Source organism: Centroberyx affinis, unplaced genomic scaffold, assembly GCF_046629955.1.
Source record: "Centroberyx affinis isolate AG114_WGS23_722 - 3 ecotype Tasmania unplaced genomic scaffold, CSIRO-AGI_Caff_v1 ptg004678l_1, whole genome shotgun sequence".
Lineage (NCBI taxonomy): Eukaryota > Metazoa > Chordata > Actinopteri > Beryciformes > Berycidae > Centroberyx > Centroberyx affinis.
In genome coordinates this window covers 295,619-366,581 of record NW_027282261.1, presented here as the reverse complement: position 1 = coordinate 366,581, position 70,963 = coordinate 295,619, and the positions used below count along the sequence as shown (strand labels likewise).

The following is a 70,963-nucleotide window of genomic DNA, read 5'->3' as shown; positions in this document are numbered from 1 at the left end:
AGCAGCGATGCAGAAAGGCCCGTTCCCACACAGCTCGGCGGGGTGTGGAGCACCGCGGCGCACCAAGCAGCCCGGGGACGTTGGGGAACAGCAGTATCACTCTGAGATGATGAGCGATTAGGTCACAGGGGCCTCGGGCCTGATGTGGCAGATTGAACCTATGAGAGATGATTAGAAGCGGTGAATACTGGTTATCAGGTAGTGAAGAGTGACGGGTTGATCTGTTTGATGGACAAGATGATAGGAGTTTGAAGTCTGTCTTGAAAGCCTTTTTGAATTCTCTCTCCCCACTTTCCCTTTAGTGTAATCCAGAGTCTCTTTCTCACACAAATACAGATACATTCAGGCAATGTTTGATGTCAGTCTCCAGCCTCTCAGACTGACAGAAATGTTAGGTCAGCGGTTTCATGCCCACTGCTATGTCTGTCTATTCGCCCTGGCCGTCCTTCTTGGTTCAATTACATGACCCCTGTTTGGCCCGCTATCGTCACACTGGGACGGGACCGGCTTGACCTGCTGTCCATCATCGCAGCTCCCAGAAGAACTGTCAACAAACCATTCTCTGAGCGAGGAAAAGAGAGAGAATGAAGGAGAGAGCGAGAGATGTTGAAAACTGTCCGCGCTCCAGCTGAAAGAGAACCAGGTTTTCCAGCAGATGGGTTCGATTTGGAGTTTTATCACTTCCTGTGCCATAAAAGTCCCAGATTGCGGTCCCTGCGTTTTGATCAGTGTCAGCGTTTCTCTCAGTGAAATCTTTATGCTCTCTTAAAATGCTTTACATTAATGGTTTTGGGGCAATTTTTATTTGTACCTCAGAGAAACGTACCCATTCAATCTTTTCTCTCCTCCGTGTGGCTTTATCTTGCTTTGATGTTATTCTGAAAGAAGTGGGTCAAAGGGTTATCTCTTTGGGTGTGAACCAACAAGTTTCTTGACCCATGCACATGTCATTTCTTTGTTTATGATCCGCCACCTCAGCCCCCTGAAGCCATGGAGCGGTTTTCTAGGATCCTGTGGGAAGCGGCACATGTGTGATTTCGTCTGCGGTTTGCAACCGGCTCCCATCACTCTCCTCACATCTGATTCTCGTTGCTTGGCTCATATATTTAGGGTTTGGGGGTCAGGAGTGTTGAGCCTATTTTTGATATCTGGGGAAGGGGCGTTCGGATCTCTCTTTGACCCCACCGTCGCTCTCTCTATCATCTCACAATCTCTGTCCATCTCTCTCTCCCTTTCTTTCTCCCCCTGCGGGAAAGTGGGAGTCTTTCCTTGTGGCTGTATAAACAGTGACTCCAGGCCCCCCAAAACAACGCAAAAGTATACAACTTATTATGAGAATCTCTCTCTGATGAGGAGATTAAGTTTCAGGATAACGGCGTGAATGGAGCGAGCCCCTGTAACCATGGGAGGTGGACACATGGAAGCACTTGGGGCATAAGGGGTTAAGTTTTAATGTTTTGATAGATCTACTTGTCATAGTGCGTGTACCATGTGGTTCATCCTAGGGTCCGTATCCTCTGTTTTACCATCGCAGTAATCGGACCCAGACTTCCGCTCACCCCTGGAACCTAGGCATCCAGGCAGTGAAGCCTCAAATCGTTTTCCTCTCGATCAGCTTCATAAATTTGGCCGCGCGCTCCAATGTGCTCTCTCAGCGTGGGTTTGTTATCTTTAATAAGTCCTCTTCCCTGCACTGGAACTTTACTGTTCCTTCAGAATGTGTTATCAGTTTGTCGTGTGTGTGTGCGTGCATGCGTGCACTGTGTGTACTATTATGCAATTTAGTGAGGAAGTATTTCGAGCATTGTTTTTTCATCCTCCCTTCCTTTTCCTTGAAGCACTGGGCCAGGAATGCTGGACTCTCAGTGGCCTTGCACCTAACACCTCCGATTGAAGCAGTCTGGCCAAATGTTTTGTGTCCGTTAGGGGTTTCCTTATTAAGAAGGAGGCCTCAACCTCCCACAGCCCCCATGGGAGGAAGTGAGGCCCCCCGATTCAATTAGGCAAGGTCACTGCTACCGACAGAAACACAGCCCACCAGCACCCGACCCCCTCACGCTCTCACACACCGTTCCCTTCCCCCACTTTCTCTCTTTGTGTTTACTGCGGGGTCAAACTTCTGTTGATGGTGTTGCATAGCCGTCTTTGTGACACTTTGCTGCTGGCTACAAGTTTACGTATGTGCATCCATAATATAGCTTTTAGCTCATGTTTACACCTTTAATATCACAGGGAACTGAGTACTTCTTTTAGCAGTATGGAGCCTAAATCATGATGACTGACAGCCCAACATACGGCCCTATAGCCCTTTAGGAAACAGTCTTATTCTACTTCCCTGCCAGTCAAAAAGCTATCAAGAGCAAACTGCTGTCTAGGGACAGAGAAAGAACTTTTCAATTAATCTTGCTGGAGCGCTCTTAGCCATGATATCTTCTGCAGAGAAACCCAACACCTCTTTATTCTTTCTTAGACCCCAGCGACTCGCTCAAACACCAGAAATACCTCCGCTCCCCCCAGTTGCCTCAAACAGCCATTGAATATATATAAAAGATCATTTGGCCAGGTTGTAAGCATTGAAACTGCTGTGAATGTATTTTACTGTTGCCTAGAGGGTGAATCTGTCCCAAGGTGTGATGTAACTGTTATCCTGAGCAGGCAAAAACCGGCTCATGCACGCATACACACACACACACACACACTCACTGTCACGGAGTGCAAGCTACAGACATTTGTGTCTGTTATAGCCAAGTCAGGTCTGTGTAACGCCTGTGGCGAGGGCAGGAAACACTGTGTTGTGTTAGTCCCTCTCTGTCTCTCCTGAGGACACTTATATCAGTATATAGTCCTTTCAAAGAGGCCCAGCTAGACCCTGCACAAAACAGCTACTTTTACCATCTTGATTCTAGATTAGCAGAATGCCTATGAAAAGCCTTTGAAAGAAGGCACATTTAGCTTGGAATTTTGCTGAGATGAAGTGCATTTGATTGGAAACACAGATTTTTACCCAGACTTGTTTTTTAGCTCAGCTGGCAGTGTGGGACAAAAGCTCACTGGACATCTGTGGACCAGTCAAAGCTGCTGTGGCTGTGTGATTAGCCTGCTAATGACAAAGCCAGGAGAGACGTTTGATCTGGAAATGCTCACACTGCCTTTGTGCTAATGCCCCATTGTTACTGTCTGGTTCATGTCTTTGTGGATGACTGTTGAAGAAACCAAATCGTCAAACTCTTTTTTTTCCCCTTTCTCCATCTATTCTCTGGGCATACATTTGCTTGTTTTATGATGTTTCCATAAGCACCCTGAAGTATTTCCTTGGGAATAGAAATGAGTGAAGTGATTTGTATATTCAGTTTCTTCTGAGCACACTTTGGTGAAGGACAGTGGAATAAAAGCAGACACTAACCACTTGCAGATCTCCTTGTTGTTAGCCAAGCACGTGCTATTTTCCCCCTTGCAAAGCAAATTTAGCTACTGGCACGTCACACATAGCAGTAGGGCTGGCAGCGATGCAACACCATGTGAGCTGATATTCAATAGGACAGGAGTCAGACTGCCCTTCCCCTGCTCACCTTTAGCTAACACCTTGCTCCAAACCCATTCTGTCCGCCATATTGAACTGAGAACATTACAAGGATTTAAGGGATATAGCTTTTTGCATGTTTTTTTATGTCATGAATCAATGAGCTGACCCCATTTGCTTTAGGAAGTGAACTGATTGTGCACTGAGTACAGTCGATCAGGTGTTAAAGCTATCATATGACTTATTGTAAGCTGTATTTTGACAGCATAACCTTTGTGTCGCTCTCTGTATGGATAAGGAATGCAGCCTGCTCGTGCTAATCACACTGTTTACTGTAGATATACGTAAGTAATGCTATATAGTTAACAGAATTCTTTTTATGAGATGCAGGGTCATCCTATATGGTATCCGAAAAGGCTGCCTGTGATCAATAAACCATTCTACAATTAGTTTAGTAGCAGGTGATTATCTTCACGGGTACCATTGTATTTACGGGACGTAGGCCTATTACCAGAAAAGTACCCTTTTTTTCTCTCTCGCTCATAAATAAGAGTGAATAATCCAGCGCTAGTTCTATAAATTATGTAAATGGGGTTGTGCACTTACAAAACTCCAAAAACGTTGACCAGTGGTCACGTTCAATTCCATCTCCCTCTCAATCTCACACTTTTAACCTCCTGTGAAACCCTTTCCATGCTGGTAGAGTTCAATCACAGCCGCAAACTACCCCACACTTCACAGCTGTTCCATACTGTACTTTGTGACCCTTTTAAGATGCGGCTCAGCTCTTTTGTGCATGTGAATAACCTATAAATTAGAGGAATGCGAAAGCAGGAAACAGGCCAGGCAGAAGAATGCAAACTTTGCTCCGCTTGATGGGAATCAGGTGATGGCACGTGCGTGCGCTCCCTCAGTGCGCCCTCTCCCAAGGGCTACAGCAAACCTGGAGACTGGAGTGGAAATTTCACACCAGAGCTGACACCAGAGCAGACAAGCGCTCTTAAATCATGTCTGTCAAAGCATTGATTACAGCCATTCATTGAGCAGGAAACAACATGTTTTCCCGGGAATTAGACTCCACAAGTTGTAAAAAGCGAGTTCCTCTCAGATCTGGCGTGTGTTCTAGGATTATTGCTTTGACCTTGCCTTTGATTGACAGCTCCACTTTGATGATAGTAATACAGAGGAGTCAAAGTATTCATTAATCTATCAGCAAAGAATTAGAGAGGAAAGTGCGTGGGTAGGGAAGTATTAAACATTTCTGCCTCAGTTCATCGTCTGTATGTGTTTGTTATAGTTTGTCAAAATTGTTTATGACTTTCCCGTTTCAGAACTATGGAGTGGAGACGGACAACCTTAAGAACCTGGTAGTGAGGATGCGAGCCGCCACCAACAGTCTTCACATGTCCACGTCTGACCGCAGGAAAAGCCCGGCGTATGATGGCAGCACCTCGCGCAAGCCACCCAATGACTTCCTCACCTCTGTGGTGGAGCTCATAGGTGCTGCAAAGAGCCTCCTTGCTTGGCTGGACAGGTAATCCCACTGTACTATCGTCACCTTCCTCATCATCACTGTACGTTCTGGGCACCTCTAAAGTTTGAAGGGAAACTGAATGAAACTGAATATCAAATGAGCTACAGGTTTCCATACAGCCCACAGCTTGAGCTTTCAGTAAAATAGGTTCAGTTTCTGTTAATTACATTTATATTTTAGATTTAAGTTGTTTATCAAGTGCGACTCACAACTGAGTTAGCAGGTAGGGATTTCATTGATGGACACACATTGGTTATTGCAGGGATTGAACTTGTGGTGTTTTCTGTTATGGGGCGATCACTGTGACCAGTAAGCCACCCTGCTGTCATGAAGAGATACTTTGACATGTTTTTTCACAAGGCATTTGTTATATTGGTAGAACAAATTCCTACATTCAGTCCTTCAGTTTCCCTACAATGGCTTGTTAGCATTGTTAGGGTTCCTGTTTGAAACAAAGGGCTGCAAGCTTGTAGTGTCTGGTGAAGAAAAACAACCAACCAACATATCCTGTTAGCTGAATGCACATGACACTGCAGTAATGTTAATGTGACAGAAGCATTTTTTGGTATAAAAAAGGAATGAAGAAAACTTGGCACCAGCCGCTTGCATGTCTCCACGCTGTTGGCACACTTCATACTATTTTCACCTCTTCCTTTAGCCTGGGTATTTAGCAATTTGCCGGCAGCGATGCAACACCCCATGAGCTGAGACTGTGTTGGACGGGAGCTAGCACAGTCCCCTGTGCTCTCCTACTGACCTGCTCCAAAAACACATTACACCATAAAAGCAGCATATTAAGCAGGTTGCCAGGATTAAGTGCTAGCTGGCTAAAATTAAGCTTCTCTTTTTTTGGCAGGCTTGGCTAGAGCAGGCAGAGTGATGTCATGATATAAAGGGTAGTTGTGATGTTGAATGAGAACAATATAGTATCCAATCTTTACCAGAGCAGTGCTAAATCTTTTGAGCCAGCTATACACATTCACACTGAAGGACTTTAAAATGCATGGCAGTGATCCCACTTGGACACAATGAATCATTTCAGCAGGGGTAGACTGAGTACGAAAACATCCCAGAAGTAGAAGTGCTGTTACTTTACTGAAGTTTCACTTAAATATAAGTGAAATCACAGGTGTAAAAATGTACTAAGTTAAAAGAAAAAGTAGCTGATTAAAATGTGCTCAAATTATAAGTTAGGGAGTGGCTTGAAAGAAAATGGACATTGTTACGTATGATTTATTCCATGCAATGCAAAAAGTCCTGTGACCTGCAATACCCTATATGGACTATATGCAGCTACTAACACAGTCATTCATATTTTATTAATCTAGAAGTCCCTCAGTTAAGATATTACTTGAATAACTATGGCAACAACTACAGTACACCTGTATATGAAGTCTGCTGAACTGATTTGAGTACCAAGACAACAACAACAAAAGTGGGGTTTGCTTAAAAGTTGGCCTTTGTAGTATACCAGGGAACAGTTTCTTTACTGAATCAAACCTTCTGACTTGTGCAGAGACCGCAATGCCAGCAGATGGTTTCTGCTTAGATGGTCAGACCAAAGCAGAAATTCAGCTGGACTTCCACCAGACTGCTTTAGAGAGTTCATGAACATATGAAGGAAATTGGATACAGTCTGGGTAGCTTCCTCAATTCCTCTTGCCTAGTCACCATCAAAACAGCAAACTGTAGTATACAGATAAGGTTTAGGACTCTTTTGTTGTCCTCCAAGTTGATCTGGAAAAAGCCAGTGTTGTCCTCAAGACAGCATGCTGACCTTCATGGGTTAAATAAATGTATTGTTTTTCCAAAGGTTTTCTTCAGATCTCATGTAGTACGATGAGCCACACCGGCATATTTGGTGGTTTTGGGGCTGATGTTTGGGGAACTTGCTTTAGAGTGCATAATTGTGTGTTTTTAGATGGTGTGTGTGTGTGTGTGTGTGTGTGTGTGTGTGTGTGTGTGGGGTTGGGGGGGGGGGGGGGGGGGGGGGGGGGGCGTTGTGCACCAAAATGGCAGCATTCTTGAGTTACAACCAAGTCTGTCTGTGGCCAGTCACCCAAACACACAGCAATCAGAACAAGGTTCACCGGGCCTATTGTGAAGCTCCCTGTTAGCCGACTCCATGTCACTAAGTTGCCCCAATGGAATATTTATTTCTGCTTTCAGCATTTTTGTTACTTGACAGTATATACCATGCATTGTTATCTACTTAGAATTTAGAATTGTGCAGTTATGGAGGCCTACTGTATGTGAGTACCAGATTTCTGCTATCTGCATGCTTTGTGCTAACATCACGTTCCCAATGTTCTCCCTTTCTTTCTTTGTCTGTTTGCAGGACGCCCCTGACAGGGATCAGTGACTTCACAGCCACCAAGAACAAGATCATTCAGCTGTGCCTGGATCTCACCACCACAGTTCAACAGGTCTGCACGCCAGTTAGTTCACCAGCACACGTGTAGCTCACCCCTGGGAAACACACGCACACACATGCACACACAATTGCTTTTTCCACTGAGGGCAGACCGGCCTGAGGACATAGACGTGCAGGATCAAGTGGAAGAGAAGGGAGTTATGGGAAATGTGGTCTGGCGGCCATGACATAAGCCTGAAGCCAGCAGTCTGAACACATTACAGCCCGTTGATGTTTTGCTCAAGATTTTTTCCCCCCTTGCGCTAGCTAATGAGGAGACCCCCTAAGCACGGGGACGTTTAGCGCTAATCGTAGCCTTTGTGTTTACAGTTTCATAAAACCAACTGGCGCTCTTTAAAAGTAGCCTGCCAACATTCCCCAGGCTGCGCTACTCCCTCGGCCATGTGGTTCCTGTTTTGCTCCTCCAAGATGCTCGCGGCGGGAGACCGAACCGTCTGAAAGCACTTCCTGTGTGTAGGTTTAATGCGTTGATGTGGAGGTGGTCCATCTGACTGCCAGATAGATGGATAACCGTCAGCATATATATACCATATTCCATGACTTTCAGCACATATTTCCTTTGGCATCATGTTATGAGACAGTTAGGGGTCCATTATTGTCAGATTTATCGGACTAGTTATGCTTTGTTATGCATATGACTGAAACAAAGGGAGCTGGTGAGAGGCTTTGCCTTGCACAACAAACACATTAGTGTATTTGTTCCATTTGTTCGCCCCAAAGGGCTTGTCTTAAGCATAGTTCAAAACGCAACTCATTTTACACCACCAGTGAAAGTGACTGTCGGGACCCCAGGTGTCATTTTTAGTGGGTTATTGCATCAAAATAAATTCCTTTCCCAGAGTGCCGATTGCCTCGCCAGTGTCTGGGATTTCAGCGCCTCTGGTGATTTACTGTGGGGGTCTCGGCCCCGGCCGACCAGGGGAGGCGGGGGTATACATTTCCCACGCTGCCGTTTGAAGTAGAGGGGTTTTGTGCATACGGAGTAGAATAATCTCCTCATAGGTGCTGAAGCGGCTTTAGCAAAATTGGAGCGGCCATTTTACTCCATCAGCTGTAGGAGAGACACACTGGGGTCCCCCATTAGTGTCCCCAAGGATTATTTTGACGCATCACAGATAAATTCTTTTTTGTCTCACATAAGCTTTAAACCAGTGTTCAGCAACCTATAGAACCGCAAAAATACTGATGAGGAGGCTTGTTTTCAACTCATCACATATAATCCAATGTCAAATATTCACTTAAATCTCTAGTCTAGACAAGTCTAAAGCTAATGTGCTAGTATTGGGCTAAAGTTGCAAGACTCCTGCCTCACCCTCTCATTAGTTTGGACCACTTGGGCTCCCTTGGTTTTTCATAAGCCCACTGGCCAGCTTATGAACCACTGATTGATGAAATAGGTTGCATAGGGACTGCCACAGTGATTAGTTTTATGATGGGGGAGGGCGTCATGAGGTTGCCCAGCTTGTTCATGAACTTCAGCCAAGAATCAGGGCTTTTCAGAACGCACAATTTACGTGTTCTGCCTGAATGAAGCCTGTGTATACACACACAATGGGATGCAGCCATAAAACTGTGAGCGTGGCACCCATCTCAGCTGACATGTTAGTTGAGAGGTCATTCTCTTTCAAAGAGCAAATTTTTCCTTGTTCCCCTGTGTGCTCTGTCCTCACTTCATACTCCTGAATCATTGGATGAGATGTGCAGTTTCTTTCTTATCTAAGGCCTTTTTTCAGCAGAAAAGCAGAGATGAAGTCGGCCAAAGACCGAAATTTAACGAGTACATCCATCATATGTGGAAACGGTATGAATAACAGGATGTCAGAAGGCCAGGTCCACACTGTTGCAGTCCATGGCTCTTATTCCCCCCAGCTGTACAGGCAGCTCGGTTCTTGTGCTGTGCCAACACTCCTCTCTTTCGGCCACTTCATTGCTCGACCAGGCAAATCCTCTCTGGTCGCAGATCAAAGGCCCACAGGGCTGCACAGAGTCATCTGATCCACACCGGCTGTGGGATCAAGTCCATGACGTGAGGGATCAGTACACCCAGGGAATCGTCCCTCAGCCTCTCTCGATGTTTAGTTATGATCTGGCTTCTGTCTACAAGGAGGACTTTGGTTCGGACAAAGATATGGGATTAATTTGGATTCCACAGGCAGATCTTAGAGGGATTATCTGCGATATTGTATTCACATTATTTGATGGTTTGCTTCTATGAAACAGGAGAAACGAATCCTTAAATGAGATGGCATGTCAAAGCTTGGCGGGAGTCGCGCCAAGCAACGTCTGCAGCACATAATGATGTTGTTTTGTTTCACAACCTCTAAACTTCAAAATATATATTTTTAGCACATCCTTTTTGGCTTAGACGACATCGTAGTCATCCAAACATAGGCCTGTTTCTAAAAGAAATATGTAGTTGTGTGTTTGTGCAAGTTGAGCCAAATTCTTTCCGAAACCACCATATATCCTTGGCTGACTTTGGAAAATATATTGTATGGAAACATGATTTTAGCACCAATACATGTCAAATGAAACCTATTATGATCCGTTTTTTTCCCCCATTATGTTTATATTGGCTTTTCACTCCCCCTGCCCCGCCAGTATATGGGAAATGTGGCAAAGTCACGTGTATACTACTCTATCAAAAGAGCTTAGACCCTCAAACAGGCATTGAGAGCACAGATCATTTCAGACATAAATAGTTCTATCATAAATATTATCGAGAGACAATAGGATGTACTCTGCTTTGAACTCAAGCCATCGCTCATGGCCATAGACAAGCAAGCAAATCTTGTCAGTGCAAACAAAGCAATAGTACAACAAGCCAAGTGCATTTGAACACAGACGCTCCCCTTCAGCCCAGTGGAATGTGCAAGCCATGGAAATATGGAAACGCTTGCTCGACCCCCATGCGCTGTCTGCACAATGGATTTACAAAGAGCAACAGAGCTGGCTTTGTAGACAGCACATGTCCATGCATGTCACTAATACTATGATAGCTACAACTCCAGTTTTCCTTTGTTATTTTGCATCAGCAAAGTCTTGCGGCTTGTGAGGACTCATGGGAAATAAGACACTTGTTGAAGTAGTTTTTCTGTGCTGCCTAGTTTTGACAGAGGCGTTTCACCTGTGTTTTGATGGATGGGTGCCTTTGGGGCATTCCCTGCATAGACACAATTCCATAAACAGGCATGGCCCCCCCCCCCACACCAACAGTACCCCCCCCTTTTGAGCAGCTCTAACCAGGGGCCCTTTCACCACCAGTAGCACAGTTGTCAGGGGAGGCTGTTGCCTCAGCTGTGTCTGGTCCAGCTGCGGTCTATGAGGGCAGTGTTGGGACGCTTGGAGGGGACAGTGGTCAGTTTCCCCAGCTGACTCTGCAGTTCATACTGGTGGTGCCTCACCCAGAACAACTAGGATCACTGCTACTGTGTCGTGTTTGACTTCCAGAGACCCCCTGCCTCCACTAACCCATCCACTCATATTGCTACTGTGGCGTGGAAAGCATTGATGCATCCAAAGGTTTCCACAATATGATGTAGAAAACCAAAGCACTATTAGGATGAGGGTTTGATTATTTAAGGTTTAACACAATTGTTCCCCACCACATACTCTGCACATTGTTAGCATATGACTGTTAGTATGGTATTTACATTCCCATATAGTTTACTGTAACCCCACACGGCATCATGCAATTATAGCCTCCCCAGAATTTACGCAGAGAGGTCATTTAATTCTAAAAGCTGTTTATTTGTTGCCGTTCTCCATTTTTCTCAGGTCTATATCTGGAATGCTGATTATATCCTATTTCCCCAACCCCTATACTTTGTTTTCACTCTCCAGCCATTGAATAACCTCATCCTCTGCCCTGTTGTTTACTGCTCAGCAGCCTATCTAACATCACTTTCTTCTGTCTAACAGGACTGCACTGTTTACGAAATGGAAGAAAAGATCCTGGAAGTTGTAAGTATATCTCTTCACTTTGTTTCTCCTGATGTAAACTACATTAGACCCGTGAGTTCCTACATAGAGGGGGAGAAAAAAAAAAGTCTGTTCTGATCGTTTGGGTAAATGTCTTTTTACATGGAGATTGTGTGACATGCTTTCAGCAGTGGGGTCAGGTTTTTTTTTTTTGAGTGAATAGGACAGACAGGCTCTTGAATTGCCAGTGGAGGAGGCGGCTCTAATACGCCCCGGCCATCAATCAGTGTTTCCTTTTGCTGACACTCTCCAGACTCCTTGGGCTAACACTGAACTTCCTCTACCGCTCTGTCTCTCGGTCTCTCTGTCTCTCTCTCAGACACCCTCAGTGAACTCCACATTAGAGCCGAGTCTCTCTTGGTCCCTTCCTTTGTTTCTTCCTATGCTTTTTCTGCCTCTGCTTCATCTTTATTTTTCTTCATCTTCTCTCTTTACCTCTCTCATTTATTTACTTCTATCCCTCTCTCTCTGTCTGTGTATTTCTCTTGATCCTATACAATCTTTCCATGTATCTGCATAAGCCTAACTCTACACAAAGTGAACACAATGCATACAAACAAAAGGCATGTGCCTGAGAAGGCAAGTCACAGAAAAGACCCCACTAATGATGACAAATTGTTGATTATGTCCCGAACGAGAGGAGGGAGGAAGCAGAAAAAAGGGCGGCGTGACTGTTTTCAGTGTTGTGTGTGCATGGGTACAACCAGTTAATGGCATGCTAATGGTCCCCTTTCCTCTTAAGCCTTCCTCTAAACACACACACACACACACACATACACAAGCAAAGGGAGCGAGGTAATTAGCCCAAAGTAACCGATGAAGGATAAGGTCCTTGCGTCACCAGTGTAGCTCTATCTTGCCTTGTTCTAACCTGTAAGATACACAGTACTTCCATTGATTATAGGCACAATACATCAAGAGAGTCTTGTGTTTCTCATGTCATTCCTTGACGCGTTTTGTTTTTGCCTTTTTCTATTGCAGTCCAAGGTCTTGAACAGCATCTGTGATCAGACCGTGAGAACCACCTCTGACCCCCTGATGAGCCAGTCAGCCTGCCTGGAGGAGGTCCAGCTGACCAATATCAAGCCGGGGGAGGGTCTGGTGAGGAATGCTGGGGGATTTTTTTTCTTCCCCTGCTTTTTCTACTCTAAACCCACTATCTGCCTCATGGGTTTGCAGGCCAGGAATGTGTGCAATGTGTGTCAAATTGTGACGCTCACATGTCTGTCATACTTTGCTCTCCCTATGAGAATATCATGTTTTTATTGAAAACATAAGTAAGGTTTTTTTATGGTTTCGTTGCCTCAGGGTATGTACATCAAGTCTACCTACGATGGGCTACACGTCATCACTGGAACCACAGAACATGTAAGTATGACGGTATGCTGGCACATTCAGAGTTCCACCTTGTTAAACCACTGATAGGATAGATTGATAGATTGATAAAAGCCCAGAATAAAGCAGTTAGTCGAGATCTGTATTTATGTCCATCATATCTAATAGTCTCAGTTTGACGGGGACGAACCAATCAATGATTTGCCATTTCTCTCATTATATGTCTTATATCCTCATCTCTCCTAATAATTCCCATTATGGAACAAGCCTCTGGTATTGGTTGTTAAAAGATCAGCTCACCCTCTTACTCCCGCTCCTTTCCCCTCCTATCCTCCCCATCTTCCTATTCCTCCTATCCTGAGGGCAAACCAGTTCTCTGACTTGCACAAGGCAAGTTAAGAACTGCTCATACGTAAAGGAAATTGTTTGTTTCTGCTCTCCAACCACCAGTGAGTGTCACAATAAATGTCCTACCCTTTCCCCGCACTGAGACATCCAGTCAGTGACTAATGCAGCAGCATCACTGTCACGGTCGGATCCTCACGCCTCCGGTCCTTCATTGTGAATCAGGACCTGATTCATCACCAATAATGACTAGTTAATCCTGTTTGACATCTGTTTGACATGAAATACAAATCAACTGATATCCATACACGCAGAGAGCATTTTCTCACGATTTGTATAGAACGCACGGTATATTTTGTCTGTTTGGATATTTGGTTCTTAAAATGCGTCTTGGAGAAGTGAAATGTAGAAAAAATATAAAAAGTGATTTATCTGGCATTGACATTTCCTGTGTATGTGTGTATGTGCTTTAGTCCCCAGCAGACCTGACCAGGAAGATCCATGCTGGTGATGAGGTGATCCAGGTTAATCAGCAGACAGTGGTGAGCGCCTCAGTTTCCATGGATACATAGATATTTGACCCACTACACACTGTACATAATGGCAAATGAAGTACACAATGTAAACAATAAGGCGAGTTAATCTTGTCATTGTCTTGAGATGGTCTCAGAGTTGTGATCATATAAAAATGGAGCCCTTTTGTGTGTGTGTGTGTGTGTGTGTGTGTGTGTGTGGTATATCAGGTGGGCTGGCAGTTGAAGAACCTGGTCATCAAATTGAGGGAGGACCCTAAAGGTGTGGTGCTACTCCTTAAGAAGAGGCCCACGGGCACAACAGGCTTCACCCCCGCCCCGCTCAAGAACATGCGCTGGAAGCCACCAGTACCACAGGTAGGACACACACACACACATTTCCTCCTCCTTTCATCTGTGAAGTTCAACTAAAGCCTGTGTGTCATTGTCTATAGTCAACCAATTATCAGCCTTTTTAGGGAGTTGGTTCCAAAACAACAAGTTCAGACACGTATCACAGAGCCACCCTGAGAGTGCTGCAGGATGGGAGGAATACAGCAATGGGTTTTTCTTGCATGGCAGGAGACGAACACAAACAAAGTCCCATGATGTCATTCAGTCTAGGAGATAGAGGGTGCCAGCCAGTGGTGCGTGAGTCTGGAAGATTGTATCTGCTTTATTAGAAGCAAAAGGCATTGATGTTGCAGTCAATAGCGCTGGGCGGCCACCTATAGGTCTAGGTTTAGGAAGAATTGATGTGGGTTAGGTCACCTGGTCTCCATACAAGACAATATGAGTTAATTCATAAAGTGTTCGGGTCCTTCCCCTGAGAAAAGGTCAAACCCCTCCCCCAAATAGCTGTTGTTCAAAGAACATTCAAGTCTCCAAAGGGGCAGCTGATAAATCCTTTGTTAATAAAGTTATGTAACTGTAATCCAATTTGCCTTTCTCCCTTATGTGGACAAATTAGACTTGGCACAGCTTTTAGCCACGCCTCAGCACCTGAGTCCCCTCTAACAGGGCGCTCCACAGGGAGACAATAGAGCCACTGTAACCTTAGACTTCCAAAACTCCGGCTCTGGCATCGTCTCATCATGCCCCAAGAGGCTGTTGCATAGGCTGAGAAGGCCAGATCAGATGATATCAGATGGGAGCGGGTTTCTCAAGACGACAAAGAGGCTCTCAGCACAAAGGTGGCCGATGTCAACCTGTCCACCGGTGTCTTGTTTGAACAAGGTGTCAGGCATATCAGCATTCTCCATCTCAGTTTATGTGCGATAAGCTGGCTCCAAGGGCAAAACAGAGATGGATCACACTGTGATTCAGGAATGAATGACACTGCTTTTGTAATACTGTATAATTTGTATGCAAGGGAAATGTAGAGAGGGGAAGGGGAAAATTAATCGAGGGATCCCAGGTTGGATGCTTGGTTTCTCAATTTGTTTGCATCCAGTACAGTATATTATCTCCAGATTTCTGGCAGTTATCCTAGCAATACATATTATCCAGGTCTGGGGAGAATGGCAGTGAATAAGAGTCAAGCGTTTTAGCCAAAAGCACAATGTTGTTGAGTGTTGGGAACCATAACTGTGGGAAATGAGTAGGGTTTTAAGTATATGTCTCAAAGGCTATTTTGGACTCCCCTAAGAATCTTTCCATACCTCAAACAAGAAGGTTTCTGCTCAAGGAGACACACACAGGCTCTTTTAGGTCTTACCACATGTGGACAACTCCTCCCCATTGCCAACAAGTCATATTTAGTCCTAATTTGGGATTTAATAACCCAGACTTGTGGCAGACACAACAAGCTATGAATTAATTTGCTTCAGCTGTTGTTCTTTTAACAGTAGACCAGTATATGTATATATACCATCAGTTGGGATCAGGTGTTTTTCTTAGATCGTGTGGTCAGTGTGAAAACTTAATGCACTAATTGAGATGCATTACTAGGGTGACGGAAAACCTCCTGTCACTGATCAAGATGAATGTGGAGAGGAGGGCATTGACAAACTAATTGCGCTGTGCTTTCCAGAACAACACCTCCCTGATCAGAGCCCAGTCTCCCTGCGGCTCAGCCAACGGATCGACCAAAAAGGAGAAGCCAGCTATCTTGGACTTGTACATCCCCCCTCCCCCCATGGTGCCCTATACCCCACGGTGAGTAGTCCCGCTCCATCTGCCAGCGTTAGCCACAGTTCATTTTCATTTTTACTTCAAATTTTATTCAACAAGTTCAGTCTCCCTTCCGCAGAAATACCCACCAAACACTTTCATTAGAATACTTGGATCATTAAATTGACTTTTTACAATCCATAACGCCAACCATGAAACGACTCGAGCGGCAAATGACGAGAAAGTCGGAGGCCAACCGCTCCCCTGCAGCGAGTGAACCGCGCGCCCCCGGCCAGCCTCCACCACATTCCCTCGCCTGGGCCTTTGAGGCTGGTGGATAATGAGTGTGTCCCGGCCCCCTGATCGCTTGTCTCTCGCCTGGCGTGCACCTCCCTCCCCTCCCCTCCTACTGCACATTCTGTTCTGCTTGTCTTCAACCCACCACCCCCACCGCAGCCGTTACGCAACGGCCCCTTCATCCACCTCCTCCAGGGAGACGGCAAACTGTTGCCGCGTTTGCTTCGTTTGCTAGGGGGGCTGAATTTGAAAATTAAGTTTGCAGTTCTTGTCGTATTTATTTCACTGGTATTAGGCCTGAAGGCAGCGGCATAACGTTATTTGCTCACACTTAATTCTAATCGCGGTATGTCACTTCATTACGCTGCGCTGTGCCAAGTGAATGAGCGTTTGGTTTCTCCATGCAGGGAGGGAAGGACAGGCTCCTTCTCCAGCATCAGCAAAAGACCAAAGGGCTCTGAGTCACCCAACTCCTTCCTGGACGAGGAGAGCAGAAGGCGCTTCACCATCGGGGATTATGACAAGATAGGCGTGGGCTACCCCATCGAGGCCAACGTCATACAGCCCAGAATGAGGGAGCACAAGCCTTCACGTGGTCAGTACCATCTCAGCAGGGGAAACCTATTAATATTTCACTGATGAATACTGAATAAATAAAGAAATTCTTTAAATAATGCGATTCACACATATTGACCCCTTGTTTTTAGGTAAACCCCGCCCCCTCTCCATGCCAGTGGATACCTGTCTGGGCGTGGTAGATCCCTACGCTAAGCCCTGGACACAAGGAAGGAAAGGTACTGCACACACATACACTCATGCACACATATTGATTGATTGATATTAAAAATGTTATTGACCACAGTCATGATAACCAGTTCACACATATTAACTTCTGAATGCTCAAACAACTTTACAAATTTAGTAGGCACACCTTAGAGGGAAATGATTAGGGGTATCATTGTTAAACATAAGACATCTTTATAGATATTATTATCCCCATCTTGATTTATTTCTACATCATCTGCCTTTCCATGGCCCATGTTCGCAGTAGAGAGTAAATTTTTCTTTAATTTATCATCACAAGTATTCCAGGTCTTCTACTTTGCAGAAATGTTAGATATATAACGGCAAACCATCAGATGGATAAAGACTGAGCAGCTCATCTGATTTCCATTGGCCTTCCAGTAACTTCTCCTTTTCTCTCCTCTTCAGGCGAAGACCTCCTCTACAGGTACCTGAGCAACGAGAGGATCCCCACCATTGCCGAGGAGGTTCCCTCGGTGTCGCCGCCCTACAGGCCCGGAGGGGAGCGGCAGTTGGTCCGAGGAGTGGACCACATCCGCGGCAGCCGCTACTACTCCAACTCAGACCTCCACAACAGCGCCACCATCCCTTACCAGGACGACCTGAAAAAGGCCCCCGTGGCCCCCGCCTCCAAGCGCAACCCGGCAGAACGCTCACTACTGGTCAGTTGGATCACGCGGCTTAAGCTATTGACTCACTGATGATGCGCTTCCTGTCCGGGGCTTCCTGTTCCTGTCTTGTGTCCTTCCTCAGTGCCTTTGATTTTAATGTCCGGCTGTGTTTTTTGCAGTTTTGGGCTCTCTCACACTCCTCTCTCCCCTACCTCCATACCTCCCTGGTGTTACTACTACTACCAACTACTACTCCTCAACCAAACTTGCTTTCGTAGTACTCACTGCGTTACATCACCCCTTTAACACTGCCCACAACCCCCCCCCCCACCCCTACAAGTCCCATCTCAACCTCAAGAGGATTTATTCAGGTTTAGGACACTTTGGCCTTGTGTGCTATCTATGGACTCCTCTGTACATATTAAGTTATATCATGTTTCAATTGAGATGCTCTCTGGTACCATTGTTTGATATTTTAGTCACTAAGGTCATCAGAAAACTTGCTTGATATTACTCCAATGTTGTGCTTCTTTTGGTTTCATTTGCATAAATAAGTAAAAAAAAAAAAAAGTAAAACAAAAAGAATATATTGTTAGTGTAATTGTGCTTTTATTTTACATGCTACTTTTTTTCTTTTTCATATTACACTTTTGTGATCAGTTAGTTACACTGCCCATTGCCTATGGTTGCCTCTTGTAAACTATGCATATACATCAGAAAGATTTTTATAGTCACTTTAGTTGACAAGTCAATGCTGCATTTGGTTGGTATGTAACAGGATGTTTTTCTCTCGTCACCAGCAAATATTTGTTCTGGTTTTAAAGCTATGCACTCAATTCTATACAGTCTAAAAGTTTATATCCTGTCTTTCAGTTTGTAATTAGCCACCTAAAAGGCCTATACATACAGCTGGTTGACACAAATAACTGGTCTTTTAAAGTGTCGGCCCATCTTTTCAGAGACACACAGGTCAAACAGCCTCCCATTAGCTGCTGCTGCTATGGATAGATCATGGGTCACAAGAGACAGAATGACAGTATTATTCAAAAAACAGGTAAAAAGTGTCAAAAGAAATTGTTGCTTTACCTGCCTTTTGTAAGATTTGAATAGCATTTTATTAAAATGTGCAGTTCATTTCAGTGGTCGTTTGTATTGTCTTTATTTTGCCAATGGGTTTGTGATAAATGCTCATACATTTTTGTGCCTTTGAGCATGTGGGGTGATGATAAGTTTGTTTCTGAAAGCTCCACGTTTGTTTTCCAATTAAATCTTTGTCAGAAGTCTCTACAAACTGTGCTGCTGAACTATGCGGCTCATTCTGTTAATCTAGGATCACGTTACACACTCAAAATGTCAGTCATTACCATAAAAAGTCAGTGAAGGACATTTTTTAATATATTTTGAAAGCAGGTTCAACATGTAGAGCTGACTTACCTGCTTTGACCTGTGAGGTGAACTCGCTTCTGTTTGTTGAGCATGTGGTGAAACAGGATAGCTAATGTCAAGTTACCTTTTCTCTGCCTCAGATGGTGATGGTTATGCAACTGCTTCCCTCTTTGATGAACCTTCAGTTCAAGCTGGGGCAACATATGTTCATAGCAGGTTTTCCATCAGGGGATCTGATTCCCACACATATGCTGTCTTTTAACCTGTGCATATATAGGGTTAGGATTACCTTCTGTTACTGCCTCCACCGTTTCCACTGTTTGTTTGGAAGACACATTTGCCTGGGAAGATCACCTACAAGCACCTTTCACCATGGAAATGAAGATCTGCCTGCTGTCAAGAACGATCCACTAATCCCCACTCCCTTCCCTCTTTGTTTCTGTTTCTCTGTGCATGATTCCACTGGTAGAGCGGGTCCTCTTTTCTAATCTCTCTTCCACTTCTTCCTCCCTGCATCGTTGCTCTGCCCTAGCTTGCCAAGCTACGGTCGCCTGCGGTCCTCGCTAATTTGCACTCACTGAAAATCTGTGGTCCACCTAAATACTACCTGCACTCTGTTTAACCCACTGCTAAGTTTGCTAACCACTAACATGCCATGCCTGCATATCAAAGATGAGTACAGGGGAACGACGTGTTGAATTGTTGTTGCACTGCATGCATGGAATGACTTGCTGTCTTTGTTAATTAATCACAAATCTCTTAGCAAGAGAGAATATGGGTTATATTCTCTCATATTCTTGGGAGGAGTAAGCCGTTTTGCCACAGTGACACCCATTGAATTCGCAAAAATTAAGTTTGTAATCCTGATGCATCAGTGGGACCGGTTTAAGGCACATGCTAATAAATGTGTCTATTATTTAGTTGCCTATAAGACAAGGCATTCACACTCTACTTCACAATACCTCCACTGGATGTTGACTATATTCAAGAAGACCAAAGTGAGGGTAAGAGTGTGTTAGTCAACCTCAAGTGAACTGAGCCTCTCAGGGCGACTATAGTATGAGCGGGGGACTCAACCTCCACCATGTGTTAACACATCAATCTTTATGTATCGCAGGAATCCAACTGGCGCTCTAGCAGTGACTTCCTCAACAGGTGAGTGCCTCTATCTCTCTCTCTCTCCCTCTCTCTCTCACACACACACAGTGTTATGTAGTCCATAGGTCAGATGAGAAACATTCGAGCTGGCTATCTGAATGGGTGGGTCTCATTTCCCTACTGGGAGTGACAGTCGGCGTGTTGTGGAATCTTTTGAAAACAAGCCAGGGTGTGCCTGGTCAGTGGGTGGGCTGCTTTTATGATCAGGGAAAGTATGTCACAGACAACCAAGCTTAGTCTCATATGGGACATAGACAATAACTTTATAACAATAACTTAAGCACTTTTCTAAAAATGGCGTACAAAGTGCTTTACAGACCAGCATAAAATCAACCAAGACAATACAGTGGTAATGAAAGAACAGTAATTAAAAGCAATGAGAACAGTTGAACAAAACAGTAAAAGAAGAAAACAGTGGTAATAAAACAATAGTAATTAAAAGCAATGAGAACTGTAAGAACAGTTCAGACAGACAAACAGATGCCAAGAGCTGTAAAAGTATCACCAACAGTGTTTCGACAGTTTAATGGGGCATTAAGTTGTCTATGAACTTTACTGACTTGCATCAGCAATCAGTAGGAATTGCATCAGTAGAAATTGTAAGTGTCTTGACATTTAAAAGGGCAAATCTTTGTTCCACTACAACGTTCGAGCAGGAAAGTGAGTACTGAAATCCATAAATCTGAGCACCTGGCCAAGTAATCCTTGAGTCACTGGTACAAACAACCTTATCAACCCCCTGCAGATATGTATATTATGGTCATTTTGTGCTATGGGGCAGTAAAAATCTAACTTGTCGCCCCTTTAAATGCTAAATAAATCTAGTCCTAAATTTGAAAGGGTAGATGCACTTTATTTATAGGCTTTTCCCTGTTATTTTCGAGACAGTGTTCTCTCCCAGGACCTCCAATAACAAGACGTTCCAATGCGTCCCACACCCGCATGTCTCCATCCTTTGCCTTCCGCCCCCGAGACACCTTCACATTCCTGGAGAATCTTTAGCAATGTCACCCTGATGACAAATCCCGATTCTTTCATGCGTCCCACTATAAATAACACCATCCCACTCTCAAATATGACGCCATCAGAGGCAGCCGTTTGCTCAGTCTTCCCATCCTTGGCCCCTGTAGCTCCGATGGTCTTGGATGCAGGGCCTGAGGAGGTGTGACTCCCCACATTAACGCCGTGATTGATGACTAAACGCCTTGCACAACACACCCCCACCCTCCCCGGCGGTTCTATTCTGAGAGACGCATCACGTCCGGTTTGTCACACGCTTGATTAGCGCACATTTTCAACTCACATCTAGAAGAACGTATGGATGCTACAGTAAATCTTGCGGAGAAACAGTGAAGTGACTCGGTGGGATAAAAATAAACTGAGTGCAGTTTATGGCAAAACATCTGACATTAATGGAATGGAATTTGACTGATGGTGGATTTAATTAAGTGTCAAATTAATTGTGGCATATCAGCCAATAAGAAAAAATGACAATGCATAAAATGTGATAATATGTCAATTTACTTTCTATGGCATTTATCATTTATTTTTTATTTATTTAACTGTCAATGTGATGATCTACAAAAAAAGAGGCACATTCTGTGTGGGAGGCAGAGGAGAACATATCTCCAGAAGCATTAGGAGTTGCAACACCTGCAATAAATGTCATCAGTATCTCCTTGACAAACCGGCAATTAAAGGAGGAGACAAAGAAAATTTATGGATGGTTGACAGAAAAAAAACGCCAGTGATCGTAAGGCAGGAAAAACAAGCCCCAGACGACTTCATATCCCGAAATTGCAGGGCGAGGCCTTCTGTCGCTGTCTGACGTAAATCTGAAGTATTTTGAGCATCGGGAGCGAGTGTGTCGTCTACCAAGCTGCTCTGGCTGGTTGCCAGATATATTATCAGAGCCACTGACACGCCGACCAAACGCCAAGCCTCAAACAATCCCCCACAGGATCCATTTCACTGGGCCCAAATCAAAGTGAGCTGGATTGGAACATAGATAATGAGTGGTTATGAATAAGCTAAGGGAAGCAGTAAGTATGTGTTGGAAATATTCAGCCAGCCACTTTTGTCTGAACTAAAGTATGATGGTTAGCTAAAGCTTGTTGGTGTACAAGGATTGCTCCAGAGGAAGATTAATAACTGGTCTAAGTTTGCTGTAAACAAATACTGAGAAACAATAACTAACAATAATCAGGTTGACATCACCTTTAGTGATGTTACAGATCCAGAGTACTTATTCTTCTCTACTTTTTTTTTTACAGATACAGTCAGCCACACATGCGATCCTGGTCCTTCTCTCAAGCGGTAAGCATATTATGTCTGAAGCAGATGTGTATGTGGTCATACGTGTGCACACACACACGCATACATGTGTGTGAGCGGTAGAGTTTGCTATCTCCACCGCGCAACGTGAGGAATGCCGCCGGCCTTGACCTCCACTCATCTGGCAGGAGGAGGCGAAACCAACAGCCTCAATCACAGTCCCATCAAATTACACACAGAGATAAGGCGACACACACGCTTGCTCTCTCTTTCTCACACACACACACAAACTACTGCTATACAACACATACAATTTACAGCGTTGCAACATGCCTGTATTGGATCGTGTTCATCAGGTGAAAGGTGAAAGTGGAACTCAGATGATATCAATTAAAAGCAGACCTCTATTTAGGAATAGTCCTCTCTGTCAGTATATATACACATACAGTATATACACAGTATATAGTGTATATATTCTAATATACTCTATGACTCTCTCTGTGTTACCCACATGGAGGGGCTGCCAGTGGAAATTGGTCCAGCATTTATTGGCTATGGCAGATGTGGGAACGGAATTACCACAGGGGTAAACTAGGGATCGCTTTCCTGCCTTCCTCCCCCCTACGCACACACACACACACACACACACACACACACACACACACACATACACACACACAGAGACCATACACCACAGTACCATGAGTTAGTGTCTATCCCTCAGTGGCACATACCACTCATGCACTTCCACAGGGGTCAGATGGATAGGCACAGAGTCACTAGTGACAAGTGGACAAATCATGAGCATACAGATTTATAGTGGAACGGTGACTTGTTGTTGTGGCAAACAGGAAAACCTTGACCCTGCTGTCAGCCTCTATATGGGATGGGAGGGGGAATGCAGGGCTGAATGGCCATGCATTATGTTGCTTTTGTTCCTATCAGTGGCTACTCTCTGGTTTGTGTGAGTGTGGGTCAGCGTATATCTGCAGATCCCATCAATGGATACACCTGCTGCACAGAAAAAATGGGTAAATCTCAAGTAGCATCCATCAGCCCAGCATTAAGAGTTACAGTCAGTGAGCACATGCAAGCAAGACCTCAGTGGTGCCCAGTGCCAAGGCAACTAGGCAATTACCACAAACAGGGGGTTTACAGCAGGAGGGGGGGAGGGGGGCTGTGCCAATCTCCCTTTTTAGTCCCACTAGACTGAGCAGGCTAGAATCTGATACCATCTCCAGCCCTGCAACCCCTCCTCTCTGCCCAGCGTGAGATTCCCCTGCTGAAGAATAGTCACTCTGTGTGCCCCCTTTCTCTCCCTTTCTCTCCCTCTCTCACTCTCTCTCTCTGTGTCTCTGTCACACTCACACACACACACACACACACACACACACACACACTCTCTCACTATCTCTCCCTCCCAGAGCAAAGTCTCGGGGGGGATATTAGCTAAGTGCCGTGACAATTCTCAGCATGGAGCGTGATGGGAGATGGAGCCCTACAATGGTGTGACCAATCTGCATTCTCGTGAATCCTTCAGGCCTTTTGACATGAGTCGCAGGCGGGATTACCTCACTCAGACCCCACCCCACCCCACCCCACCCCCTCCTCTGCAACTGTCCTGTTTTTCATGTACCCAAAACACGCTTGTGCGAAATGCCCCTTTAAATCACCCTAAAGTGGCGTGCTAAGGCTTTTGCCCTCATCACAGAAATGAGAAGGGTGGACGCTGAATTGAGAGCTTTCATTTCTTTCAATGCGGCCATTTGAATTGCTAAGGGGGAGGGGAAGGTTTTTTTGTAGGAGTTGGGAGGTAACAGGGAAGTTACTTGATATGGATGAGAAAGAGAGGGTGACAAATGGGAGTTGGGAGGTGGGAAGGGGGGCACAGAGGAAGCTACAGTGTGTGTGTGAGAAAGTGATAGATAGAAGAGGAGGGAGGCTCTTTATAGCCACTTAGGACTAATCACCGCAGTACAATAGTGAGTGGAAGAGAGAGGAGGCCCTTGTGTATGTGAGACTACAATAACGCAGGAGTCAGGAATGAGTCTGCTGGTTTACCACTGGCCCGGCGCGGACAGACGAACCCACCGCATCCGATTCCTCTGCACAGAGAGCCGGAGCAGTGGTGTTATGGCTGCAGACCGGCTCCCCACCGACAGAGTGAAGGGTGTTGATAGCCGGGCCGCAGGCTCCCAGCGCTCACTGTTCCCTCTCCCACAGCCACAAGTCGACCCTCTGTCTGTAACCTGAAACACTTCCTTTCCCCCCTTCTTTTACTGAGGCATCCACTGGTATATTTTGTAAAATCCCTTATATCACTCTTCTAGTAAGGCCTTGACCTTTGCCCCCCTTGCTTGTAATGTTGGTGATGGGAAATGAAGCTTATTCAGCTGGTGCATCAGTTACTCTGGATACATCAGCTCTAAAATGTGAGTGTAATTGGTTTAGCAGAAATGGGATATCAACCCAGTTCTGTCAAGCAGTGGTGTATGTTTGTCTAGGTGATAATATGGGGGTTTTGAATTGCCCAAATAAGTCTTTTGGACATTTATATCCACAGTTGACACTGGTAAACGCACCCTAAACTCAGTTTACTCCCTCGAGCCAATCTAAATCTTTATGATGTAAATTAATAGCATACATTACAGTAGGCTACGTAGTATCAGCATGAGGTAAGAGAAGTACAGACACAGTTTCCTCAAGAAAAAGTCCAACTCTCTTTTTATTTGCCACTACATCACTGTTACTATCCCTGCTGTAGCGCCTAAATGTTTGGTGTGCAGCAATGGCAGAGCGACACCTAGTGGTCATACATGGTAACTGCGAGGGTTTCAGTGGGGAAACTATTAATTTCACTTGTGTATAATGTAACAATGTGTAGTCAAATTTAGCACAAAACTCGACATTACAATGAAAATACAAATTTAGCCAGTAGAAACTTTTTAGACGAACCAGAAATCAGCCAGAGAAGAAGCTGAAATCAGCCGAAAACAGTCGGAGCTTTCCTCTCTGAGTTGCTTCGTGTCACCGACATGCTCGCGAAGGTTTGGTCAGATTTTCGGCAGAGCATTCGAGCCAAACTGCTTTTGCTGAGGTTATGGTGGCAGGTAGGCCTGTGCAGTGTGGTTACAATGTCGAAAGTGAGTCATTTTTTGGTTATGAAAGGCTTTGGTCGCCCATATGTAACGTTAAAAATATGTTGGCTTATTGGCCTACTTCGAAATATTAATTGACTATGTTACTTGTAGTGTTCAAATATGTTTCAGAATATGTTTCAGAATCTAGAAAATGTATTTGTAATGTGGATGAAATTCATTCAAAATATAGGCTAGTTTGAGTGGCCAAAGCGGTTATATTTGGATATAAGCTACTTGCACATAGAAGAAAATGTGTTTTCAGTGTCCAGAATATACTTCTAATTGCCATCTACATTTACAAATACATTTTTGTCCATTTTGTATATTTTGAAACACACTTCTAACCAAATTTGAAGTAGCCTATATGTGAAATGTATATTTTTTTTTACTGTATGGGTTGGTTAATTGGAGCAGTAGCACTTCACTTCAAATTCACATTCACAATCAAATTGTTATGCTTCAGTTTTTCTCTCACAGTAAGAGCCACAGTATGTCTGTGGAGGGACAAAGAGATGGGTGCAAAGATGTATAAACAAAGAAAATACATCATCTCAGATATTACTGAGTGGAAGAATAGTATAACTGTGATCTCAATTTCAAGTACAGCTCATTCACCCAGTCTTGTAAATCACAATATAAATATCCAATTAAGAGCCATTCTTCAACTGCAAAAATTACTGGAACTGACTTGGACATCAGAACCAAAGTTACTCTGAACCCTCCACATGTACAAAAAGTCTACAGGAAACTGTACTTACACACACACACACACACACACACACACACACACTCTCTGCTGTGGTTTGTGTGGTGATCACGGTAGCTCTCACACACAGTCATCAGTTAACTAAGACAGCCGGAAAACATGATCTGATGCCTCCAGGTTGAGCAAGACACAGAGACACACACACACACACTCACTCTCAAACACACACACACACAGACAGAGGTTTAGGTAAGATATTGGCTGTTGTCAGTGGTTTGCTGTATTAGAAGTGCGAGTGGTGCGGATATTCAGCTGAGGTGCATGGGCTTGAAGTTTCCATCTCTAACAGGTATGGATGAACAGCTTCTTCTTCCTCTATTCTTTAGCTGTTGTCAGCGGGGGATTTTTTAGGTGTAGCCTGTGGTGTGTGATTGAACATGAGCAGCTGGGGCAGGACTTGAACTCAACACCCTGTGGTTAGATACGTGACCGTGCTGTGCAGGTCCTGACCTTAAGGCAGGTTTCAGTTGTGTAGAGCGCTCAGTCTGTGGTGACACCTGACAAAGTTATGGGATAAACAGGCTGCTGGTGAGATATTTTAGAGCTACAAGTGAAATCAGTGGTCAAATAGAGATTATACTGCTTTTGTGATTGGTTCCCTTGATTCTTCTGATTTGGCTGTATGACATTATATCATTCTCAGCAGTAGCAAACTGTCGAATGCTTGTTTGATATTGTGTGTGTGTGTGAGATATTTTCTGTTACTTTCAGGCAGCTTTGTCACTTTAGGAATAGGGAACTCAAGCACTCAGAGGAAGTTGGTCAATAATGGCAAACTGGATTTCTCAATAGCGCTGACGTCACTGTTCGTTTAGCATGATAAATGTCGCATGTAAAATCTACCCACTTTTATTTTACTCTCTCTATTTGCCAAATACCAAATGACCAAATTCAGATTGCATATTCTATGTGGCACTCTTAAAGAAGCAATAACCTTTTTGGAGATGCACTAAATGGGCAAAAGTTCCAGGTAACCTTACACTTGTATTTATCTACTTGCTAGATATCTTTAGATTTCAGGTTATGTGAGGTTAGGTGAAGTTGAGTTGCTGTATGTGTCATATGGCAAACGAAATTGCTGACACTAATCATTGTGACACTGAACCTGTGAGTAAGAGATCCATGCTATTAATGAACATTTACTTTTGGATATTTGGTCTGACTCAGCTCCCAGTTTACAGTATTGGGAAATTCTGCTTCGTTGTTGTGATCACCTTCAATGTATTGGCTATAAATATATCAGGTGTGACAACGCTGGGAATTGTTTTGTGAAGAATTTCAATTCTTTTTTTCCTTCGCAAAAAAACAAAAAAACAAACCACATTGAGTAACAATGCCTGTGCTGCCTGTGACATCACTTCCTCTTGGCACGCCGGAGCAAAAAATTCACATTTTCTGCCCATTCATGTGTGGATAGAAATATTGTCAGTATACGCATCTTTGGATAAGTTGTATCTTTTGGTTTCTTTGCTGTATCTCTCGACAGGCTGCCTTCCCCATATCTCTGGCCCCTTCCATGGCTGCTGATGACTACAACCCAGTAAGTAGAGCTTTTATTTGTGCTGAGACGGAGCTTACCTTCTCAGTTAGAACTGAAATGCCATAACTCTCTACTTAACAATAGAGTTACTTCTGCTTCTCCTATTCTATGATAACAAAGTCAAATCGGGATCGTATATATCACCATGTGGCTAACTGGCTATTGTCTACTTTGGTTTCTGTGCTAGTTTTTTTTTTTTTTCTTAATATAATGTAAGGGAGAGACGAGAGTAGAGAGAGTAGACCGAAGGGCAGAGAGACAAAGCACAAGACTGAAAGTGAAGTCACAGATGAGGATGTTCGAGAGGGTGTGTGTGTGTGTGTGTGTGTGTGTGTGTGGAGTGAAAGAAAGAGCGTGTGAGTGCTGCGAACATGCATGTGACACTCGGGGAGGGTGAGAAACAGGATGTTCCATCCAGACAGACTCCTCTCAGCCGCCCGTCGTCTTCTTCTTCTTCTAGTGTTCTGCTCCCGTCTCCCTCTCCACACTCTGACCTCCCGTTGTTTTTCCCCTCCTTCCCCCTTCTCTCCTCCGCAGGTCTCCCTCCGAAACAAGTCCAGGAAAAAGACCAGAGGAGGTGAGTCGTGCCTTCATCTCTGTCTCCGTCTGTGCCCTCCACTGTAATTTGGGCCCAGTGCGGGGGGGTCGGGGGGGGGGGGGGGGGGGGGGCGTGTGTGAAGTGGCATGGCAATTAGGGCGTGCAGAGGGCTTGTGGCAGAGATGTGCGTTTAGACAGCTCAGTTACTTTCACTTCAGCTCTGGTCTATTTTAGCTCTCTGTACAGCGGCACTGTCTTGTGTTCATCTGAGAAACAGACCAGTGTTCAGATTGTTTTGGGGTTTATGTGAGAATTGTACTGATAATCTTGTTGAGGAGCTATTTTTGTCACTGGGTGATTCATATCTGAAACAGGTAGGCTGGATTGTTTTCTGCTCTTAGTGGGTGTGTGGGTTCATCTTCATGCGTAGCTGATCTCAGAACGCTCACTCAGGGGTTTTGTTTTAAGCTTCATTTGGTTCTTGGCCAAATGCAGTTTTCATATTTACTTGTGTGTTCTGTCCGCATAGTCTGCTTACTTCTATGCAACTTACTTCTTCTAACATCCTCTAATGTTCCACATGCCCTGCAGTGTGGCTGTGATGCTCTGCGGACAGAGCGGAGTAGCAGACTGAGCGTTCATGTGTGTGTGTGTGTGTGTTTTGTGCGCTAAGGCAATGGGACAATGAGCAGGAGAAGGATTTCGGTGAAAGAGCTGGGCCAGCCGGACCACCAGGGCTGGCTGTACAGGAAGAAGGAGAGCAAAGGCTTCCTGGGCATCAAATGGAAGAAGTACTGGTTTGTGCTGAAGAAGACGTCTCTGTACTGGTACACCAACCAGCTGGTGAGTACCGCTCCGATCTAATCAATTCAGCTCTGTTCAGGTTCAGTGTGATGCAATTTATTCCAATGACATGCATTCAAAACCAGTTAAATCTAGACCTGTGCAATTAGTCAGCTAGTGAGTATAATTTCCTAAATATCAGTAGGCTGAGATTTGTTTTTATCAGAGAGAAATGTTTTTCCGTCGATCTTCTAAACAAGGTTTTGTGGTTTTGTGCAGAAAAATAACCAGCCTACAAATCAAGTTCCACAGTGAAGAAAACCTTTCATTATATTCAAACTGAGCAATCGGCACAAAGTTTGCCGCAATTTATTTTATTTACATTCTTTAAGCGCTGAAGAATTGTATTGTGATTGATTTGCAACATTCAGCGAATATGTTGCCCAGTGTTTTTTTTTTTTTTTTTTGGCCAATATCCACTTCTATCAAATCCAGTCAGATTTCATTTGTAGTTCTCCCCCAAGATGGCAAACAAGAGCAGAAAACAACAAATAGAAGTGAATATCTCATTTTAAACACATAGCACATTCAGCACTTGTGTTGTATTACAGATGCAGTGTGAGTCTAGTCACTGAGTCATACTTGTCCCTGCCACAGCTGTCTGCGTCTGCCCGTCACTGCGGGAAGTGGCATGCAGTGTCACTGTGTTTCCTGAATCTGACGGTGTCACTAATGACCTGTCAGGCACTAATGCAGGCACATCTGACGGATATGGTTTACTGGTATGATGACTTCAGTGAGATAACCCAGGTCGGCCGCATGTCGCCATCACACACCAGTTACAAAAAATAGAAGAAGTAGCCTACTGCAATTTTAACAGCAGGTGTCAATGTCAGGAAGTGGTTTGGAATCGAGGGTTTCTTGATCTCTCACAGTTGTTGTTCAATCTGTGTGTTTTCAGGCAGAGAAGGCCGAGGGTTACATCAACCTCACCGACTTCATGATCGACAGAGCCATAGAGTGCAAGAAGAAACAGTAAGATCATCGTCACACACTAAATCTGTTTCTGTTTAATCTCTAAGAGGCAAGTAGCTTTCAGGAGGGAATAACTGCCCACTGGTTTGAATTATAAATGAAGTATTTTTAAGTAGACAGAGATCCGCAACACATAGGGTTTGATTGACAGTTTTCCCTATAATACCCTCTGCTGTGCTTATTACTGAGACACTCGGGTCTCTGCTGATCCTGTTGTAACCGTTCTCCATTCCCTGTTCCCCCGTGCAGTGCGATCAAAGCCTGCCACCCACAGGTCATGATGTTTTATTTTGCCGCCGAGAGCCACGAGGACATGAACATGTAAGTCACATCTTTTATATTCCTCTCAGAAGGGAGTTTTGAAGAATCTTTTATTGTCAGAAATGTTGCTGAGTTCAATATTTCCATTTTGTTGTTGTTTTTTTCTAGTTGGTTGAATAAGCTTGGGCTGGCTTCCATCCAGTATGAGCCAGCAGAGAGGAACACAGAAGCCGGTAAGCGCTGATTTATTTCTATTAGCCGTCGTCGCTGTCGGGTGAAATGTTTGTATCTTCCAAAATGTTTCTAGCTTGATGACTAAGGGGTCGGAGAATTTTCTCAGCTCACAGAGGAGCACGTAATCCCTCAATTTGAAGTGAACACATGACTATCACCAAAACTGGATTTACGCTACGTGCTATGCTGTATGCAGTTCTGCTCCATTATTCCATCGAATTTGAAGTTGTTTGTTCTCTCTGGGTTCTGACTCTCTTGTGTGTGTGTGTCTGTGTCCATGTACGGGTGTCCAGAGTGTTACAGTGAAGCCAGTGACCATGAGGAGGCTGAAAGCACTGACCTTCCCCCTCCACCGTACTCTGAGCAGACCCTGCAGGACGCTGTGGATGCGGCCGGTCCGCCTGGCAGCGAGCATCAGGTCAGTCTTGGTCCTGGCTGGTGGGTCTGAACTCCTGAGGATATAAATACCATGTGCCGTCCAAACCAGTCAACACTACAGCATCAAACTCAGCTGTTCAGGAGGCTGCCGTTCCCTGAATATTCGACTTTAATTAATGTGGAGTTAAAATGACTGGATTTGTTTCTGTGTGTTTTTAAAATGTCATCCTCTGCCATCTGGCCCGACATCCGCTCACCAGACCGTACGTCCGCCTGTGCCCGCGTCTGTTTTTCCCTCAGGACACTCTTCCTCCGCCGTACTCCTCCACGCTCCCCGGCGAGGCCAACGGCTCGCCCTCCTCGCCCGTCAGCACCATGACGTCGCAGAGCTCCGCCTCCTCGCTCGCCAAGCACCGGCAGTCCTGGCTGGACCTGGTGTCGCAGGCCTCGCCCCTGGCAGCGGAGTCCACGGTGGTGTGCTCGGCCCAGGTGCACGCGCACCGGACCCCGCGGGAGGAGGAGGAGGAGGAGGAGGAGGACGAGAGCCGGCCGCTTCTGCCGGAGGAGAGCTCGGCAACTGGGGACTCCCCGGAGACGGGGGAGTCCGGCGAGGGGCGGCCCGCCGCGGAGGGGCAGACGCAGGGGGGAGTGTCGGCCGCCGGAGATCAGGGTGAGGCTGCTTTGCTGCATTTTACTCCTGCGAATTGTTGAGGTCGGAGTGATCATATACTTTACAAACTTGTTATTAAACAGCTGGGGGAAATTTTCTTTGACTGTGTGCCACTTCCTTTCAGACAGTCAGTGACGTCTGTGTTTCAGTGTCATAAAGGAAACGGCATCTTTAGCTTTCTACCATATAATTTCCAGTTGTAAGAAGACATGCCGGTAGAGAACGTTTCCTGTTTCTGTTTTCTGATGCAAGTAACATCTCGCATCTGTATTGGCCAGCGCACCCAGCCTGAGAGTAAATAGACGCGTTCAGAGGAAGATGTGACTGTCTGTGTGTCTGCCGGCACATCCTGACTCTGTAACATCTGTATCTTTGGCCCGCCTGGGTTCTGTCAAGCTGTGTTGATGCACTATTCTGTGTGTGTCTTTGGGACTCTCGCTGCTTGGGAGCCATTCACTCACTTAATGTAGTCTCTATTCTAAGTAAAAGAAGCTGAAACCTCTGGAAATAGCATGTGATGTTACAGTATACGCTTATCTTTTTCTCAGGGGTTCATGAGAACAGCTCAGATGAGATGGAGAAGCTGTACATCCATCTGAAACAGGCCAGCCTCTCGCCCATAGGAGACCGCAAGCCATCCACGAAAAGGGACTTCAGGGCCTCCTTTATAAAACGCTGTAAAAACCAGACTGTCAATGACAAACTGCACCTCATCAGGACCCTCAACAGCACACTAAAGGTACATTTTGATTAAAAAAAACAGCAAAAAAAACAATTGATTTTAGAGGATTTGGAGAGTTTTGCGTCATTCTTGTTTTTACATGTCGCCCCGTTTCTTTTCTCTCCCCCCCTCCCCCCCCCCCCAGTCGAAGGAGGCGGACCTGCAGGCGATAGAGCAGGTGCTGTCGGACCCGGAGCTTACCTCAGACCGGTTCAGAGTGTGGAAGGAGGCCAACGCGCCCCTCCTGCAGGAGATCTGTGAGAAAGACGACCAGCAGGGGGCGCCACAGAAGGACGAGGCGGCCACAAAAACAACAGCAGCAGCAGCATCGGCCATTGCTGCTCCAGTGGTAGAGACCAGTTTATAAAGACTCCTGGTTTTACTGTATGTCTGGACTCAGAGGACTTTGACACACACACACACACACACACACACACACACACACACACACACACACACACACACACACACACACACACACACATCTGTGGAGATGAAGTGCTGCCTCACAAGTGGATGGATCTATGAAGAAGAGTTTTTTTTTTTTTTTAGTTCCTCAGTGGAGATGGTGCAAACACATTATATGATTAGTAGGTCACATTGAAATGTGAAGTCTGTTTAGTATTACTTTTACTGTTTGTATTACAAGATTTACAAATTTTATGGTTGTTTTTATGTCGTTGTACAGTAATTCTGTGGATCTATGCATGATTCCAGTCGTATGATTTGGAACGATGGAGCGCGTTGAAAGATCTGTCGTTCTCTGCCTGGAAACACTTGTTTTTACAGTGTGTGTTTTACCTATTGTAATTTGATCAGTAGTGAACACGTTTTTAACTGTTTTCAGTCTCTTATTGGTGCCATGCACTATCCACTGCCTGTTCACCTGTGCTTTACAGCAGCTGTATGATGTTGTTTGGCCTAGAAATTCATCTCCTAATACTTGTCATTAAGAATTTCTGGACTGACCACCAGGGCCTATACTAACAAAATAAATGTATTTTATGGATGTTTCCCCCCCCACATTTTATGGAACAATGTGTCATATACCAGTTGTTCTCAAAGGGGAACTGGGACCCTCTGGGATCTTTGGGAGGTTCCAAAGCAAAATTGAGAATCTTCTTTAGTGCACTAGAAGGTAAAAACCATGACAGGATATTAAGAATTGGCTTCTTTAATTATCCATTTTACTTTCTCTAGTTCTTTTCTCATTTTTAGTATAAAAAGTGGTGCAATTACGTAGCCCACTAAACCAAAATAAAAATATTGACAGGGTTTTTGGCATGAAATCTTTGAGAAACCCTGCTTGTGGGCTACACAGAAGTTTATTACTAACTTATAAGAATAGTATCTATCCTTCAAGCAGGATGTTGCAGTTTGCATGTCTGTAAATCGACTTGAACACATGAAGTAGAGCAAAGGATAATGCATTCTCTTAGAAGAAACTCCCATGTTGTTCCCAAGCAGAGCTCTGTCCATCTGCAGTTACAGATGGACAGAGGTGATGAGGATGTCGTCCAGTAGATGTGGGCAGACGCAATGATCAGGCAGTATGTGACTCTGTCCATCACAGCCACACCACCATGCCAGCTCCAGCTGCAGACAGCTGCAGGTTCGGGATGGTCAGGCCAAGCAGAAGCCTCTGAAGTGGAGTCAACACATCCAGGCACAAAGCTTCATCTTTTTTTCTTTCCGAATGATTGACATGCTTTCATCTGTGGTATGTGTTTAACATTTATTGTTCAAATGTAAATAGTTGTACATAGATGTAAAGTGTGATGTCCATTTTCTGTGATGTTGATGCTGGTCTCAAAGTCAGTGTGCTTGCTTGTATACAGGGAAATAAAGTATTATTGCAACACTGTGAATATTTTCCATGCTGGCTTTATTTTGATTCATGCTGTCAAGGTTTTCTTATAGTGGAGCTCTGATTGTTTTGTATTGTATTGTATGTCTGGGTTAAGCCGTTTGAAAGGACTTGCAGTGGCTCGAATTTGACGCTAGGGGTCGCTGGTCTGTGTGTAGTTCTCATTAGATTTCACATCGGGGTTATGCGCCATATTGGCAGTCTCCTCCATCTCACCAAACCCCGAGCATGCATGTTTCAAACCGGTTATTGAGGAGATTTATTTAAATATTCACAGCCAACTGCGAGCCGAAATACAACACCATGGAGGCCGTCAAAGCCTTCAACATCGAGGTTTGTTTGAAACACGCTAAGAAATCAACACAAACGTGATAGAAAATGTTGTCGAATTCAGCTTTGCGATCGCTAGCTACCGTTAGCATTAACTAGCTAGCAGAAAGGGAGAGAAGGGCAGTCTCACACACAAGGCCGCACTCTTTTTCAGACAGTACAGCGGTAACTTCACTAGTGCCGCATGCAACCGGTTCATGTTAACTACTTGGAGTATAGTTTTCAAGTTAACACCACATTGCTTACACACTTTGGCATTCTATGAGCAAATGGTCCCCACAGGAGGGTGCTAACGTTAGCTAGCTATAGGATAGCAACACCGCCTCAGTTGCGTGGTTTTTAACTTGATGAGCTAGCGGCCAGCTAATGATAATGCTAACGTCGTTAACCTAGCTAACTTAGCCAAATCATGATCACCGAGTAACTGATTTAGGTGCCCATGTATCCTGATTGACTTTACAAAATGGCTAATGTGCAATTTATTGTTCAGCCCAAACAAATTATTCAAGCTAGCTAACTGTTAGCAGATGTTAGCTATCATACGGCAAGCGCTCATCAAGGCTGCTCGCGTAACCATCATTTGTCTGCATTGACAATGAACTGTGTGTCTTTACTTTGGCCTGGCCAGTGTACATTTTTATACGCCTTCCATATTTGATTATAAAGTATTAAGTACCAATGCTCGGGTTTTCCGGGGCAATTAATAATTGTATCAAAACAATGTGTTTTCACCATGGCAGGCCCACAACATCGTCTGATGATTAACTTAGTGGCTGTCTGACCGCTAGCACAAGCTACATATAAAAAGAAGGCTTGCCTATTGTCGACGATGCTTGCAGACATGCAGGGAGAATGCTTTGGATTGCATTTTATGTCCATATATTTGTGGAATGGGCTACTCACTACTCACTATGTGAAATGATTTGCATATGATAGACTGGGGATTCACCACTTCTCAACATTAACTTTGGGTAATATGTTGTAGTTAAAAGATGTGACTGAGGTGTTTTTTTCTTGTCTCATTTCCAGCTGTACTCACTGAATGAGTACAAGCCTCCCATCTCCAAGGCCAAGATGACCCAGATCACCAAGTCTGGAATCAAAGCTATAAAAGTAAGTATGTAGGGGTGAAGGATGAGGCAGGAGAAGATGAAGGAAATCAAAAAATGTACAGAAAAGGGGGGTTCCTCTCCCTTTTTCTGGACATTTTTGATTATATTACAAGTCATGCCCTATCTCACTTAAGCCATACAAACATACATTTTTAGAGGGATAAATGACAAGGCCATGAGCAAAATGTGGGACAGAATTTGACTGTTATTTCTAGTGAGGCAGGTGTATCCCTTTTAGTCACTAACTTCAATACTGTATAGTATACAGTAGGTGGCTGGCTGCTCTTAATAAGGATACATGACCAAAAGATAAAAATGTAAATGTGGTCTCAGTGAGGTGATTATATTAAATTCACAACAATCCCTCTTGACAGTAAGGGTTTGAGTGGCTGTATGCAGACATTCTGCTTTTACAAGCTCATATTTCCAATCTGTGGTGGGCGTCATGCCAGTGAGTGGACCCATTACGAAGTCTCTGCTCAGACAGGCTCTGCAGCACAGCCTGTCTGATCTGATAGTTAGTTTTCAACACCCTATTCACCCTCTCTAGTTGCCTGATTTGATATTCAGGAAGGGTTCCCACATGTCTAGGAAGACTTGGAAGATCATGAAAAATTAGACCATTACAGGTCCTAAGATAAGATGAAACTTTAATGATCCCTCTTAGAAAATTGAGCTGTTGCAGCAGCAAATAGTAATAGGATACATAGGATAAAAATAGAATATAAATAAGAATAGAAGAAGGAGTAGCAGCAAATGGCAGTACATAAACGTGCGCAGCTGGTAATTTCAACACGCTAACATGTTAAGTAGAAATGTATGAAAAAAATATTGATTGACACAAAATGGCAGCAGTAGCACTTCATGAGACAAAAAATGAAAAGAAGTACATTATGATATGAAATAAGTGAAAAATCTAAATATTAATATGCTACATATAACAACTGCGAAGAATATGAAGAAAAGTAATTGCAGCGTATACACAGGATGTGCAAAAATGTGCTCGTATTCACATTAATGATACATATGAACCTACATATGTACAGAAAGTGTGTAGGCGTGTAGTTGTGTGTTGTAAAGAAAATAGAATAGAAAGCCTTTATTATCATTGTACAGAATACAACGAAATTAGGAGCGCTACTCCTGATCAGTGCATTAAAAGACAAAGGGAAACAAAACAGAAACAAAACAGAAACAAAACAGAAACAAAACAGAAACAAAACAAAACAACCTCAGCAAACTAACATCACAGCCAACAACACAGGTTCTAAAATAACAACAACACAGGTTCTCATTTCACCCCAACAACACAGGTTCTAAAACTACACCGTATCAAATGTATTCACTATACAGATGTAGGTAACCCGTACAGAACATGCAGATTTGGATATTGAGAGAATGTACAGAAATATGTGCAGTTCACAGAAACCAGGGCTGCACAATATTGACAAATAATCATATTGCGATTATTGAGGTGAAATTTAGCATTTGCGATATGAATGGCAATACAGTACACAGACACAGATTTTTCAACTAATAAGAAACATTTTTAATCAAAAACTGAGATTGTGTTGCTTTAGATTTTAATAATGTGCAATTTAATTTTTAGGCCAGATATTGTGTTTGACAGCAGAATACCATGTTTAGCAGTCCATTTTGAGCAACAACCACTCTGATAAAAAAATAATGCAGCCTGTTGCGATTTGGAAATTGAAATAGTTCATATTGCTGTTTGCAGTTTTTTCCCAAACACTGTGTAGACTAGTCCAGCACATAGCAGGGTTTGACAATAAGGATTGCCCTATGGCCTGGGGCCAATAAGACGATGACTGGGGCAGTTTTGTCAGTCACTGGCCCACTTGGGCCCGTGCTGAAAAACAAAATCATCTGGTCTCAGTATTTCCCACCCATTTGTAAGGCTGTTATTTTGGCCTCCGTGCTCTGATATGGGTCCACTCTCCTCTCTGTTGTGCTTTTTCTAAACAATCAGGTTGGACGGCAGCTCAGTTAGTCAAAAAGTTATGTGGAACAGACCTGGTGCTGGGTACCTTGAATTACAAAGTGAAAATGAAAAAGCCTTTGTTTTGTTTTTTTCATTGTGGAAGCAATAGTTTCCTTAGGTTGAGAATGATGAATCAATTCCACAGAATTTGTAGGCGGTTTCTGAGTGAGGCGAATTGAGCTAGCGCATTTTTCAAAGGCACCCACACTTCCACAAACAAAACTGAGTGCCCATGATGACAAGTCAGCACCTAGCTTTAATGTCTGCAAAGCGCCTAGTCGACGACCCCTCATGTCAGATTACAGTATTTTCAAAATGGATCAATGGAGAGACTTGTCAACCTCATGAATTTCCCCTCTGGCTTTTGTTTTTTTCATGTTACTGTTGGTTACATTTAAATAAATCTATTAGTTTGTTATGAGGGCGTGTCTATGAATACAATAAGTGCAACAAGGCCAATTTATACTGTGGAATTTTACAGTTGTGATAATAATAATAGTCTATATTTCACATTTATTTACAGTCATAGCAATTGATATTTTCTGGATATTTTTCAGTCATTTTGCTGCTGAACTGTTAATAGCATACATTATGTAGGAATAATTTACTTCAAATTCATGAATAACTGGTTATTGTCAATGTTGCCTGCTGGAAATATAATAGGGGCAAGTACAACTCTTGAACATGATGCATATGAGCCTATGTAGGTTTTTGCTAAGAAACCTGTCACCCAGAGCATATTTCAATAGTTAATCTCTACATGTTGTTGCTATGAAAATGGGAGCCTGACACTACAGGGGGTGTGCTGCTCTGTGGGTGAAAAAACAAGTGAAAAATCAAGTAGGCTTTTCTTTGTTGGTGGTAAGATAGGCAATAAGGAGGGGTTGTTTTGGTGTTGTGTATCTTAGACTGTGTTATGAAGACCTAGAAGAGGAGTAGGTTTGTCTGTATCTATGGATTTTCAATGAGTGACCTGGAGTCATATGTGCTGACCTTTCGTTCTAATTTGACCCCTAATGAGACTGCCAAAACACTAGGGATGTAGCAAACGTCTGTGACACAAAATTTTGCAGTACAAAAATTTGACGATATGTATCGTGGAGCTGAAAAAATGTTTGCTATTTCAGCTGCAGTCTAATATCTAAGAAGTGACATTTGGCATGTTTTTTTCTGTTTTGCGTTGTTTGTCATCACACTTCAGGTGAGCCCAGCTGAGCTTAATACTGTGTAGACAGCGTTTTGGATTCCCAATTAAGCATTAATCAGATGACTAGACAGATTATTTGCAAGCATTGTAAGAGAGCCTTGCCTTATAGGTAACACTAGCAACACAACATCGCATTGGGAAAAACTCCAGTCACCAGTGTATGGTTAAATGTTGGTTTCAGAAGTCTTAAAAACATAGCTGTTTCTCTTTGCATTAATTTTCCTGATTTCGCTGATACTTAACTATTTTGTTTTGCTTTTACTCTTCAGGCTTATTTGGGATAGAAATTGGCTATAAATTGTATTTAAACTGGCAATAAAAAGGTCTATTAAAAGTTTTAAATTTAACTTACAGAAACTTGTGATCACCCTGTTTATGGTTTGCAATTGTTTTGCTTCGGAAATAAAAAGGGATTTTTTTCAGCCATAATTGCCCTCATGCAGATTTTGCTTAAAATATTGTGATAATATCGAACCCATGAACGCAGTATTGTATAATGAACCGAACCGTGAATATATTTTTGCATCGCTACTAAACACATTCATTTGAATCTAGTTTGCCATGACCAACATTGTCTATTTTTTTCCCCAAAACTGAGTTTAATTGAAACCATCGTCAGTAGAAATTGTCTTTTAAAAAAAAACCCCAAAAAACATATACAGTTTAGTAAAATATATCGACTCGTCTGTTATTGGCTCGATTGTTGTTGAAACAAAGCGTGGAAAGCAGTGCCTGCTATCATCGGAGGCGGGTCCTACATCAGACACTATGGCAGCCAGCAAAGAGATTCATGAATGTATTTGTGTTTCAAACTCCTGCGAGTGATGTCATTGAAAATACTGCCCAACTGTGAGGAACAAATTCCATAGTGCTCCGTTCTGATTTGAAGAAAAACTAACCAAAGCATTGCTCTGAGCTCTAAATAGGTTAACTGCTGGTTTTGCATCACATGTTGAAAATTACATTTTGGTCTCTTCATCTCTGTGTTGCAAAGAGAAATTCACACTGGAAATCAGATTGTGTGCAAATGCGTCTATGGCTATGGGTCATTATAATGGAATTATACTGAATCTCATTATCAGTCGTCAAACAGTGTCACTAGATGCAAAATTCAGAAGTCAGAAACTAAATACACCGAAGCATAATCTGTTATAACCTTTTAAGCACATACATCACACTTGCTTAACAGGATTTAAGGTCCTCAGTGTTTCCCACAGGTTTTTAACTTATTTGCGGCAGTGACAGACTGGGGTGGGCTAAAGATACAAATACATAAAGTGGAAAAGATTGTATGCAATACACGCCCACTTCAGGAGATCTTCTTGTTGTGGGCCTGTCCAGTATTGCAGTGGGCTGCCACAAATGAGTATCTATGGGAAACACTGGTCTCACTTTGGGATTTCAGATTGACATTTTGTAGATGTATTGGGGTCATGTTTGTCCCTCTAAATCAGGCTTAGCTCTGTAGCGCCATAAAGCTCCTTTCTATAATTTCTCTCCTGTGCTTTGACAGTTGTACTGCAATACACTGGTGGCTGGTGTCCTGTACCCTGGGCCTATTAAAAGCCTCTCAGGGAAGAAGGGCTGATCAATGATCACATCACTGACCAAGTCCCCATGACCATCTTATTATTTAACTGACCTGAAATGCAAAACTGCTCAGCATTCTTCTTTTCTGAGATGCTTTTTGGATACAAGCCAAGAGTAAAGAATGTCTTTCAGTGGCTGAAAGTTTTTTGTTTTGTTTTAGTTCAAGAATTGAAGCCCTGACAATATAAGTCCAGGATACCAGCCCTTGGTGATAAATTGATTTATTTCCTTGTCCTGTTTGTATTCTTGTTTCTAAAGGAACTGCTGTGATCTTGGTGTTTCTGTGCCTTGTGTTGCCTGTGAATAACACCTGTTTCCCCTTCCCTCAGCAGCTCTCCCAGCTCCCCCAAAGCACTGAAAGTGAAGCAGGAGGATGGGGTGGAGAGAGTTACAAAGAGATAAGAGAGTCCCTAACCAGCTTAGGTAGGAGTATGGGTTGTTTCACAAGGAAGATGGAAGAAGACTAAAATCATTGAAACTTAATTTGCTCCTACACACACAGAGAAGGGGGCCGTTGCTAATGCCACTGTGGGTTACCCTCCCCCTCTGTCTCTGGTTGTCATGCGTTGGTCAATGTTGGCTTTAAGCTCTTTTGCCGTTGTTTGAGCTTGGAGATGCCATCTTGTTAATGCTCATCTAGGAATGTTTGATTCGCAGACTGGTGTCTTGGTTTAATTTACACTGTTACGTTTTCACATTTCTCCAAAGTTAAGTCAAACAGAGCAATTTCTGTGTTGCTCAGATGGTCAAAATTACTGCATATTGATAGAGCTTGAGCAATTGGTTAGATTGCATGTGGTGTAAATTTAGAAGTGATGAAGAGGCAGATATGCCATTTGTGAATCATAAGAAGTTGGCCTTTGGTTTGCTGTTTAAGGATAGCCGGATTCAAGTACTGCTTTAAAAGTGAACACACACTGTCAGTAAATCTGTGCAGCTTTCATACACAACACTATATGGACTTGGCGTCTAATACGCTTGTTTTTTCATGTGACATAGGCTGTTGAGGGTGGAATGTCTTTTTTTTGTAAAATAATTTCAAGTGTGATGGTGTGTATCAAGGTGTTCTTCATAGAACATGCCTTGTACAGAACTTCAAGATGGCTTGCAGTCTTTCAGGAGTAAGCCTCTCTCAGCATCCCATTAGTATGACAATATTCATAGGCATGGTAATCGCCTGCATCCCTGAAGCTTGTCTGCTTCAACCCTGCCAGTGCATAAACCATCCAAGTTTGTTTTGACAGAGCAGCAGATGCATAGTGCTCAAGATGACTGTAACACATGATTCATGTCTGCAACACAAACACACTGGCTGAAATACACTGGCTGCATTTTCCATGTAGGCATGGATAGTGTTGAAGTGTGAGAAGGCTTAAGGAGTCAATGTCTTGTCTCCTTATCCAGTTTTGGCAATTAAGAGTTTCGCAACAGACCTGGATGGATTATTGTAGTGTGAGATGAGAAAAGACACAAATCTGACAATGAACACTGAGCCAACAAGAGTTAAGCTTGCAGGAAAATAGACATGAGAAATTGATAAATGGCAATAAGTGTCTACTGACTTATCTTGGCTACTGTGGCATTCAACTCCTCCACTAGCTTACATAGCCTGCTTCACCCCCTATTTTGACAATTTATTGATGCTATTTACTATGTAGATACGCAAACGTAAAAATGGATACATGCTATTCATTGTGCACAAGTAAGTTTAATGCTAAGCAAGGCAGAAACACCTTTTGATGAGGTTTTGATTTTATGATCATACAGCAGCCTCTACTACAAATATTACTTTAACAATCTCTGTTACAACTAATACTAGTGAATTACTACTATTACAACTAAATTAGCACCAGTAACTATTGGCTGTCCAACTACATTTTGTCTGATAATGACAGAATTGTGTGTAGAGGCTATATTGGAATCCAGATGTGTGATCTATGCTCATTGCCTGGTTTGTTCACTTTTCCAGCAGCATAATAAGAAATTCTGTAAAGAGCTGCTGTTTAGTGTGAAATCCTTTCCATTTTCTCAGTCTGTCTTCAACAGTGAGATAATTGTTTCACACAATGACTGGCATTCATCAAGTGTCACAGAGTAGGAGAGCTAATCTCGGATCAGTTATGCCTGTTAGATCATGAACCACATAGATGGTCAAGGGGACCTGGTCAGTGATCCCAGATCAGCACTCCTCCTTTTGAGACTTGATAAATACAGGAAAATGTATTTGTCACACTTTGTACAGTGATCTTTGTATAAGTTGGCGGTGAACAACATCCCCAACTTATTTGAAAGATAGGCTAATTCACTTTTTTTTAGTCTAGGTGGTGTTTCTGGTGTCTGTGGCATGTTGCCAATTCATTCAGACAATTGATTTTTGAGCGACATAGTAGATAACTATATGTAAAAGCACCTGTGACATTTCCCTGCAACTCCCAAGCCAGATATTCATTGCAACCCAAGACAGCAACTGTGCCAGACACGTCATTTTCTGACCAAAGAGATTTAAACATACCGACAGCAATCTTAGAGTGGTGCTTACCCAGTTCTGGTTGTTTTTTTAAACACTGCCACTCTGTGTACGGGATTTCAGCAACATGCTACACGCACATTAACGCAGAAGTATAAAAACGTAAATGTAAGTGGCACCGCATTGTTTACATTTTAGAATCAGATTTATTTTCGCCAGGTACATTTTCACATTCTAGGAATTTGACTTGGTGAAGTTGGTGCAGTGCAATATACAGACATTTAGACAGAAACAAGCAGCAATCAAGCTTTACAAATAGAATTTATTTGCGCTTTACATTACGTTTACATTACCTTCGACTATAAAATGCGCTTAAGACAGGGGCGATGAATAAGCACTTAACACAACATCACAAAAACATTCATTAATGCCTTGTAAAAAAAAAAAATCCTTTCCCCCAAAAATATGTTAAAAGGTTCAATAAGGGATTCGAAAGGATTCAGATTTGATAAGCAGATTCAATAATGGATTATGATTTTTAAAAATTAGTATAGTTTGGTTACATTGCCACTATCTACATAATGTCGGCCAATCACTAAACTATATGCTCTTGAGCTTAGGAAAGATTGTTTAATTTTGTAAATTTGAAGGCTCTACATATTGCCTCATTTGTGCTCTTACCCCGTTGAATTGCCATAAATTGGCTGTCTGATCTGGGAGTAGCAAGGGACTATCTGGATGCAGGGCTTAAAAACCTCCGGCCAGGTGCCTGATTTCCGGCATATGGACGTTTTAGAGTCACAAACTATTTTCAACAACAACAAAAAAAAAAACTCAATCCACGTGGGTTTTTGGTTTTGATGCGTTTTATCCAATCATATTCAGTGAAGCAAAGCAATATTTTACATTTACCAATGGAATACGAGCAAAGAACAGCAAGCTACTTTCTATCACAATGTAGCACCGATTCCGTAGTGTAGCACAGCTGAAATACGGAAACGAAGTTTATGAAAGCTGGTGGAGATACACGTGTCACTAAGGCAGGAGTAAAAAACAAACGGCGATAGGTATGGAGTTGCATATACAATGTAATTAACATGCTTTTTCCACAAGCATGATTTATAGGGAGTAAATAGATTTCATATTGTCACCAAAACACACATCGGATCATAAATTAGACCTACTGATGTGATTAATCAATGGTTATGGTTCACATATGGTCTAGGTGCCTAATGGCTATTACAACTCACTATATATATGCCAAGCTGTGTGTAATGGCTATGGCTCACTGTATATAGGCCTAAAAGTCGCTCTTTGATGTTATCGCGCGTGGTTTACTAATCTGTGGGCATGGTTTAGGAGTAAATTGTAAGAAAACCGTGCCCACTGATTTCCGCATCATTTTTTTTTTTGTACCAGGTGACCCCTGGGGGGCTCCACAGTTATCCTTATTGCACTAGGTTTGTAGATGGAGTAGGTTGCTAAATATTTTGTCAAATATTTAGTATTAACACTGTGAAAGTTATGTTTGACTCTCACTTGGACCATCTAAATATATATCAAAATATTCACTGCTGTGCTGCTTGCCCGCTTGCCTGGCAGTGGCTACGTTTACATGTGCAGAGTAACCTTGTCATTGGCCATACTCCTCATAATGTCTTATTCGGGTTAAGCGGTTTACATGGACCTTTGATACCCTGCGATGGCGTATACCTGTTGCCATTAACAAACCAATTAACATAATATTCCTTTTTATCTGCGGTGTCCTGTCAACAGATTGCATTGTCCACCATCAAAAAAGAGAAAAAAAAAGATGCTGCTGCCAGCTAAGCTTTGACTGAGCAGTAGGTTATTTCTAATGCAGGGGAAAGAAACGATAATCTAAATAGTAATATTGAGCCCTCCACGCTGCTATTTTTGGATGACATCAAACCCATAATGCTGTGCAAGTGAGTTTGCGCAGACAGCAAAAAAGGAGCAAGATGTTTCCATACCAGTACAGTAACTTGTCTAATATGGGAGTAAACCATGCATCCTAACTGTGTTTCTCATAATAGGAGTATGAGCTTAATGGCGTTTTCCGACCGAGTATGAAGTTTAATTGTGGTGACTCAAAACCGACTTACTTATTATTTATTTTAGTGGCCCGCTTGCTCAATGATCATGAAATATATTTGTTTAGTTGTGAAATGATATGACTGAATGACTGTCATGTCGTGAAACGCTTTCCTCTTTGCGGTCGAGCATGCAGAATATCAACAGTGTGCTTGGCAGCATGTAGAAGTGTTAACGCTGCGTCGTTCTGCTCTGTCAATCACTGCTCAGTCAGTCAGAACAGCATGCTGTGTGTGTGTCTGTGAGTGTAAGAACAGAAGTGAGTTGGCTTCGTAGATTAGGGCTACAAATGTTTCTTAAATCCTTGTCAGCTGGCTAGGTGCCAGGGGAAAAGAAATCTGTAGCAAAGAGACGTGGGAGGAAGAGCTAGGGACAAAGAATATGAAGAGACAGAGAAAGTTTCAGCCTCACTTGCCAGATCGATGGCTGTGGTTGGCGCATGATGCGAAAGGCGAGGTGTTATGTAAAACGTGGAGAATTTCCTGCGTATGCATAAAGTGAAAGTTCATTGATACATTTTGCTATAACATTTGTTTTGATAATGTGCATTATCAGAAAGGACAGAAATTATTCCCGTTTTTATCCCTGATTTAACAGTTATGCACAATAGTACTGTGTCATAAACCTGATTTATGTGTCACTTTTCTGTTAAATATAGTAGTCACAAATGAAAAAACATCCACTCAGTTATTATTACACACATTTGATAGGTTAATGTAGTGTTTTTATCATGCGTAACAGTCTCGATTTATGATTTCATGATTTGTAGGAAGACGGCTCTGTTTAAGGGACAGATGGTGGAGAGATGTACAGGGTTTGAATTGCACCAAAACAGCAGAGCCCATAACACATTAGTAATCATAATAATGGGAATCATAACAGCAGTGCCGTTGTTACTCAGTTGTGTCTAAAGCCTGAATTACAAATTACAATTGTCTCGTATGAGAACACATTTTCCCAAAGTGGCATCTTAAAAACGTATTGATATGCTAATGAGGGAGTAATTTGGAAATGCATTGGACTACATGGCCAGTGGAAAATTGTGCTGAATGTCAGGCCCTGGTACTGTAAGGCGCGTTGGATAAAAGCGTCTTTAACCAAATGTTAATAGTCTAATTAATTTCTGTGCTGTAGACATAATGAAAATTCAAAGACAATATTGCCGTTGAAAGAAAAACGTTTGGACCAAACAATCATATAGGCCTAGTTGGATTTGATGCCTCATCTGTAAAGGGCAGCCTGGAAAAAAAACATCAGTACTATTAAAACATCAACTGTCACCAGCGCCCAGGGGCCTCAATTCCTTCATCTAATATCATTTGCCACAAAAACTTCCAAACCCACTGATATCGACTACATTTCTGGGAATGAGCAATGACTGATGACTGACAGGGTATTACTGTTTGGTGCGTGTAATAAATTATTTGATGGAGCTCACCAGACGCACACAGCTCACAGGAACGTGGAGGAGTGCATTTTCCTCCTGCTGTTAGGGCCCTATGAAATCATTTACATTTTTCCCCAAATTTGTTATAATTTGTTCTCCATTTTTTATGTTTTAGTTATTTTTCCAGATTTGAGGTTTTATACCTTTTTTTTTTTTTTTTTTAAGCGTTTTTACACACAATGCTTGTAATTTTTTGCGTTAGTCAATATGTCTATGCTTACAACAGTCATGGAACACTATTACAGTGTTTATTGTTGTAACATATCTTCTAATCATTGTGAGCACTGTTGTGTGGTGGTAATAGCGCTTAAAATTGTTTTTGATTTATCTAAAACATTTCACTTCATTAGAAAAGAGTTGATGTATTATTTGGCTTTAAAGAGGAGACTGATAGATGAAGCTGCACACGCATACACATAACACAGAAAGCTTCCAACGTTCAGAACTGGTTGTGGACAGTGTGAAAATGATAGCACTTTGAAGTACTTTGGGAAATATGTGCAGATGATCATTGCCTAGTTCTGAACAGTTGGTATTATTGTTTATTAGCAAACAAGTGTATAGCGAAATCGATGACATGCCTACCTGCACCTACTTGCTGACACACACTTATCTATTGTTCATGACTGTTGCTCCAACCGTTTGGCTTCATTGTCCCATGATGGCAAACCCATGTGGTTTTTCTGACAACACATACAGGCAACTATGGAGCCTGGGACTGGCAGTCCTGTAGGGGAGAAAATGTATTTTGTGGTAATGAAGTATTAACTCGTGCACAATATATGACACCTGCGCTGGAGTTGCATAAAAGGAGTGAATATAAAAGGAGTGAATACAAGAATACATATAAAACCTCACCAGTCCCTTATCTGAGGCTTGGTGGTGGAAAGATGTTGACTGATACTCTATCAGTTGTCATTTGTTTTGTACTTACAATAAGGCCTTGCATTGCAGTGTTGTCAGTAGATAATGCTTGGATAACTCATCCCAAGTTTTTTACCTGAAGTAAAATTTAATCAACAAATACATCTATTATACCTTATCACGCTACAAAATAAACAGCTTGTTGAGCGGTAAGCAGTTTGACATCAGAGCCTCATTCAACTGAATACATCTTTACCCAACAAAATATCAGGCTAATTAAACTAAACTAAACTAAATAAATCAGCGTAATCAATCAATTCAAATAATGGAGAGTGAAATCAGTTTGAAACTTGCTGCAGGAGTTAAATTTAGCACACAATTTAAATGGGTGTGCGAATTTGACAAAAGTTTTACTGCACGTTTTAAGTTGAGCACCCAAATTATGAAGTTATGCGCACAAAATAATCAAAATGAGGCCATGAATTAACCAAAATGAGAGAACAATATGTATCTTGTGCACTCAAATGTATTAAAACGAGGTCATGAGATATATTTTGTGCACACAATACCATCATGTGCCCTCAATGTAGTAAATCGTGCCCTTGAAATATTATTTTTGTTCTCCTTTGGCACTCCAGCGCAACCTCATACATACACGTCTAACATCCCACAGACGCAGCTCTTCTCACTGAACACGCTGCCATCATTCAATGTTTGTTTATATTTATGATAGAAACTGCTCAAAATGGCAAACGATGATGATAAGCATCAGATTTTGCTTAAAATATTGTGATAACTTCAAAAAGTGAACCAGGTATGGTGTATCAAACCAAACTATTAGCTGAATGTATGGTTGCATCCCTATTTCACAACAAATTTTTGCTAAAACCACGTTGTCATGGTAGTCCACGTTTACAGTGCATCGTAATTCAGTTTTTAAACCCAGCCTGGCTATTCCATCTGGGATTTCCACAATACAGGAAACGTACCTGTGTGATGGGCAAGAATGAGCAGAAAGCAAGTGTGCAATGTTGATGCCTTGCCCAGTCAAATTTGGTCTGTTTTGATTTTCAGTCTCATAGGTACATGAGGGAAAAAAACAGCAGTGTTTTTAAAGAAAATGTATTTGGTGAATAATTGCTTTTGACAAACTACCCTCAGGCTACAGGACCTTTTTAAACTAAGTCCCGGCTTGACATTCATCAAGAGTAAAGATGATTCTGCAGTCTGGGCTGTGAGGCACTTTCTCTCTGTCAGGGACCGGCTGCAAGTATATGCATCTGTGTCTTTCCATTGGCCAATTTAGCCTCAGTATAACATACTGTATGTCAGTACTAGGCTACAAAACTTGAAAGATCATATTGCAAGTGTTGTTGATATACTGAGCCCATGCTCAATGTGCACATGTCAGTAAGGGATATGGCTGGAATTCTAACAATTGTTCTAGCAAGCTGAAGACCAGCCACACACTTTGTCCAGTAGGGTTAAAAAATCCTAGTACAACCTTTACCTCAGATACAACAGACAGGTCACACCAGACTACGCTTGTTAATTTGCTGACATACAGGAAACCAGTGGGTCAGTCCATTTTTTACTTAGAGTGGGAATTGGCAAATAAGTTAGTGAACAGTCCAGACTTTTTCATCTTTGGCAAGCAGCCATGGTATATAGCTGCTATAGGTTGCCAAAGCTACGGTAAATGGGATAATGCATAGCCAGGCGTTTGTTATACAAAATGAATAGAAGAAAACTAGAAGAAAATCCACATTAATTTCATAAAATAGACTCCTCATTGTGTATTGTCCCATATTTAACAAAAAGATACATTGTTGTCTCAGGTGATACTACATAAAAGATCCAACCAATAAAAGCATCACAGATTTTTGAACAATCCCACCCCTTCGCTCCAAACACAAAATAAAACTCAGCTACAACTGCCTTTCTCTCCCCAACTGATATCCCATTAGTTTACACATTTGAATGATCTCTCCCCGCGTTCTGTCTGCCCCAATATCCTGTTTCAACAGGAAATGCATCGCATTTAAAAAAAAAAAAAAAAATGTAAATGTGGTTTCCTTGTGCCCTTGTAACTATAAGAATCCAACATTTTTAGATAACTTTTGACTGCTTCAAATTATTGATGCCAAACATCAGTACCTTACCAGCAACTTAGCTCAGCATGCTACACATTGTATTGTTAATTGTACTGTTAAATGTCAGCTTGTTCACCACCATGCTAAGTTCAGACTGATTTGTGTCAGTGTCATCTCAATTGCAAGTGCAGTCTTAAAACAAATTGACCTTTTCTCTCATGTTGGTATTTGGTGTCACCATCCTCTTCTCTTCTCTTCTCACTCACTCACTCACTCACTCACTCACTCACTCACTCACATACACACACGCACAAATCTATAACTGTTAAAAGTTTTGAATGAATGAATTGGTAGTATTGTAGCATTAATACTACAGGTTAGCTAGTTGCTAACAGATTGGCTAACTAATTATATCTGAAGCAAGAGCCTAACCACAAGTTAAAAATGGAGAGTAAATGATGAACAACGTGCTGCAAAATTGCTGTCATCCTTTTGCTATACACACTTCACCAGGCTCTGCAGTATGCTAGAGCAGTTGCCTGGAGACAGGTCCACACTGCAGCAACTGGTGTGTGTGTTTGAGCATTTGTATTCACGATTCAATATAACCACGATACGATGTAATAGATAAAAGTTCAATGACAACAAAGTCTGACTGTGCAGAATTATATTTATTTCTGAGCCACAAATCATTCTAGCAATGGCATTGCTAGACTGTAAACAACAATTTAAAAATGTCATGACAAAGTGCAAATAATATGATTTCGATGGAGAGCTTGTGAAATTGTGATGGTCAAGCGTCTCGTTTGTGATTACGACAGCAGAATGAAATGGAGCTAATATCGCGATTCATTTTTCTGCCCCACAATACGTATTGTCACATTTTTGTATTGTGATATATTGAATTTCAATATATCGTCCTGATCCCTAACTGATAGTACCCGTATTATCAGCATTGGCAACTCCCAAGTACTCAGATTGGCAATTGAAGCTGTCCTGATACTGATACGTTAATGACCTGTGTTTCTAAAAAACTAAGCTAAGGTGACTGACAGTATTGAGTTCAGTGCAGCGTCAAAGCGACAAAGCTCCCGCGTCAAGCAGTCAGAGACAGTCAGAATAATACCAGAAGAGAGGCAATTCTGCCTTCAAAATAATAGCATACATTTTGTCACTTTGGGGAGGGGGGAAATAATAATAATGTTATAAATACATGTTGTGAACAAGAGTTTGTTTTTTTTTTTTGGGGGGGGGGGGGGGGGCGACAAATATTCATGCACGGCAGATTCCCACATAAATATATTCTTTATTTCCACTCCAAATACCTCATATTTCCTGGTACACCAGTTCTGATTTGGTGTACCACTGCTACCATACATTATTTAAACCTTGTTGCTCCTTTTTGATTAATGAATGGTAGAGTTAACAAAGTAAACATAATCTCTATAATTGTGATTGCATTGGAGAGCAAACTTAAAGGAAAAATCCACCCTAAAACACTTGAACATTGTTAAAAACAGCAATTGGTGATGTACGTTGCATTACTGGTCCATTTTATTAGAGGGGTATTTTCCTTATTCCTGTGGATAACATGTCTAACTTGTATAGTACAGCTTGGATAAGTGTAAAAGTTTAATATGCTTTTTCCTCTAGATTAAAATTGGTTTTGACCATGTTGAAGACGTAAATGATTTTGATTATATGATTAATCTAATACTGTACTACCAAAACCATGCCAAGTTTCTACCTATAGGGGTGTGAATCTCCCTTTGTTTTTCAATGAAATTATATAATTAATATAACATTTGATATTTCATAGGTGTGCTTGAGCCAACTGCCAAACCTACGCTATTTTAGAATTATTATATTGAAATAAAGGTTTTGACCAAAATTTTCAACAATTTGTTGAATTGAAAGACTAATGGGATAAAACATGATCATGAAGTTTGTATTTGCACTTTTGTAAGATCAACTGTTGTCTGTGTATGTACCACAGAAAACCCTCAAATCCTTTGAGAAAACGAGGACTTGGCAAATACATTCCTTGATAAATTTTACTTTTCTATGGTGCTTTTGAGATCAAAAGCAAAGACTAAGCTAAAAGAGAGGTCCTACGTCGACTAAAAATACATTGGTAAAGTGTTAGCTTGCACCTAATACAAAATACATAAACATTAGCTACACAGAGGTGAAACCAGTAAACATCTTGCTGCACAACAGAAAATTGATCAAAGAGCTTGTTTGTGTAGTCCCTGAAGGCATTGAAATTTTACCACAATAAACGGCTAATCAAAGCAAATATCATCTAGGGAAGCATCACAGCTTTGTCCCTAAACTCTGCTCATTTTGTCTTACAACAAATAAGCACAAGCATCATTTCAGTTTCAGTCTTCAGCATTCAGTTTTTCAGAAAAAGGGTTTCTGGTCGTGGTAACATGACCAGACTAGACTGGACTAGATTAGAGTTTGTAAAACTATGTTGTCTTTAAAAACACACCTGTTAACACCAAAGTACTGTGAAAGCACAGTAAATCACAGAAAATCACTGAACAAAATGATGTGTTGACTTAACCACAACAGTAAAAAAAGAAATCAGCGAGCTACTTCCTAATTTGTGAATGTACCACACACCAACGTAGAGCCGGCTTCTGCTTGTGTGACTTCTACTGTACTGGTGAACCAGTGCACACTCACACTCAGGGCTCTTTGGGCTCTGCATCACCAGAATAGTAATTCCCCTAAGCAAACCAGCCAACAACCACACAGAGGCCGGCTCTTAAAGAGGTGCTTCAGAACACCTAATAAATGAATAGATTAAATATCTAATATATTTAATAAAATGTATTTTATTTATTGGCTATTTATGAATGAAATGTATTGCCTTTATGCTGATATTTCACAATTTCTTTATTTTGACATACATATATTTTTGATGAACTCGCACAATTTCATTATTTATATATACAGTATATATTTAATGTAGTCCAGATTATTCCTCTTTACTAATCTTCCTCAGTGTGGCGTCACAGAAGTTGTCTTTTGTGCAGTGACAGAAATGACTAACACTTCAGGGCTTGACATTGCTATTTGCCCGGTGGCCCGACAATGTTTTCTCTGAGCTCCAGGCCAGGAAATATAGATTTTTAGTGGCCTGCTTAGCCAGCGATCAAAAATAGGCTATTTTTGTTCAGTTTGTTTATGAAACTAAATGACAGAATGATTATCTTTTTGGAAAACACTTTCCTCTTTGCATTCAGGATTGCAGAATGCGGACAAGGCAGTTTTGACTAACTACGTAGCGACATCAACGCTGCCTTACTCTGTAAACCCGTTCACGGTGGCTCGATGCAGACAAGCAGCATCTTTCACATGCTCTGCAAGACACAAGCGCAAATCACTGCTCCTTCAGACAGTCAGTCAGGACAGCAACAGGCACCGAAAGTACTACAGTTAGCTAGCTAGGCTAAAAATGTTTCTTAAGCCCCCATCTTCTGGCCAGATGCTAGGGGGGAATCCTCTTCCCAAGAGAAAAGCATTGGAGGAAGAGCAGAGGCAGAAGGAGAGAGAATATGAAAGGAAGAGAAGGGTCTAACTGGTGAGAACAGTGGCTTTGGTTAGGTCATGATGCGGTGGAAGGCAAGGTCTGCTGCAAAACATGCAGAGAATTTCCTAGTTGCAGACAAGTGAACATAATTATTGTAAAGTGAATCTTAAAAAAAATCTCAGTGGCAGCATCAAAACGCACTGACACACTGGGCCAGTAGTTTCAGTTTTCAGGCTAGTAACTTGTTTGACCTGAATGTCAACCCCCCTACACATGATCTAACATCATGATGTAGCCTACATTCTGGCGTCTTAATTGTACCAATTAATGAACTTGATGAAGACCAAACTGCTTACAATGCTTAGGTTTTTGAATATTTTTGCCAGGTGGAATAAAGGCTTTAATTTATTTTTCGATGCAGTAGACTGATTTGGAATATGTTAGAAGAATTTTGCCTCCCACTCAGATTAGTCTCTTTAGACATTTAAATGAGTGCTTGATAATCGTCATTTTACACTAACACTGCATCTGTTACCACTTCCAAACAGGCAACCTAGGTGTAGAATATATTGTACATGTTCTGGGCAGTTATTTATTGAGTCAGTTATTATCAGAATCAGAATCAAAGCCTGTGTACTGGAAATAAATATAAAAACACATTAGCAAGGTTAAAGGTCCTTGGCATTTAGCCTGATTGTGCATTGAGTTATTGAGCTCTAACCTTTTCACTGATTCATGACATTTCAAGTTTTAATAAGGCTACTCTAAGACTTGTAGCAATTAGGCTGGAACTGCTGACAGCTATATTGCCTATTGTGTCTTAATATGAATCTGTTTCACCCTTTTAGGACCAAGTCAGACAGACCTTGTGGTTGTGAATTATCCTCATTAATGCCCTTAGTGTAGACATATCAACTTAATTATATTATGAATAGTATATTGCCATTGCCATAACCTAATGCTTGGATCGATAACCTAGGGGCTTGATCATCAAACTGCACATCATTCATTTACAGTTCATGTTCAAGCTTTTTTCTGCCATCAGCTGAACATTTGTCATACTCATCACTTGACTTCATCTGTTTGTCTCATATGCATGTTGAAAGCCTTACTTCAGGATCACACTTAATCTGCAATGAATCTGTGTTGCTGCAACTGTGTGTAGAGATCTATGCAATGATAAAGTTTCCTTCCAACTCTGATTTGGTGGTAAAATATGGTAAAACAGCATTATCAACACATATGTAGCATAAACCCAATGCATGTGACACCTGCAACCTAATGCATTTGCAACAGAATGATGCAGGGGTAACATTCTGTCAATTGAAATGTATGAACTTTGATTGGAGCGTAACATGTTCATTGTGAGCCTGTCTGCAGTTGCTTGGCATGACACACTTTGGTCCTGTCACTTTTCAAGCCACTTCTCTGTCCTTTTAATTCCCATGTGATGCTTTAAGTGAGATGCCCGTATTTGTGTTACAATGGTCCTCCTGATCTAGTTGGTCCCTGTGTGATGAAACACCATAATTCTGGTTAGTCAGTAGCCTGTCCTTTCACTCCATCTACTGGCAAGTAAATGAATTTTTAAACTCTGAATTTGCCTGCCTTGAAGACTTAATGAGCACTCATTATTTGGCTAGATTAATAGAGGCATCTAAATGAAGTTACTTATTTTACTTGTAGGCATTTTAAATTTAAATGCTAGATCAGCATAAATTGGAGGGGCTTAGTAGAAAGTGTTTAGCACTGATGTTTGAATCCAAATGCATTGTGCTACTGCCCTCTTGGTTTAACTCATTATGAATATGGATTCACAAAATGGCTGTGCAACCTTGTTTCATACTCCAATATTTAATGTATAATCCTTTCATTATTGGCTCAATGCCCATGTATGTCTTTATTTGTATAATTCCAGTAATGATAGTTTGTACATTATTTTTTGGCAATAAGCCATCTGCTATAATGGAAATACTATGCACTATTGTGAAGCTATATTGATTGACTCAACCCTCCCTAGATGTAAATTACATTTCCCATTCATCCCATATTGTTTACCTCGGCCTTGCCCGATATTGATGTTTTATATTGATTTAATTATAGCTGAAACGATTCTGAAAAATTGTTGCTAAATGCACAAGGCATTATTTGACTACAATACCCAAGGCTTTGCCAGCTTTATGGGAATATAAAGGGGTCTCTATACATTCTTGATCGAAGTAAAATCTGTTACATGTATTGATAATTTTGAAATGAAAATGAGGTAGATGGAGGGTGAGGGTTTAGACAAGCGAAACCGACTAGAACTAAACCTTTTTGTTTACATGTAGGCAGAGGGGGGAATTATATTCCCAGTGAAGCTTCGCAAACTGGTTTGTGATTCTCTCATGGGTGAACCAGTTTCTGGAGCAGGGTGCATCATAAAATCCCACTGAGAGAAAAACCTGATATTGAATAATTTTCAAAGGAAATATTGTCCAATACCTTATAACATCACATTTGTAGAATTCCTGCTTCCACTTTGATAGAAAAGGGAGTAAAGAGTGAACACCCATTGAGGAGTGACTAACGTAACAGGATGCACTGACCGATTGAAAGCTAATGAGAACTGGCCGGTTTTCACTCTGTAAAAAGATTGAATGCCTAAACTCCATTCCTCAACTAATTGTGTGAGACACAAAATGTATTGAATTCAGTTCTGGATTATGCCTAACTAGCTAAAGATGTCTTTTTCTGTGCTATCTGTCAGACTTTGATTTACTTAGTTAAATATTGATTTAAAGTAAGCATGCAGTCACACATTTGATTGAAGTTCATGTTGCTGCTGCCAGATAGGCCCTTTCATACTGCATATAACATAACCATAATAGCTCAGTATTAGATTGTATCAGCAGCAGTTCTTTTTAAATCAGTAGTCGGGATCGGCTCCCTAAACATAAAATGACTTTGAAGGTGTGACACAGTTGAGCAGGGCCCAAACAGCATGTAAATACCACTGTTATCTCAAAAATAATTTATCAAAGATTTTTTTGTGCTAGCATGACATGTATTCCTCTAGTTTGTCCTTGAAAGATTAATTGTGGGAAAGGACTGCGCTGAAGGCTCCATAACACAATACTATTTCATGACTGTAGGTTTTAAATATTAGAATAACTCACTCAGTTTTGATGCTAGAACTGAAAGGATTTCAGAAAGACAGTTTGAGGTTTGGTACCCACAATCTGAGTCTGTTTTTGCTTGACTATAAATTATAAAATGTAAAGTCTAAAGATTTAGCTTTGGTACATTTGGTAGATTCCCTCTTTTGTTTGTCAACCTAATATTTTACACTTCAGATACACAATTGACTAGGCACAAGTTTTCTAGGCTTGTATTCCAGGCCCTAAAGTGACTAAGAGAGGCAGAATGGTGTTTATTTGAGATTTAAAGCCACCTTCTCCCATCCTTTTGAAATCTTGCCATTAGGGGTGCAACGGATCACAAAACTCACGGTTCGGATCGTATCACAGTTTTGAGTCACGGATCGGATCATTTTTCGGATCAGCAAAAAAAAAAAAAGGGTTGGGGTTAAATTAATTTAAAAATGTGCTGCTTTGGCTCTGATGCAGCTGCCTCTCTCTGTCTGTAGTAACCACTCTGTAGTCTTGCTCAGTATCCCGCCCACAGCACTATCTGATTGGTTACACGTCACAAGTAATAGCCTATCAACACTGAAGGCTGTGCCACAGACAGGCAAAGAGACTGGAGCTTCTCCGTGCGGAGCTGTGTGTCGAAGGGAAGGCGGCATGTTGCCGAAGTTGAAATAAACATCACAGTCTTGTGATCTATTTCAATGATGACAAGCATGCCCAGTTTCCCAGTTACACCACTGAAAACGCCCGAAGTCTTAGCCTACGGGATTTCACTCAATGGAGGCGAAAGTGACGGCTTTTAAATCAGTCGCTCTTCGTTTTTTTCCTTCCCTAACGCAATCATTGCGCTTCAGAGTAAAACACAGCACACATCTGTCTTGTCTGTATCTTTTCACTGCAACTCTGCATCGAGATTTATTGAATTATTAATTTAAAAAGTAACAGCGGCAGTAAAACTGTATTTCACACTATGATGGTTAACTTTGCAATTAATCCGCGGTTCACATGCGTGCCGAACCATGGCGGGGGGGGGGGGGGGGGGGGTCTGTACGGATCAACTACGGTCCGTTACACTACTACTTGCCATACTCATTCTTTCCATAGTGTAGGAGGTATTGTACTCTATATTTACTGCAGGTCTAATACACAAGGCAGAAATGAAAGAGTGGAGGGATCCTTAAGGACTTGTACACACTACACTAATACATTTTTAAAACTTGATGTTGCCATTATCTGTGGTGTGTATCCCATTACTGACATCCTGCTCGTGAAAGGCCAATGCCATCTGATAATGTTTTTTCCTCTGTCTGGTGATAGAAGGCTAATAGAAAGCTATTAATTTCCTTGCTTGACTTTGATCGACCATAAATGTGTCCGTCAGTTCATGAATGATGCTGCTTTCAAAGAGCTGGCAAGTTGTTGTTGTTACACTCCTCCCTGACCGGTTGTCCAGTTTCAGATTTCTTGCTCTAGTCGTATAAAACAGTGTGTAACTGTCTTGAAAAAGCCAGTTAGCCTAGCCAAAAATAGAACATCCCAATCTCAGTTTTATTTTATAGTTCTTGAATTGGTTGACAAAAATGATAGCTGAGACAATTTGATAGTCAAATGTACTTTTCTATTGTGCATTATGATGTGAAATGCCTGGCTCTATGTTCATTTTCACTCAAGTCGTTCTCATTTACATGCGAAGACATCACAGATTCAGACTGTAAAATTTTAATGCCGACCTGGGAAATTTTGCATCCCAGTACATTCAGCGGTAACATAACTATTATTGACACTCTCACTTGTAAAGAACTTGTCCCCCTTTTGTTTCGAGGTTTTTGAAACTCGAGACTTGAAACATGAGTGGATTTGACCAGAGATCAATGCATTTTCTATTCCTCTCTCTTGGGTTTTGTCTAACCAGAGCTGCTGCTGGTTTAATGTTTTCTGCATTGTGTCTGTTCCTACAACTTTCCCATGAGATGCTGCGGTTCTAGGCGGTTGTCACAAAACGTGTTCTCTTCCCTTTGCTTCTCTTTCAGTTCTACAAGCATGTTGTCCAGAGTGTGGAGAAGTTCATACAGAAGGTGAGTTGCTGTATTATAGTCAGTCTCTAAGCTTTTTTTTTTTTAAACTAAGCTTTTTAAATCCGCTTAGAATGTTTACTCTGGCCAACTTCCAAAATTGCCTTTGATCTACTTTGAAGCTTTAGTATAATGCTGTACATCATTGCATTCATTTTAACCCATTATCACTTCAGTAATGCATTACAATTCACAATAAATTCATGGACTGCTCCGGTGTTTTTGAAAAATATTGTCTTTACACCTTGGAAACTGGTATCACAACATCTGGCCCTCCGTCTCTGTATTGACAGTGCAAACCAGAATACAAGGTCCCAGGGCTGTACGTCATCGACTCTATCGTCAGGCAGTCGCGGCACCAGTTTGGCACGGAGAAGGACGTGTTCGCCCCGCGCTTCAGCAAGAACATCATCGGAACCTTCCAGCACCTCTACCGCTGCCCGTCAGATGATAAGGTCAGCCAGTTTTTACCGGTTGTTGTGTTCCTACTGTGTGGCTTTTGATGGCGTGTTGATATTATGCCTGTGCAGTAACCACGTAACGGAATGAAATTTGGTCTGCAGTTCATGAATTGATCTTATCGTAGTTGGTATTGCCGTGTTTCCAATAGATTTTTTTTTTATGTAGATGTGGGAGGTGGAGGTATTGTTGGTTTTTTGATTTCAGGTTCAGTTCCTCTAGGTATTGTAGTTAAATAACAATGCCTATTTGGATATTTATAGCATGATGCATGGACAATTGTTCTGTAATTGCAACTGTTTTGACTGAGCTATCTGGTCAGATGCTGAATTTTCATTGTATTTACATTTGTCAGCAGTAGCAGTGGGAGCAGTTCTCCAATTGTGGGAGGCCACCACAGCTAAGTTAATGTAAAGGAAACACTGCATGTCATGTGTTGACTGCATGTCACACTTTCTCTATATTTGTGTTTCCAGAGTAAGATAGTGCGAGTCCTCAACCTGTGGCAGAAGAATGCTGTCTTCAAGAGTGACATCATCCAGCCTCTGTTAGACATGGCAGCAGGGCTTCCCCCTCCCAGCGTCACCCCCGTCATGCCCAGCAGCGCTGCCCCGGTCAACAACACTACACCTGGTCAGTCAGAGCACACACAAAACTTAGTCAGCGGGGTACACACATGCATGCACGCACTGACATCATGTGGTTCAGATTCTTCTTTGATACTAAGCCCTTGTACCAATACAACATACTGTGATTTTCTGTATTTCATAGATATTTCAGCATTCATTACATTACTGTCTCTGTGTATCCAGGTACCCCAGCCACTCCAGCCACCCCAGCCAACATAGTCCAGAGTCTGCCTGACTGGGCCTCTCAGATCTCCAACACAGACACTGTAGCCGCTGTGGCCCAAATCCTACAGAGTCCTCAGGGACAACAGGTTAGCAGATATGCCTGTTACTAAACTATTTAAACTGAAAATGTTTGATTTTTTTTTTTCTATGGATAAATGGTAATCCAGTGTCTTTTGACCTTTATCTCGTCCAGTAAGATAAAACTTTTTAAACTTGGCCCTGTCCAGTTGCGGAACAACAGCACTCTGCTGCTTGTGGCTTATCGCTGTTGTTGCTGATGTTAAAAATGTTTCCAAATTGCCTGTCTGTGTGTTATCACCTGTTGTAGCTGCAGCAGCTGGTGCAGAGCCTGCAGATGCAGCAGCAGAAACCCCAGCCCTCCCTGCTGCAGGCCCTGGACGCAGGCCTGGTGGTGCAGCTACAGGCGCTGACAGCCCAGCTCACTGCTGCGGCCACTGCCAACAGCCTCAACCCCCTGGAGCAGAGGGTCTCCTCCTTCAACAAGGTAATGCTGTGGTCAGCTGCTTTTTTTCCTGGCTTCATATGCCACTTACATTTCCTAAGGTATTAAGTGCGATTGTATTTCTATGGCACTATGGATCAGCCTTCCTGCATTGGTTTGTTTGTCCGTCCGTCAAACACAATAGCCCAGACATTGCTGATCGTATTTCGACAAAACTTGGGGAAATTATGCATCTCACCACAGTGTGCTGGCATTTTCCAAATTACAATATAAAATAAGGTGAAATGTTTGTTACTGATTGGCCTAAAGGTGGGTTGCATCATTTGTGGGGTACAACATATTTACTGTTGACTTGTTTTGGGATTGTATGCATTTGAATTATATGACATCTTTTACTGTGTTTTTGTAATATTTTTCTTAATTTGCTGCTTCATTTCATGCTTTCTTATTAGCTTATTTTATGTATTTGTTGCAGAAACTTTTGGGCCAGTTTGATTTTGGGAATGATTCTGAACGCGGTGAAGAGTCTAAAAAGGACAGCTCATCATCTCAACTGTGAGTATGACTGAGCCCTTCCTTTCTGATAATGTCTATCATCAAACACTACTTTTTCTTCCACATCTAAACTGACTTTTTGAGTGGGAACTTAAGAGAGCCCATGCTAGAGCCCCTTCACTCTGTCAACCCCCTCCCCGAGTGCTTGTACCTAACCGAGCTACTGACCCATACAGGCCCATGGTGTCCGAGTCCATCAACAGCTCCCTCTTCCACCAGCTGGCTGAGCAGCTGCAACAGCAGAACCTGGAGCAGTTCCAGAAACAGCTGCTTGAGCACCAGCAGCACCAGCAGAAGGTAGGGCGCATACACACACACACACACACACCGGAAGGTTCCCTACTAGTCACATCCCCTGATCCCCAGTCCCCTTGGTTGATGAAGGGGAAATAGTTGTGTTCACATTAGGGTTGTGACTTAATATGGCTATGCGTGACTGCTTGGGTCCCTTTTTTAAGAAAGGACATGTAATAGGTAAACTGCTCTTCTGCTTCCAGTCTATGAGCATGGAGGGGCAGGACTCCATCTTTGGGCCAGAGAACTCGGTCACCACCGCCCAGAGCAGCAGCCAGCCACAGCTTCCTGAGCCAGAGAACAAGTTGGATGACTCCATTGACAACCAACAGCAGGTACGGATGGCCGTTGAGCTCCACCAAATCTTGTAAGAGATGTTCCCATACACCTGCGTTGTATTCATTTACAAATCTTTATGAAGAGGATGAATATTTGTCTCAATATGATGACTGTGAAGAGTGATTGTCATTAAGCCGTAGTTGCATTCGGTGCAGTGTGGTTTGCCTTGCTGGTATTTACTACCACACCTTGTATTCCCATGTTGGAAGGTGTTCTAATGACCCCGGTTTTTCAGGACATGGATCTGGACGAGGGCCCAGACGGCATGGAGGAGGAGATCTTTGAGGCAGAGGAGAAGAAGGCTGTCAGCACACGCTCCAGAACTCGTTCCAGGTCACGCTCCAGGTCAGTCTTGACTTTTTTCTGGGATCTCATTTACATCTGGCAGCGATAGGGCTCTCATATCTGGATTGTGTCCAGTCTAGGCCAAGTGTGTTGTGCTGTGAACTCCCACAGATGTACTTAGCTCTACTTTCAATCAAAGGAGTTAATTAGAGCAGTGATTATTTGGCTATTCAAGCTTGTCACATTATCTCGCTGCAGTCCTTTTATTTCACTGAACGCAATTAGGCTGGTAGCTGAGAGTAATGAGTTCTCAAAGTAGACAAAGATTAAATCTAATTATGGACTGTAAAAACAGGCGTTGGTGCTTGGTTTTAGCAGGCCTGTGGTGTTCAAGTGTTTACACTCAACATCTTGACAAAAACCTAGTCTGGAAAGGATTTTCCAAAAGTTGTGTTGTCTTCTTCAGGTCTCCAAAGAGAAGAAGGTCCAGGTCCCGCTCCGGCTCTCGGAAACGGAAGCACCGCAAGCGGTCCCGCTCGCGCTCCAGAGACCGCAAGAGGAAGTCGTCACGGTCGTACTCCAGCGAGAGACGTGCTCGAGAGCGAGAGAAAGAGCGACAGAAGAAAGGACTGCCTCCTATACGATCCAAGACTCTTAGTGGTAAGTGGTCATTGTTCTGGTTCTTTGTCCGTTAGATGTTACCTAGCTGGATGATGATTAGCCGTAGATGTGAATTCCCAATCAGGGAAATAATCAGTCTCTTTCATATCTCATTTTTTTGCCTCATTGTACCATTCTGATGGGTAATTAATTCTCTTTTCTATTTCTATATCCTTACCCAGTGTGCAGCACAACTCTGTGGGTAGGCCAGGTGGACAAGAAGGCCACTCAGCAAGACCTCACTAACCTATTTGAAGAATTTGGCCAGATAGAGTCCATCAACGTAAGTAGACTTCTCCACCTGCCAACCCTTAGTCTTTAAGCAGTAGACTCCCCACATAGGTCCTTATGCTGTTACGCAGGCTCTGTAACCTCTGAGGCTCACAAGACAGATGATTTAATATTTCTCAGAGTTTCTCATTACCACATTGTGACCTTAAGCTGTTATTGAGTGTCTGGCCTGTCTCTGCTACATTTTTTCTCCCATCTTTTTCATTCCTTTTTTCTTTCCTCTGTCCCTCATGTCCTCTCTGCCTCCCCTTCCTCATTTTCACATTTCTGTCCTATTCCTCTCCATCAATCACTCCTCTTTCTCTCTGTGCCATTCTCCATTTTATGGTCACGTCTCGTCGTTTAAACTTCCCGTATCCTATGCAATTTGTGTTCACCACTCCAGATGATCCCTCCCAGGGGTTGTGCCTACATCTGTATGGTCCACAGACAGGATGCCTACCGCGCCCGCCAGAAGCTCAGCACGGGCTCCTTTAAGATTGGCTCCAAGATCATCAAGGTACACTCCATCTCTATGATTTGATTTCCTGGATTCTCATTCCCCCTGCGGTCCAACTAATGTGATTGTCCATTGACCTCCATAAGGTGAAATGCTGTTTGGCTTTTTCACTTACCCTACCTCAGAGACATTTTAGCTATCCAGGCACATACATCCTTATATGCTCCTACAAATGTCTTTGAAATGTATTTTGCTCCCTTGACATTCCTGTGTGTGTGTGTGTGTGTGTGTGTGTTTATCTGATCCAGATTGCATGGGCCCTGAACAAGGGGGTGAAGCAGGAGTACAAGCAGTTCTGGGACGTGGACCTTGGCGTCACCTACATACCTTGGGAGAAGGTGAAGTTGGACGACCTGGACGGCTTTGCCGAAGGGGGAATCATTGACCAGGAGACCGTCAACGATGGTGAAAATAACATACTCACTGATCATCTTATTCTGTCTTTGGCACAAGCACCAGGTTTACTGAGTCAACAGTAATGCTTGCTCATGAATAAGTAGGACACGCAGGCACGCTTGCACACAATGAAAACATGCCAATATCCACACACAGACACTTCCTGGCATTTGATTATCTAAGTGGATTTGTTTCCCACCCCATTCTCTCATCTTGTTTGTTTTGTTATGGTAATAACTCAAATCCTTTAAGAAATCCCATTGAGAACACCCCCCCTCCCTGATTGAAAGATGAAGACGAAGATTGAGATGCAAAAACATAGCTAAGCTCTCAAACCCAAACAAAGAAGTGGATAAATGTTTTTAGCTGTGTGTTTTCATCCTCTTGTCTCTGTCTCTGCAGAGTGGGAGGCGGCCAAGAATGCTGAGCCAGCCAAGGAAGCTACGAGCCAGCCAGCAACTGCTGAGGCTATGGCGGCATCCAACACCCAGACTGAGGCCTACAACCAGCAGGTCACCATGATGCCCGTACAGGTATTGAGAAGGGTCTAATAGTGAATGAATGTGATTTATGCAGTGTACAATGTATTTAGAAATCATAGATATTCCTCCATTCTTTCATAGTTGCGGAACATCTGTTTTTAAGGAATTTGCACAGTCGATGCTTTTATTCAGTAGTACCTCTTTTGAAAAGCTCAATACAGGCAAAGCCCACTACTTTTCCCTCTCATTTTCTGTGAGATCGTATCACAGTAGTATGAAACCTACCTTCCTATCTCGTCCTGTGATTAGCACTTGCTGCCATTCTGCAGTGTGTTTCGCCCTGTTAGTGTTTACACTCAGATTTCCCCTTCCTGGAGCCCTTTGTTTTAGACCTGTTAATGGGCTGGCTGAGTGAAGGCAGGATACACGGCCATCGTTTGTTTGTTCACCGGTGGGCCTTAAGTGGAGCTGGCTCCATCGGAGGGCAGACTGTTTAGACAAGCTTAATCTCTAGCTTTATCTCTAGCTTAATCTCTGAAACGGTGTAGTAACCTTTGTCAGAGGAGCAGGGAAACGACTTGCTTAATGACCTAAGCATTCATGGTCGAGGCTTAACCTCCTGCACCTCAGACAGATCTATTGCCCTGTATCACACTCATCATAGGTGAGAGGCTACTTCTTCACAGCAGGGCCAAGTGAGTCTTTTCAGGTTTAGGGCTAACTCAAAATGAAACCTCTATTCATCCTAGCTGACAAATCCTCTCTGTTGAAAGTGGAAACATGCAGAGAAATGTTTTAGGGTATATTGAGTTATAAATAATAAATAAACCACGGCTAGGTCTATTTGGCCCTGCAGCGGTCGCAGAGCCGATATGAAATGAAATGTTTGGTTGTGTCTTTTCACCGTCCTCACACTCTTGTTATCCCTCCCATCTAGCTGCCAGTGGCTCAGGCTGTCCCTGCTGCAGTGGGTCTCGTGCCTCCCTCCTTCCCTGTCTCCATGGGCATCCCCCCACCAGGCTACGGGCCACCACCACCCTTCATCAGGACAGGCTTCAACGCCTCACAGCCTCCCCCAGGTAAATGCTGCAATGTCAGTCAGGTGAAGATCACACCTATAGAAATTCACAAGCTAATGCAAATATATTTCCTGTTGTGCAGGTTTTATGCAGGCAGCACAGGCAGCAGGCATGGCCTCAGCACCTACATGTAAGTATTCATGCACATTAAGCATGAACTTCATTAATTATTATGGAAGCAAGTTGGCATTTATTGGCATGGATTTAATATTTTGTTTGTCCTGTTCCCACCCATAGCTCTGGTGCAGCCTTCGATGGCATCCAGCCAGGAAAAGGAATCGCCATACAGCGCCATGATCCCTCCCACCAGCACTATCCCTGGCAGCTTCATGCCCTCAGCCATACCCGGAGCAGGTGTCTTCAACCCAGTGGGAGTCCAGACTCAGCAAGTCAGTGACAAAACGCCACAGTCTGCTGAGGGCATGGATGCCGCTGCAGAGCTCACACTGCAAGGTAAGGCACTGCTGATGACACTTTGATCACATTTTGTTGAGTATTATTTTTAGGGTTTTTGTGGTGAGGTTAGGGTTATTTGTTTGACTGACCATGGGGAACTTGTTTTTTGTAATTCATGATGTGTTTTCTCCCCCAGGCATGCAGAATGCAGTCCGTAGTGGAATGGGTCTCCTCGGCATGCACCCCACAACTTCCCTCGCCCACCCCCTGCACCAGTCTGGTCTCGCTGGACAGAGGATGCCTGGCCTGCTGCCTCTGGACCTGCGGCCCAACCTCCTCCAACCAGGGGCTGCAGCCCGCTTCCCTCTCCTCATGCAACAGGGCCTAGCCCAGCAGGCTGCTGGCCTCCTCGACACTTCACTCCAGGCCCAAGTCCGCGTCAGGGCCCCCTTCTCCCAGTTGGACCCCTTCAACAGGGCCCCCAACCCTCCCAGTGACAGCTTATCCAAGACTGAGGATGAGCCCTCCTCTGGAGCTGACGAGGGCAAGGATCAGGACTACCGCTTCCCCCCACCGGAAAAGCAGAGCACAGGCCTGCTGAGGACCCCTCCACCAGAGCAAAGGGAGCCCCTTGGAGGTGGTGGCGGAGCGGGAGGTGGTGGAGGAGGCAGGCCTGCCTTGCTCCAGACCCCAGGGACTCAGCCAGCTAGAACCAGCCTAGTTGGACGCCTACAGGCATTGGCAGGCTTTACTCCTGATAACCGCTGGAGCCAGACCAGAGGGGACTTTGATGAACGAGACAACATGCGTGGAGGTCCACAGGCTCCTGGAGGTCCGAAAGGCTTCCAGGAGGAGCGGCCCACCCCTGGGCAGAACTTCCCCAACCGCTTTGAGAACCGTCCTGGGACAGCAGCAGGAGGAGCGGCCGGGGCCTCTGGTGTTGCTGCAGTTGTTGGGGGGCCACAGGCCTGGAACCGTAGTGGTACCACCGCAGCGCCTTTCGACAATGACCTTCATCAAGACCTAGATGACCGCAGACGTCCATGGGATAGGCAAAGGGATAGAGATGAAAGAGATTTTGACTTCAGGAGGGAGATGAATGGTAACCGCCACAGCCGTGAGAGAGAACGAGAGAGAGAAAGGGAGAGGGAGCGCGAGAGGGAGAGAGACAGGGAGCGAGGCCGCGACCGCACCAGAGAGCGTGAACGAGAGAGAGAGCGGGACAAAGAGAGAGACCGTGAGAGGGAACGTGAACGTGGGGGCTGGACACCTCTCCTCCCTCTACCCACACCCCTTCTTCCAACTCCAACCCTCAATCCCAACCTGACCCTGAACCAAGGCAAACTGCTAGCCCCGCTCAAATTAAACCCCCAGATTCAGCCCAGATTCCAATCCCCGCTTCTGCCTCAAACTCAGGCCAAACCATCTCCCACCTTGGGCCTGAATCAGTCGCTGCTTCAGGTTCCAATGAAGTCTCCACCTCCAGCACAGAGCCAAGGAGCTGCGTCCGAGCCCCAGTCAGAAACCCCAGCCCAATCTCAGACTTTGTCCCAGGCTCAGTCACCACCCACGGCCCAATCGCCACCCGAGACCAAGGCTCAGAGCCTGTCAGCCGAGGCACCATCCCAGGCCCAGTTATCATCTCCACCTGAGTCCCCTCCACCCACACAGTCCCTATCCCAGGCCACAGTCCAGTCACCCTCCGAGCCCGTGACCTCTCCACAAGCTGAGACCCCAAGCCAAGCCTCACCGCTGGTCATGGTCTCACCCCAGGACTCACCCGTGGCCTTCCCACAAGCTGCCAGCCCCCCCGAAGAGACTACTGACTCTCTGGAGGAGCAGGAGACGCCACAGAAAGATGAGGAGGAATCACAAGATATACCCTCCCCACCCCAGCCCCAGTGGGTCAATGGACCTGGAATGGACAATAGCGCTGTGGCTGAGCCCACACCCGAACCCTCTCCAGAGCCCACTCCAGAGCCCTCTCCCGATCCCATGTTCGAGCAGGCTCCCTCCCCCTCCCTCTCAGCCACCCCTACCCCCACAATGTCACCAGCCCAGACATCAAACCCTGAAGAACCCCAAAGTGAACCGGAGCAGCAGCAGCTTGCCTCTCCTAAGGACGAAAACAATGAACAGAGTGAGCCCATGGAGGAAGCTGAGAGTCAGCCAGTGGTAGACACTGACACAGACACTGAGGGGACATAATCATCACTCAGTAGGTAAAAGATCATTTTGTAAAGTTGTCTCTTCTTCTCTGTACTCATGTCAGCAAACCACCACCACACGGGACATGGCGAGTACTGACTCGCACCAATTTTTGTCTGATAACCAATAACAAATGATTTTATCTCTCACAAATACCAGTGTACTTCAATAGATGGCTCACTAGCTGATTTATTGGTAGATAATTTTGTTTGTATTTTATTTCCTTTTTCCTTTTTTAAGTTGTAATGCCACCCCACCCGTTTTAATTAATCTAAGCTTGGTAAATTTTAATGAATTGCCTGCCAAAATGTTTCAATTGTATATGGGGGAAAAAGAGCTTTGACCTTCCTATGGAAGAGAGTAAGGAATCCTGGCTGTTCCAACAATGGATTGAATCCAGTTATACACAATACTTGAAAACAGCAGTCGCTGGCCCGTTTCTGTTTCCTCTTCTTTTAAAATGCTGCTGCAAAGTTTTAAATGAATGCTTTTGTGGTGTCCTATAATGCTTCCTGATTCTAAGCAGAACCAATAGCCTACATGCAGTGAGACCCGTTCAGCTGCTTACAAATGAAAAAAGGAACATTTTAAAAGATGAAAACATGACAATGTTGTATCCCCAAAATAAATGTCTGTGATTTGTTTCTCATAATACAGTGAACACAAACAGCAAAATTACATGCCAGGGCGAAGAAAAAGAAAGAAAATGAACAGAGGGATGTTCTGGATGTCGGGTGCATATTGTTTTAGTTTGAAATAAACATGCTTTGTTTGTTTAAACACATGCTTTAGGACTGTGTTTTCTGACCCAGGACCAGTGGAAACTAAGACTGCTTTACACAGACTCGTACACATTTTGTGCTGTCACAACAGTCGATTTGATGTTCTCGCAACTCAAGTTGCTGCTTTACCATCCATCCACCGAGCACTTTGTTGGATGCAACCGTGGGACTTGTAGTTCTTAGTTTCTGATGACTTCAGCCTGTATGTTTCCCTAAGCTTTTGCTGGGTGACTGTTGAGGATGGGATTGTGCCTTTTTTTGAATGGATTTGTTGTTCATGATGCCACCCAACACTACTGTGCGATTTACACCAGACTGTGCGACTGAATTTCAGACAGCTCTATGACCAGACTGCTGCCTGCACAGAGAATTGACTGGCCTACCTTTTGAATGGTAGCTGGGCAGTTTGTACAGCACTCAACCTATAGGAGAACAAGTCTTCATACTCCTTAGTTCTGTGCATGCAGGCCTGTAGCCATGTTTCAACCTTCTTGTCTCTCTTGTTCATTTCATACTTGTAGTGCATTTCTGTTGAGACATACTACTAGGAAACCATAGTCTGCTGTTCTCTCAGACCAAATGTCTACTACAGGAGTTGTGATGTTGAATAAAAGTTGAAGGTGCATCAGATTTTTTTCCCCCCTCTTATTGTCATGAATCCTGATCGAGGTTGATCAGGTGACTTCTTGCACACACAATAACACTGTAGCTTTAAACTCTGGAGCAGGTTGAAATTGAGAACTATTAATGATACCAGAACATTCAGTATGAGCACAAAGTACAGCATGCATGGTATCATAGTGCTGAACAAAGGCACTAGCAATTAAGACCAATTACTATTTTAGATTTCTCAGGCTTTATGGTACATTACGTATTCAGATAAGTGTTACCTGTCCTTATTCCAAAGATTCTTTGAAGGTCCCTGACAGAAAATATCACATAGGCTGTATGCGTTGACTTTTTAAGATAATTCATTGTTCAGTTCCAGTCAGGGAATCTGAGAGGTCAGCATTATTCGGAGAACATATTTCCATATCTTAGGAAAATACCTCCTGAGACCCGAGATGCACACGAAAGGTCAATTCCACACTGTCAGCACGGCGCATAATTCTGTATTTCACACCTAGCAATAAAGGTGTAGATTATTTCCTCACCAAACGCCTCCTTACTGAGGCAATCTGATATGTGCTGAATCGAAGCAAACAGCACATCTCTCACGGGACGACGGTTCCTCCATAACTGTAAAAAAAGAAAAACATGAAAACCAGCCATCTGGTGCTTAGAACAGAACAAAAAGGGAGTGAGAGGGAACAAGGGAATATAGGAAGGAGGGAGATAGAGGATGCTGGCTGGCTCTTGCTGCCAGGGACCCGGCTGGTATGGCTGGAGAAAGTGCCTACTCAGCACAGAGCGCCTCTCTATACCCCTGTGCCTTTATGGCCTGGCTAGTGTCAGGAAACACGAGCTGGAGGATTCGTTTGATTAATTGCCTACATCATAGTGTCTGCTGAAGCCATTTCGGTGCTTTTTATTATTCTAGAGAAACAACACGGGGAGAGGAGCGGCACATTGTGATGCATAATGCTTGTACCTCCAATTATACCTGAGCTTAACCTCTTAATCCAAATATTGAAAAATGTATTGTAGAATTTGGACCTGGATTTAGTATCTAGAGAGCGGAGGAGGGATAAAGCCTAGCTGAAAATCTCCAGTTGAGGTGTGTGTGTGTGTTTCCAGTATGATTCGGCCTGTAAATCCTGGCTCCCAACAGCCCGGGCAGTCAGCCAGGTCTGGCCTCCTGCTGACCTCCCCACAGGAAGATTTGACAGGCTGAGACTTTGACTCAACCACTATCTGCCCTGGAACACACACACACACAGAGCAGTTGGCTAGCACTCCCTTGAACAGCAATAAAAATAAATCCTGGCTCTAAGGAAGTCCAGCATCTTGCAGTTATGTGACTGTACAGCAGAAAAGGGCCATGCCTGCTCATGTCGGTTGATTTCATTATGTTTGGAGCAGAAGATGAAATGGTAGCTAGATTTGAATCTGGCAGTCAAACGGGGCTAAAGGGTGGGTGAGGTTATGATGTTCAGACAATAAACTGTAGCACTGTGCACCGGTGTTTGTGCCAGCCCTACATTAAAGTCTGTATAGCCTGCAGTTATAGACCCGACTCGGCTTGAGTCTGGTGGTCCCGTGCCAAGCAGCGGTGTCTAGACTCGCACCGCGTTGGCATGTCATAGTCCATATAAACCCAGAGCCAGACCCAGGGGGACGCAGCTTGGCAGAGGCTGACCTTTAGCTGAGGATTACCCCAGCATGGGCAATTAGTGTGAGAATGCCCTACCAAAGGGGATGGAATAATAATTCACTGCCAGTTCTTGCCCAGGTGGTAGTGGTTATGTGCGGTTTAGGCCGTAAGTCGGAGACAGAGAAGTTCCCTGTTGTGAGGAAGTCAATTAGTTACTTGAGTATTAGAGGGGAAAGAGTTGCCCTGTAAATGGGTTTTACTATGGCATGAGGAGGAATCAACCACTCTCCTCTTATGATATGGTCTTCATGCATCTAATAGAAGGCCCTATCCACTTGTGATCCATTAGGAGCATTTTCAGACTGTTAACCAGTGTCAGAGTGAATAGTCAGGGTTGCCTATCCTCCCTTCCAATCTAAAAGAATTTCACTAGTTTTGGTTGCAATGAATAGAGTAC

At 43.1% G+C, this 70,963-nt stretch overlaps 3 protein-coding genes across 7 annotated transcripts in view; all 3 read left to right on the top strand.

Moving 5' to 3' along the window:
* Window positions 1-18,608, top strand: part of LOC139665821 (connector enhancer of kinase suppressor of ras 3-like) — an 18,945-nt gene extending 337 nt beyond the window's left edge. Inside the window, exons 2-12 of the mRNA XM_071544821.1 lie at window positions 4,852-5,054; window positions 7,393-7,480; window positions 11,410-11,451; window positions 12,451-12,570; window positions 12,778-12,837; window positions 13,623-13,691; window positions 13,893-14,039; window positions 15,694-15,818; window positions 16,478-16,665; window positions 16,778-16,864; window positions 17,283-18,608. Coding sequence (XP_071400922.1) covers window positions 4,897-5,054; window positions 7,393-7,480; window positions 11,410-11,451; window positions 12,451-12,570; window positions 12,778-12,837; window positions 13,623-13,691; window positions 13,893-14,039; window positions 15,694-15,818; window positions 16,478-16,665; window positions 16,778-16,864; window positions 17,283-17,575 — 1,377 coding nt within the window. The 5' untranslated portion in view covers window positions 4,852-4,896 and the 3' untranslated portion in view covers window positions 17,576-18,608. The remainder of the gene's footprint in view (window positions 1-4,851; window positions 5,055-7,392; window positions 7,481-11,409; window positions 11,452-12,450; window positions 12,571-12,777; window positions 12,838-13,622; window positions 13,692-13,892; window positions 14,040-15,693; window positions 15,819-16,477; window positions 16,666-16,777; window positions 16,865-17,282) is intronic.
* Window positions 18,609-26,255: 7,647 nt separating this feature from the next.
* Window positions 26,256-34,229, top strand: LOC139665820 (interactor protein for cytohesin exchange factors 1-like). 4 transcript variants are annotated; one of them, XM_071544818.1, is made up of 11 exons: window positions 26,256-26,498; window positions 27,696-27,749; window positions 28,287-28,326; window positions 28,961-29,130; window positions 30,032-30,105; window positions 30,355-30,426; window positions 30,535-30,599; window positions 30,894-31,018; window positions 31,279-31,648; window positions 32,197-32,387; window positions 32,515-34,229. In XM_071544818.1, exons 2-11 carry the CDS (start codon window positions 27,726-27,728, stop codon window positions 32,734-32,736), a joined length of 1,353 nt encoding a protein of 450 aa, XP_071400919.1. In that variant the 5' UTR covers window positions 26,256-26,498; window positions 27,696-27,725; the 3' UTR covers window positions 32,737-34,229. The 4 variants fall into 4 exon arrangements, with proteins under 4 accessions (XP_071400919.1, XP_071400920.1, XP_071400918.1 ...); XM_071544819.1 differs by lacking the exon at window positions 26,256-26,498 and adding an exon at window positions 27,148-27,179; XM_071544817.1 differs by lacking the exons at window positions 26,256-26,498; window positions 27,696-27,749 and having other exon boundaries at window positions 27,940-28,326.
* A 217-nt stretch (window positions 34,230-34,446) lies between these two features.
* On the top strand, window positions 34,447-68,882 carry LOC139665824 (SR-related and CTD-associated factor 8-like). 2 transcript variants are annotated; one of them, XM_071544826.1, is made up of 21 exons: window positions 34,447-34,569; window positions 35,596-35,679; window positions 58,169-58,213; window positions 58,504-58,665; window positions 59,146-59,302; window positions 59,482-59,609; window positions 59,852-60,028; window positions 60,462-60,541; window positions 60,718-60,838; window positions 61,039-61,170; window positions 61,410-61,519; window positions 61,926-62,119; window positions 62,302-62,402; window positions 62,796-62,909; window positions 63,158-63,314; window positions 63,708-63,838; window positions 64,725-64,866; window positions 64,949-64,996; window positions 65,104-65,319; window positions 65,459-67,484; window positions 68,128-68,882. In XM_071544826.1, the coding sequence occupies exons 1-20, from the start codon at window positions 34,540-34,542 to the stop codon at window positions 67,468-67,470; spliced, it is 4,341 nt and encodes a 1,446-aa protein (XP_071400927.1). In that variant the 5' UTR covers window positions 34,447-34,539; the 3' UTR covers window positions 67,471-67,484; window positions 68,128-68,882. The 2 variants fall into 2 exon arrangements, with proteins under 2 accessions (XP_071400927.1, XP_071400925.1); XM_071544824.1 differs by having other exon boundaries at window positions 65,459-68,882.
* Window positions 68,883-70,963: the final 2,081 nt, after the last annotated feature.

What these genes read in the sequence shown, in the direction of transcription:
- LOC139665820 (XM_071544817.1), top strand. Translation starts at nt 28,155, where the DNA reads ATGTTCCATCCAGACAGACTCCTCTCAGCCGCCCGTCGTCTTCTTCTT. An exon ending in AGAGAGGAACACAGAAGCCG is followed by an intron (nt 30,600 to 30,893) that starts GTAAGCGCTGAT and finishes ACGGGTGTCCAG; the next exon opens with AGTGTTACAGTGAAGCCAGT. An exon ending in GTCGGCCGCCGGAGATCAGG is followed by an intron (nt 31,649 to 32,196) that starts GTGAGGCTGCTT and finishes TCTTTTTCTCAG; the next exon opens with GGGTTCATGAGAACAGCTCA.
- LOC139665824 (XM_071544826.1), top strand. Translation starts at nt 34,540, where the DNA reads ATGGAGGCCGTCAAAGCCTTCAACATCGAG. An exon ending in GGGTCTCCTCCTTCAACAAG is followed by an intron (nt 60,029 to 60,461) that starts GTAATGCTGTGG and finishes TATTTGTTGCAG; the next exon opens with AAACTTTTGGGCCAGTTTGA. An exon ending in ACGATCCAAGACTCTTAGTG is followed by an intron (nt 62,120 to 62,301) that starts GTAAGTGGTCAT and finishes ATCCTTACCCAG; the next exon opens with TGTGCAGCACAACTCTGTGG.